Genomic DNA, 72089 nt, shown 5'->3' with positions numbered 1-72089 from the left:
CTGGGAGTTGGTCGGTTGGAGTATACGCTGCAGCTCATCCAGCACCTGAAAAATAGTAAAATTCATATAAAGAAAGAAAAATTACTGAAAAAAAGTTATTGTCTTACATTCTGATGACTAAAATCTAATAGACTAAAAATCTATAATGTGCAAGATATATAAACATTATGCTAATTATGTCATGCTAAACTGAGTCCTTAGAAGAGCTGAAAATGTGAACGAAGTGGGACCAACATTACTTACGTGATCCAGTTCTCTGAAACAAGGGTAGGCCTCTAGAATCTTTGTTGCTCTGTCTTGCTCCTTTAAAACATCAGAGGTGATGAAGCGTCTTCGAGACTCAAATTCCAGGTTCAGCAAATGAGTTACAGCAGCTTTGTTTGGCTTTTTTGACTTGTACATTTCTTGGAGGGTCTTGTAGTGTCTTGCTTGGATTTTCTGGCTGTCCATGACGTCAACTGAACAAGCTGAAGACATTACAGGGACGTTATGGTGGAAAGGGGACATGAGATTTCCAAACTAACAAATTATATTTACGTAACACAATACATACTTTCTTCATCACTGCTGTCCCGGTTCTGTGCTGGGGTGCTGGTTCTAGGTGACCGCTGTACTGGGATGCCCATGGGACTAACAGGTGACCGTTCCAGAATAACGGTGGATGCACTGGAATCTCCATCATAGTCAGTAGTTGAAATGTCTAAACTGACTTCTTGTCGTGGTTTCTTTGAAGGAGGACCTTTGGCCTTCCTTGGACTTCTGACATTTGAGAGTCTCTTCCTGAGCTTTTTGGCAACATGCTCCTGCAAGGCATACATAGCAAACATTCAAAAAAGATGAAGCTTTCTTATACTGTAATTACAGCTTTTGGTAATGTTTAGCTCCATTTGAACTTTCTGTCTGATTTAGCACTGTATAGAAATTATCTAAGTCTCAGTATTAACATAATATCAGCAACAAGCAAAAGTGACAAAAATCTACTCACCCACTCACTGTTTGATGACCTGTCTTTTATCATTGGATAGTACTCCACCAATCGCTTTGCCATGGCATTCACCTCATGTCTGGTGGGGTATCTGGAGTCCTCTGCGGCTCTTGCGATGGAGATCATATTAGTCATAGTGTTTCTTATCAGTCGGCAGAAGAGCTCCTTGGACAAGGTTACATTGTCCTCAGTCCCCAGCCGTTTCTGCTCAAAGTAGGAGCATCGCACCTGTTCAAGCTCACTGTCTGTGAAGACTATGTATTCTGGGTTGGACATAGTCAGAAATTTAGAAGTATTGGCCTCCTCGTTTGAAAGGTCACTGGCGCCAGTGGGGGGTGACTGCTGAATTTCAGCAGCAGTATCCACCTAAAACACATTTACACAAACATTTATTGAGTAACTCATAGAATGTTCCTACTTGTTAGTTTAATAAACATGCATTATCATTTTGGGAACTAAAAAAAACTTGAAAAAAAATCACTTTTTTATTTTATATCCACTGTTGAAAGGGACTCAAAGCAGAAATGTCTAAAACAATGACTGTGATATTGGAAAAGTGTGGTACTGTTAAACAGCAGCTTATACTGTGAAATACTGACCTTTTCATCTTTATTTACAACAAGCCATATAGCCCTGCGCCTCAAGAAATTTTCAGGACCAGGAAAGAGGTCTTTGATGTCGTCTCGGGAAAGCGAGAGGAACAAGTCTTCTCCAATATTAGCAGCTGGAATATAGAAAAGTGACAGTCAGGGCCAAGAAACATGTAGTTTAGCGGCTAAACTTTAGCCCATTAGCCGGGAATCCACAAGGGTGGGGGGAGGGGAGGCCTACGGCTCCGGTTCGGCCTGGGCATGTGCAGTTACATTTTCAGCATTTACAGCCCTTGATATTAAAAAAAAATACTGGTCTCAAAGCTTAATTAGGCTAAACCTATTTCTAGATGGAAATCATGCAAGGCCAGCCTGTTTTTTTAAATGTAGTTTAGGCTAGTTAAACTTTAGCCCATTAGCCGCAAATCCACAACTGTTAAGCTAGGTTAACTAACTACATTAAATATAACACCAGCACAACATAAAAGTAACCCTTGTAGCATACCTTTGAGTGTGGCAATTGCAACCTCGTCCAGTTTGTCCATATTTTTTTGATTTTAATATCCTCAATCAACAATGAATTTAGAGCTGCGGCAGGTGACCTCCGAGTAGCTGTGCGTTTCAAATTAACGGACTCCTCCAAGTGGGAGAGAGAGAAAAAAAAAAAAAGCGCGACAGGGTGGATTGTACCATCTTCCAAGAGGGTGCGGGGGTGGACGCTCAGGCTAAATACATTTATTTTGCATTTATACCAACTATATTTATCTAAATAAGTTCATATGACTTTATAATTATTAAAATCGAGTCACATTTACGGGATAATTTATAAATGGAAAGTCGTTTCTGCCGTTATGAGACACGGAATAATGGTACGTACCTTTATCACGTGATGTATCACCAGGTCATCTTCGGTTCAGCGGCAAAGGTGGTCGGACTTGGCAGCTAGTTAAAGCAGGCTAAAAACGGGAAAATGATTTGGCGCTGTGTTATTTGTTTTGTGTTTGTGGCTCTCACTCTCAAGTCTTTATTGAGTCATATCAACACTGCTCACAGTCGCAGTCCAGATTTTCGCGTTGTTTGTGGAATTGATGGATGCACCAAAGAGTATCGCGTCTACAACTCACTGTGGTATCACATTCGAAGAAACCACCATGAACACCTGGAAAGTGGCAGCAGCAACTCGCCGAGAGAGGGGACAACAGCGACCTCAAGCCGTGAAGCTTCACCAGCAGTGGACCGAAACGTGTGGGCATACAGGCCAGGTGATGCGACGGTGGAAAACAGAGAGCATCCAACGGAGGAAGCAGTGGTGGAAAACAGGGTGCAAGATGCAGTGACTGTTGTGTCATGTCCTGCTGTGGACTCTTCTGCATGTCAGTCAGAGGTAAGTTTGTTGTTTCCTTCAGTACACAACTACAACCAGCTAAATCCTATCATCATTTTTCTCACAATTCCAAAATAAATCTCAACTGAATTGTCATAAAATGTTATTTTTTTATGACAGCATATCCGTGTGTGACAACAGTGTGTTTTATTATACGTTTAATTTTCTTTTTCTTTTCTTTTCTTTTTTTAAAGGATGATCTGAGGTGTAACACTCTGAGCAGACAAGCTACTGCTATTATGTTGACTGCAAGAGAAAAAAACCATCTTTCACAGGTTTGTCTACATACAACTACAATTAGGCCATCTGTGGCTCTGTTGATTATCTGTATAAGTCCAAGCTTGGAAATTAGTAGATCTGAAGTGGTAATGTTGAGTGCTCTTGTTTTGAACTGTACTATGCATAGGTCAACCTCTCACTCACTGAATTTTGCACATCTGGGCTGGTGCCTGTAGTTTAAAATATTGTGTGATGAAAAAAAAATCAAGTCAGTTCACAGTTACCTTATTAGTCTCCCTTAGCTGCAACTTAACTTGAATCTATCCATGAGACTTGATATTTAATAATGCCTTGCTCTCTGCTATCTAGTTATGATAACTTCATATTTTGAATTTACTTTTAATGTCCTGTAAATTAATTGAAAAGCATCATTGTGTTGATGTTACTCTTATTTATATTCATATTCCTTATAAAAGAGATTGTATGCTAATAATTTTAAAACTAGACTGTTTGGATTTAATTTTCTCTTCTTTTCTTGCCTGTTTTTCAGAGAGGTGTGAATGATGTCTTGGCAGCAATGCAGCAATATCAAGCTCTGTTGGTGACTAATCTGAGGAGTCAGCTACAAACTGTATTCCAGCAACATCAAGGAAGTGAACTTGAAAAGGAAGCGATGGCAGTATTTGACCGGATTGAGGATCCATTTTCCTCTGTTGCAACAACATACAGGCAGGACAATGTGATAAAGGAAAATTTCAATTTTGTGGAGTCAGAGGAGGTTTCTGTTGGGTATACGGCCTGCTTGAAGAAAAAAGGGACAAAAAGGGTCCTCTCCACAGTAACCAAATGTTTTCATTATGTACCTCTGATTAACAGTTTAGAACAGTTATTGTCCCATCCAAAAGTTTTAGAAATGATAGATCAGCCGCAAAAATACAGAAGTGGCTATCTGTATGACATCATAGATGGAGAGCTCATGAAATCCCACCCTTTATTTTCAGCCCGGCCTTCTGCTTTACAGATAATCATTTACTCTGATGACATTGAAATCTGCAACCCACTTGGTTCTCATGCTTCCAAGAATAAGTTGCTAATGGTTTACTATACCTTAGGAAACATTAATCCAAAATATAGATCAAAACTCGCTGCAATCCGTCTACTTGCTATTGCCAAGAAGAGGGAGTTGTCTGAATGTGGAGTGGATGGAATTTTGGGCAGGTTGTATGAGGACCTAGAAATGCTATATGATGGTGTTAATATTCAAACTGCGAATGGTGAACGTAAAATATTTGGAGCATTAGTTTCGATATGTGGAGACACCTTAGCACAACATGAGCTTTGTGGATTTAAAGAGGGTGTTGGTTTCGCCTATAGTAAGTGCCGGCAGTGTGAATGTTCGTTTGAGGACATGCAAATGTATTTTGACGAAGGCAACTTTGAGCTAAGGACACTAGAAAGACATGTTCGACAGTGTGATGACATTGAGAGGGCAAATACTGAGTATCTTAGAAACAGTTTAAAGACTACGTTTGGCATTAACAGAAGGAGCAAGCTGGTACAATTTCCAGCCTTTAACCTGATCGAACAAACACCTCAGGATATGATGCATATAATTCTTGAAGGCATTGCTCCATTAGAAATAAAGTCTGTGTTAAAACAGTTAGTTCTTTTAGGTCAACTAGACTTGGATGTCGTCAATAGCGCATTAACTGGATTTCCCTACTCTCCACTTGATGTCAGAGACAAACCAAGCCCTATAGCTTACAGCACATTAGCTTCAAGTGATAGTAAATTGAAGCAATCCTCAGGCCAAATGATTGTTCTACTAAAAATATTGCCATTTCTTATTGATACAGCTAAAGATACTGAATACTACAAAATAATTCTTGAACTCATAGAAATTGTTAAAATTTTGTTTGCTCCTGTCATTGGTCTACAGACAATTAACAAGTTGAAAAGACTAATTGAACAGCATTTAAAACATATGAAAAGTGTTTTCCCTGATAACAACATTACCCCAAAACAACATTATTTGATTCATGCTCCATCGCAGATAAAACTCCTGGGACCAATGGTCCGTCACATGTGCATGAGATTTGAATCAAAACATTGTTTTTTCAAACAGTGGGCCTCAAAACTAAATTTTCGAAATGTTTGCAAGTCTTTAATAAGGCATAATCAAATGTATGAATGTTGTCAAAATGTAAGTCATTCTGAACACCCAATTTTTTCTAACGAGTGTGCATTGGGACCAACTTCAGAAATACGCAACATGTCGTATTTGAAAGAAAAAGCAAAGGCTTTCCTTGGGAATGATGACATAAACAATGCAGTGTCTGTTAAATGGATTAATCTAAATGGTAATAAATATATACGGGAGAAAACATTACTTGTAACTGCTGTTAATTCCAATGATTTGCCTGAGTTCGGACTTGTGAGCAATATCTATGTAATTAACTCATCGTTATATTGTTTTGAGTTGCAGCAGCATACTACTGTTCGCTATGATAGAAATTACATGGCATATACAATAGAGATTCCAAACATGGCACAAGCAACTGAACTCATAACATCTGATAATCTGGTAGATTTCACTCCATATTACAGTTATACTCACAAGGATGTGACATATGTCCCTACAAAATATTATCTGGGAGATGTGCTTGGGCTACACAGAGCCTCGTCTGATAGACTGTAAAAGGCACACTTAATGTGTTTGCCTCTCATAGACAAACTGTGCTTCTTGACCATTGTTTTTGTTTTTGTTGTTTCATGATTCTTTTTTCTTCAAATGAACAATCAATTAGCAGTGAAATGCTGATGCTGCATAAGCATGGTCTTTTCTACTTTGTGATGCAGGATGCAATTGAGTCAAGGGTCATTTCATTTTGGCCATTTTTGGTCATTTTGTTTTGTTTGTGGGCCATGCAGTTTTCATCCAACATGATTATTTGTATTATGTTGTAGATTGTGTTGTATAGACCAGTCTGCTGTCATCTTAATATGTTAGATATGAAGCAGCAGGTTCCTGTAATGAAAATAATAATAATAAAAACCTTTAATTGTCCTTGTTTCATGGCATTCTTAAATTGAGACGTTGTTTAAATGGTCTTATTCTTAAAATAAGGCAAATAATCTTGTTGCCCCACTGGGTTTTATCGTAAAACATTTTTATACTCTGTTTCTGGTTCATTCTAGCTCAAAATTAGCTAGAATATCTTATCAAGAAAAAGTAAGGCATACTTTCTTAAAATGAGACATTTTTTCTAACGTAAAACATGCTTGACAAGATTAATATTCTTTTTGGACAAAAAATAAGACTTATTTTCTTGTTACAAGGCTTTTTTTACTTTCTTGAAATTCCTTTTTTGCAGTGTGGAAGCTATTGAAAAAATCGGCCGACGTTTTCATGAAAAAGGCCATTTTTTTCTTTAAAATATTCGCCAAAAATACAAATTTCACCCGAATCCAATACGGACTGCTGTGTCTCGTTCAGCCAGTATAGGACCACGTCTGGGAGAAATTTCGAGTCAATCGGTCCAAAGACCTGGAAGCTATTGAAAAAATCGGCCGACGTTTTCATGAAAAAGGCCATTTTTTCTTTAAAATATTCGCCAAAAATACAAATTTCACCCGAATCCAATGCGGACTGCTGTGTCTCGTTCAGCCAGTATAGGACCACGTCTGGGAGAAATTTCGAGTCAATCGGTCCAAAGACCTGGAAGCTATTGAAAAAATCGGCCGACGTTTTCATGAAAAAGGCCATTTTTTTCTTTAAAATATTCACCAAAAATACAAATTCCACCAGAATCCAACCAAAACCGGCGAGCCTCATTCCACCAGTGAGGAGGACATGCGTGTGCAATTTCGAGTCAATCGGTCAAAAGACGACCGTAACCCTAACCCTAGCCCCATAACCCTAACCCTAACCCTAACCCTAGCCTCAGCCTTAAGCCAGCCTCATGAAACATTGTCCCTCTCACTAAAATATTCGCCAAAAATACAAATTTCACCCGAATCCAATGCGGACTGCTGTGTCTCGTTCAGCCAGTATAGGACCACGTCTGGGAGAAATTTCGAGTCAATCGGTCCAAAGACCTGGAAGCTATTGAAAAAATCGGCCGACGTTTTCATGAAAAAGGCCATTTTTTCTTTAAAATATTCGCCAAAAATACAAATTACACCCGAATCCAATGCGGACTGCTGTGTCTCGTTCAGCCAGTATAGGACCACGTCTGGGAGAAATTTTGAGTCAATCGGTCCAAAGACCTGGAAGCTATTGAAAAAATCGGCCGACGTTTTCATGAAAAAGGCCATTTTTTTCTTTAAAATATTCACCAAAAATACAAATTCCACCAGAATCCAACCAAAACCGGCGAGCCTCATTCCACCAGTGAGGAGGACATGCGTGTGCAATTTCGAGTCAATCGGTCAAAAGACGACCGTAACCCTAACCCTAGCCCCATAACCCTAACCCTAACCCTAACCCTAGCCTCAGCCTTAAGCCAGCCTCATGAAACATTGTCCCTCTCACTAAAATATTCGCCAAAAATACAAATTTCACCCGAATCCAATGCGGACTGCTGTGTCTCGTTCAGCCAGTATAGGACCACGTCTGGGAGAAATTTTGAGTCAATCGGTCCAAAGACCTGGAAGCTATTGAAAAAATCGGCCGACGTTTTCATGAAAAAGGCCATTTTTTCTTTAAAATATTCGCCAAAAATACAAATTTCACCCGAATCCAATGCGGACTGCTGTGTCTCGTTCAGCCAGTATAGGACCACGTCTGGGAGAAATTTCGAGTCAATCGGTCCAAAGACCTGGAAGCTATTGAAAAAATCGGCCGACGTTTTCATGAAAAAGGCCATTTTTTTCTTTAAAATATTCGCCAAAAATACAAATTTCACCCGAATCCAATACGGACTGCTGTGTCTCGTTCAGCCAGTATAGGACCACGTCTGGGAGAAATTTCGAGTCAATCGGTCCAAAGACCTGGAAGCTATTGAAAAAATCGGCCGACGTTTTCATGAAAAAGGCCATTTTTTCTTTAAAATATTCGCCAAAAATACAAATTTCACCCGAATCCAATGCGGACTGCTGTGTCTCGTTCAGCCAGTATAGGACCACGTCTGGGAGAAATTTCGAGTCAATCGGTCCAAAGACCTGGAAGCTATTGAAAAAATCGGCCGACGTTTTCATGAAAAAGGCCATTTTTTCTTCAAAATATTCGCCAAAAATACAAATTCCACCAGAATCCAACCAAAACCGGCGAGCCTCATTCCACCAGTGAGGAGGACATGCGTGTGCAATTTCGAGTCAATCGGTCAAAAGACGACCGTAACCCTAACCCTAGCCCCATAACCCTAACCCTAGCCCCATAGCCCTAACCCTAACCCTAACCCTAGCCTCAGCCTTAAGCCAGCCTCATGAAACATTGTCCCTCTCACTAAAATATTCGCCAAAAATACAAATTTCACCCGAATCCAATGCGGACTGCTGTGTCTCGTTCAGCCAGTATAGGACCACGTCTGGGAGAAATTTCGAGTCAATCGGTCCAAAGACCTGGAAGCTATTGAAAAAATCGGCCGACGTTTTCATGAAAAAGGCCATTTTTTTCTTTAAAATATTCGCCAAAAATACAAATTTCACCCGAATCCAATACGGACTGCTGTGTCTCGTTCAGCCAGTATAGGACCACGTCTGGGAGAAATTTCGAGTCAATCGGTCCAAAGACCTGGAAGCTATTGAAAAAATCGGCCGACGTTTTCATGAAAAAGGCAATTTTTTCTTTAAAATATTCGCCAAAAATACAAATTTCACCCGAATCCAATGCGGACTGCTGTGTCTCGTTCAGCCAGTATAGGACCACGTCTGGGAGAAATTTCGAGTCAATCGGTCCAAAGACCTGGAAGCTATTGAAAAAATCAGCCGACGTTTTCATGAAAAAGGCCATTTTTTCTTTAAAATATTCGCCAAAAATACAAATTCCACCAGAATCCAACCAAAACCGGCGAGCCTCATTCCACCAGTGAGGAGGACATGCGTGTGCAATTTCGAGTCAATCGGTCAAAAGACGACCGTAACCCTAACCCTAGCCCCATAACCCTAACCCTAACCCTAACCCTAGCCTCAGCCTTAAGCCAGCCTCATGAAACATTGTCCCTCTCACTAAAATATTCGCCAAAAATACAAATTTCACCCGAATCCAATGCGGACTGCTGTGTCTCGTTCAGCCAGTATAGGACCACGTCTGGGAGAAATTTCGAGTCAATCGGTCCAAAGACCTGGAAGCTATTGAAAAAATCGGCCGACGTTTTCATGAAAAAGGCCATTTTTTCTTTAAAATATTCGCCAAAAATACAAATTTCACCCGAATCCAATGCGGACTGCTGTGTCTCGTTCAGCCAGTATAGGACCACGTCTGGGAGAAATTTCGAGTCAATCGGTCCAAAGACCTGGAAGCTATTGAAAAAATCGGCCGACGTTTTCATGAAAAAGGCCATTTTTTCTTTAAAATATTCGCCAAAAATACAAATTCCACCCGAATCCAATGCGGACTGCTGTGTCTCGTTCAGCCAGTATAGGACCACGTCTGGGATAAATTTTGAGTCAATCGGTCCAAAGACCTGGAAGCTATTGAAAAAATCGGCCGACGTTTTCATGAAAAAGGCCATTTTTTTCTTTAAAATATTCACCAAAAATACAAATTCCACCAGAATCCAACCAAAACCGGCGAGCCTCATTCCACCAGTGAGGAGGACATGCGTGTGCAATTTCGAGTCAATCGGTCAAAAGACGACCGTAACCCTAACCCTAGCCCCATAACCCTAACCCTAGCCTCAGCCTTAAGCCAGCCTCATGAAACATTGTCCCTCTCACTAAAATATTCGCCAAAAATACAAATTTCACCCGAATCCAATGCGGACTGCTGTGTCTCGTTCAGCCAGTATAGGACCACGTCTGGGAGAAATTTCGAGTCAATCGGTCCAAAGACCTGGAAGCTATTGAAAAAATCGGCCGACGTTTTCATGAAAAAGGCCATTTTTTTCTTTAAAATATTCGCAAAAAATACAAATTTCACCCGAATCCAATGCGGACTGCTGTGTCTCGTTCAGCCAGTATAGGACCACGTCTGGGAGAAATTTCGAGTCAATCGGTCCAAAGACCTGGAAGCTATTGAAAAAATCGGCCGACGTTTTCATGAAAAAGGCCATTTTTTTCTTTAAAATATTCGCCAAAAATACAAATTTCACCCGAATCTAATGCGGACTGCTGTGTCTCGTTCAGCCAGTATAGGACCACGTCTGGGATAAATTTCGAGTCAATCGGTCCAAAGACCTGGAAGCTATTGAAAAAATCGGCCGACGTTTTCATGAAAAAGGCCATTTTTTTCTTTAAAATATTCACCAAAAATACAAATTCCACCAGAATCCAACCAAAACCGGCGAGCCTCATTCCATCAGTGAGGAGGACATGATTGTGCAATTTCGAGTCAATCGGTCAAAAGACGACCGTAACCCTAACCCTAGCCCCATAACCCTAACCCTAGCCCCATAGCCCTAACCCTAACCCTAACCCTAGCCTCAGCCTTAAGCCAGCCTCATGAAACATTGTCCCTCTCACTAAAATATTCGCCAAAAATACAAATTTCACCCGAATCCAATGCGGACTGCTGTGTCTCGTTCAGCCAGTATAGGACCACGTCTGGGAGAAATTTCGAGTCAATCGGTCCAAAGACCTGGAAGCTATTGAAAAAATCGGCCGACGTTTTCATGAAAAAGGCCATTTTTTTCTTTAAAATATTCGCCAAAAATACAAATTTCACCCGAATCCAATACGGACTGCTGTGTCTCGTTCAGCCAGTATAGGACCACGTCTGGGAGAAATTTCGAGTCAATCGGTCCAAAGACCTGGAAGCTATTGAAAAAATCGGCCGACGTTTTCATGAAAAAGGCCATTTTTTCTTTAAAATATTCGCCAAAAATACAAATTTCACCCGAATCCAATGCGGACTGCTGTGTCTCGTTCAGCCAGTATAGGACCACGTCTGGGAGAAATTTCGAGTCAATCGGTCCAAAGACCTGGAAGCTATTGAAAAAATCGGCCGACGTTTTCATGAAAAAGGCCATTTTTTTCTTTAAAATATTCGCAAAAAATACAAATTTCACCCGAATCCAATGCGGACTGCTGTGTCTCGTTCAGCCAGTATAGGACCACGTCTGGGAGAAATTTTGAGTCAATCGGTCCAAAGACCTGGAAGCTATTGAAAAAATCGGCCGACGTTTTCATGAAAAAGGCCATTTTTTTCTTTAAAATATTCGCCAAAAATACAAATTTCACCCGAATCCAATGCGGACTGCTGTGTCTCGTTCAGCCAGTATAGGACCACGTCTGGGATAAATTTTGAGTCAATCGGTCCAAAGACCTGGAAGCTATTGAAAAAATCGGCCGACGTTTTCATGAAAAAGGCCATTTTTTTCTTTAAAATATTCACCAAAAATACAAATTCCACCAGAATCCAACCAAAACCGGCGAGCCTCATTCCACCAGTGAGGAGGACATGCGTGTGCAATTTCGAGTCAATCGGTCAAAAGACGACCGTAACCCTAACCCTAGCCCCATAACCCTAACCCTAACCCTAACCCTAGCCTCAGCCTTAAGCCAGCCTCATGAAACATTGTCCCTCTCACTAAAATATTCGCCAAAAATACAAATTTCACCCGAATCCAATGCGGACTGCTGTGTCTCGTTCAGCCAGTATAGGACCACGTCTGGGAGAAATTTCGAGTCAATCGGTCCAAAGACCTGGAAGCTATTGAAAAAATCGGCCGACGTTTTCATGAAAAAGGCCATTTTTTCTTTAAAATATTCGCCAAAAATACAAATTTCACCCGAATCCAATGCGGACTGCTGTGTCTCGTTCAGCCAGTATAGGACCACGTCTGGGAGAAATTTTGAGTCAATCGGTCCAAAGACCTGGAAGCTATTGAAAAAATCGGCCGACGTTTTCATGAAAAAGGCCATTTTTTCTTTAAAATATTCGCCAAAAATACAAATTTCACCCGAATCCAATGCGGACTGCTGTGTCTCGTTCAGCCAGTATAGGACCACGTCTGGGAGAAATTTCGAGTCAATCGGTCCAAAGACCTGGAAGCTATTGAAAAAATCGGCCGACGTTTTCATGAAAAAGGCCATTTTTTCTTTAAAATATTCGCCAAAAATACAAATTTCACCCGAATCCAATGCGGACTGCTGTGTCTCGTTCAGCCAGTATAGGACCACGTCTGGGAGAAATTTCGAGTCAATCGGTCCAAAGACCTGGAAGCTATTGAAAAAATCGGCCGACGTTTTCATGAAAAAGGCCATTTTTTCTTTAAAATATTCGCCAAAAATACAAATTCCACCAGAATCCAACCAAAACCGGCGAGCCTCATTCCACCAGTGAGGAGGACATGCGTGTGCAATTTCGAGTCAATCGGTCAAAAGACGACCGTAACCCTAACCCTAGCCCCGTAACCCTAACCCTAGCCCCATAACCCTAACCCTAACCCTAACCCTAACCCTAGCCTCAGCCTTAAGCCAGCCTCATGAAACATTGTCCCTCTCACTAAAATATTCGCCAAAAATACAAATTTCACCCGAATCCAATGCGGACTGCTGTGTCTCGTTCAGCCAGTATAGGACCACGTCTGGGAGAAATTTCGAGTCAATCGGTCCAAAGACCTGGAAGCTATTGAAAAAATCGGCCGACGTTTTCATGAAAAAGGCCATTTTTTCTTTAAAATATTCGCCAAAAATACAAATTTCACCCGAATCCAATGCGGACTGCTGTGTCTCGTTCAGCCAGTATAGGACCACGTCTGGGAGAAATTTTGAGTCAATCGGTCCAAAGACCTGGAAGCTATTGAAAAAATCGGCCGACGTTTTCATGAAAAAGGCCATTTTTTCTTTAAAATATTCGCCAAAAATACAAATTCCACCAGAATCCAACCAAAACCGGCGAGCCTCATTCCACCAGTGAGGAGGACATGCGTGTGCAATTTCGAGTCAATCGGTCAAAAGACGACCGTAACCCTAACCCTAGCCCCGTAACCCTAACCCTAGCCCCATAACCCTAACCCTAGCCCCATAACCCTAACCCTAGCCTCAGCCTTAAGCCAGCCTCATGAAACATTGTCCCTCTCACTAAAATATTCGCCAAAAATACAAATTTCACCCGAATCCAATGCGGACTGCTGTGTCTCGTTCAGCCAGTATAGGACCACGTCTGGGAGAAATTTCGAGTCAATCGGTCCAAAGACCTGGAAGCTATTGAAAAAATCGGCCGACGTTTTCATGAAAAAGGCCATTTTTTTCTTTAAAATATTCGCAAAAAATACAAATTTCACCCGAATCCAATGCGGACTGCTGTGTCTCGTTCAGCCAGTATAGGACCACGTCTGGGAGAAATTTCGAGTCAATCGGTCCAAAGACCTGGAAGCTATTGAAAAAATCGGCCGACGTTTTCATGAAAAAGGCCATTTTTTTCTTTAAAATATTCGCCAAAAATACAAATTTCACCCGAATCCAATGCGGACTGCTGTGTCTCGTTCAGCCAGTATAGGACCACGTCTGGGATAAATTTTGAGTCAATCGGTCCAAAGACCTGGAAGCAATTGAAAAAATCGGCCGACGTTTTCATGAAAAAGGCCATTTTTTTCTTTAAAATATTCACCAAAAATACAAATTCCACCAGAATCCAACCAAAACCGGCGAGCCTCATTCCATCAGTGAGGAGGACATGATTGTGCAATTTCGAGTCAATCGGTCAAAAGACGACCGTAACCCTAACCCTAGCCCCATAACCCTAACCCTAGCCCCATAGCCCTAACCCTAACCCTAACCCTAGCCTCAGCCTTAAGCCAGCCTCATGAAACATTGTCCCTCTCACTAAAATATTCGCCAAAAATACAAATTTCACCCGAATCCAATGCGGACTGCTGTGTCTCGTTCAGCCAGTATAGGACCACGTCTGGGAGAAATTTCGAGTCAATCGGTCCAAAGACCTGGAAGCTATTGAAAAAATCGGCCGACGTTTTCATGAAAAAGGCCATTTTTTCTTTAAAATATTCGCCAAAAATACAAATTTCACCCGAATCCAATGCGGACTGCTGTGTCTCGTTCAGCCAGTATAGGACCACGTCTGGGAGAAATTTTGAGTCAATCGGTCCAAAGACCTGGAAGCTATTGAAAAAATCGGCCGACGTTTTCATGAAAAAGGCCATTTTTTCTTTAAAATATTCGCCAAAAATACAAATTCCACCAGAATCCAACCAAAACCGGCGAGCCTCATTCCACCAGTGAGGAGGACATGCGTGTGCAATTTCGAGTCAATCGGTCAAAAGACGACCGTAACCCTAACCCTAGCCCCGTAACCCTAACCCTAGCCCCATAACCCTAACCCTAGCCCCATAACCCTAACCCTAGCCTCAGCCTTAAGCCAGCCTCATGAAACATTGTCCCTCTCACTAAAATATTCGCCAAAAATACAAATTTCACCCGAATCCAATGCGGACTGCTGTGTCTCGTTCAGCCAGTATAGGACCACGTCTGGGAGAAATTTCGAGTCAATCGGTCCAAAGACCTGGAAGCTATTGAAAAAATCGGCCGACGTTTTCATGAAAAAGGCCATTTTTTTCTTTAAAATATTCGCAAAAAATACAAATTTCACCCGAATCCAATGCGGACTGCTGTGTCTCGTTCAGCCAGTATAGGACCACGTCTGGGAGAAATTTCGAGTCAATCGGTCCAAAGACCTGGAAGCTATTGAAAAAATCGGCCGACGTTTTCATGAAAAAGGCCATTTTTTTCTTTAAAATATTCGCCAAAAATACAAATTTCACCCGAATCCAATGCGGACTGCTGTGTCTCGTTCAGCCAGTATAGGACCACGTCTGGGATAAATTTTGAGTCAATCGGTCCAAAGACCTGGAAGCAATTGAAAAAATCGGCCGACGTTTTCATGAAAAAGGCCATTTTTTTCTTTAAAATATTCACCAAAAATACAAATTCCACCAGAATCCAACCAAAACCGGCGAGCCTCATTCCATCAGTGAGGAGGACATGATTGTGCAATTTCGAGTCAATCGGTCAAAAGACGACCGTAACCCTAACCCTAGCCCCATAACCCTAACCCTAGCCCCATAGCCCTAACCCTAACCCTAACCCTAGCCTCAGCCTTAAGCCAGCCTCATGAAACATTGTCCCTCTCACTAAAATATTCGCCAAAAATACAAATTTCACCCGAATCCAATGCGGACTGCTGTGTCTCGTTCAGCCAGTATAGGACCACGTCTGGGAGAAATTTCGAGTCAATCGGTCCAAAGACCTGGAAGCTATTGAAAAAATCGGCCGACGTTTTCATGAAAAAGGCCATTTTTTTCTTTAAAATATTCGCCAAAAATACAAATTTCACCCGAATCCAATGCGGACTGCTGTGTCTCGTTCAGCCAGTATAGGACCACGTCTGGGATAAATTTTGAGTCAATCGGTCCAAAGACCTGGAAGCAATTGAAAAAATCGGCCGACGTTTTCATGAAAAAGGCCATTTTTTTCTTTAAAATATTCACCAAAAATACAAATTCCACCAGAATCCAACCAAAACCGGCGAGCCTCATTCCATCAGTGAGGAGGACATGATTGTGCAATTTCGAGTCAATCGGTCAAAAGACGACCGTAACCCTAACCCTAGCCCCATAACCCTAACCCTAGCCCCATAGCCCTAACCCTAACCCTAACCCTAGCCTCAGCCTTAAGCCAGCCTCATGAAACATTGTCCCTCTCACTAAAATATTCGCCAAAAATACAAATTTCACCCGAATCCAATGCGGACTGCTGTGTCTCGTTCAGCCAGTATAGGACCACGTCTGGGAGAAATTTCGAGTCAATCGGTCCAAAGACCTGGAAGCTATTGAAAAAATCGGCCGACGTTTTCATGAAAAAGGCCATTTTTTCTTTAAAATATTCGCCAAAAATACAAATTTCACCCGAATCCAATGCGGACTGCTGTGTCTCGTTCAGCCAGTATAGGACCACGTCTGGGAGAAATTTTGAGTCAATCGGTCCAAAGACCTGGAAGCTATTGAAAAAATCGGCCGACGTTTTCATGAAAAAGGCCATTTTTTCTTTAAAATATTCGCCAAAAATACAAATTTCACCCGAATCCAATGCGGACTGCTGTGTCTCGTTCAGCCAGTATAGGACCACGTCTGGGAGAAATTTCGAGTCAATCGGTCCAAAGACCTGGAAGCTATTGAAAAAATCGGCCGACGTTTTCATGAAAAAGGCCATTTTTTCTTTAAAATATTCGCCAAAAATACAAATTTCACCCGAATCCAATGCGGACTGCTGTGTCTCGTTCAGCCAGTATAGGACCACGTCTGGGAGAAATTTCGAGTCAATCGGTCCAAAGACCTGGAAGCTATTGAAAAAATCGGCCGACGTTTTCATGAAAATGGCCATTTTTTCTTTAAAATATTCGCCAAAAATACAAATTCCACCAGAATCCAACCAAAACCGGCGAGCCTCATTCCACCAGTGAGGAGGACATGCGTGTGCAATTTCGAGTCAATCGGTCAAAAGACGACCGTAACCCTAACCCTAGCCCCGTAACCCTAACCCTAGCCCCATAACCCTAACCCTAACCCTAACCCTAACCCTAGCCTCAGCCTTAAGCCAGCCTCATGAAACATTGTCCCTCTCACTAAAATATTCGCCAAAAATACAAATTTCACCCGAATCCAATGCGGACTGCTGTGTCTCGTTCAGCCAGTATAGGACCACGTCTGGGAGAAATTTCGAGTCAATCGGTCCAAAGACCTGGAAGCTATTGAAAAAATCGGCCGACGTTTTCATGAAAAAGGCCATTTTTTCTTTAAAATATTCGCCAAAAATACAAATTTCACCCGAATCCAATGCGGACTGCTGTGTCTCGTTCAGCCAGTATAGGACCACGTCTGGGAGAAATTTTGAGTCAATCGGTCCAAAGACCTGGAAGCTATTGAAAAAATCGGCCGACGTTTTCATGAAAAAGGCCATTTTTTCTTTAAAATATTCGCCAAAAATACAAATTCCACCAGAATCCAACCAAAACCGGCGAGCCTCATTCCACCAGTGAGGAGGACATGCGTGTGCAATTTCGAGTCAATCGGTCAAAAGACGACCGTAACCCTAACCCTAGCCCCATAACCCTAACCCTAGCCCCATAACCCTAACCCTAGCCCCATAACCCTAACCCTAGCCTCAGCCTTAAGCCAGCCTCATGAAACATTGTCCCTCTCACTAAAATATTCGCCAAAAATACAAATTTCACCCGAATCCAATGCGGACTGCTGTGTCTCGTTCAGCCAGTATAGGACCACGTCTGGGAGAAATTTCGAGTCAATCGGTCCAAAGACCTGGAAGCTATTGAAAAAATCGGCCGACGTTTTCATGAAAAAGGCCATTTTTTTCTTTAAAATATTCGCAAAAAATACAAATTTCACCCGAATCCAATGCGGACTGCTGTGTCTCGTTCAGCCAGTATAGGACCACGTCTGGGAGAAATTTCGAGTCAATCGGTCCAAAGACCTGGAAGCTATTGAAAAAATCGGCCGACGTTTTCATGAAAAAGGCCATTTTTTTCTTTAAAATATTCGCCAAAAATACAAATTTCACCCGAATCCAATGCGGACTGCTGTGTCTCGTTCAGCCAGTATAGGACCACGTCTGGGATAAATTTTGAGTCAATCGGTCCAAAGACCTGGAAGCTATTGAAAAAATCGGCCGACGTTTTCATGAAAAAGGCCATTTTTTTCTTTAAAATATTCACCAAAAATACAAATTCCACCAGAATCCAACCAAAACCGGCGAGCCTCATTCCATCAGTGAGGAGGACATGATTGTGCAATTTCGAGTCAATCGGTCAAAAGACGACCGTAACCCTAACCCTAGCCCCATAACCCTAACCCTAGCCCCATAGCCCTAACCCTAACCCTAACCCTAGCCTCAGCCTTAAGCCAGCCTCATGAAACATTGTCCCTCTCACTAAAATATTCGCCAAAAATACAAATTTCACCCGAATCCAATGCGGACTGCTGTGTCTCGTTCAGCCAGTATAGGACCACGTCTGGGAGAAATTTCGAGTCAATCGGTCCAAAGACCTGGAAGCTATTGAAAAAATCGGCCGACGTTTTCATGAAAAAGGCCATTTTTTTCTTTAAAATATTCGCCAAAAATACAAATTTCACCCGAATCCAATACGGACTGCTGTGTCTCGTTCAGCCAGTATAGGACCACGTCTGGGAGAAATTTCGAGTCAATCGGTCCAAAGACCTGGAAGCTATTGAAAAAATCGGCCGACGTTTTCATGAAAAAGGCCATTTTTTCTTTAAAATATTCGCCAAAAATACAAATTTCACCCGAATCCAATGCGGACTGCTGTGTCTCGTTCAGCCAGTATAGGACCACGTCTGGGAGAAATTTCGAGTCAATCGGTCCAAAGACCTGGAAGCTATTGAAAAAATCGGCCGACGTTTTCATGAAAAAGGCCATTTTTTTCTTTAAAATATTCGCAAAAAATACAAATTTCACCCGAATCCAATGCGGACTGCTGTGTCTCGTTCAGCCAGTATAGGACCACGTCTGGGAGAAATTTCGAGTCAATCGGTCCAAAGACCTGGAAGCTATTGAAAAAATCGGCCGACGTTTTCATGAAAAAGGCCATTTTTTTCTTTAAAATATTCGCCAAAAATACAAATTTCACCCGAATCCAATGCGGACTGCTGTGTCTCGTTCAGCCAGTATAGGACCACGTCTGGGATAAATTTTGAGTCAATCGGTCCAAAGACCTGGAAGCTATTGAAAAAATCGGCCGACGTTTTCATGAAAAAGGCCATTTTTTTCTTTAAAATATTCACCAAAAATACAAATTCCACCAGAATCCAACCAAAACCGGCGAGCCTCATTCCACCAGTGAGGAGGACATGCGTGTGCAATTTCGAGTCAATCGGTCAAAAGACGACCGTAACCCTAACCCTAGCCCCATAACCCTAACCCTAACCCTAACCCTAGCCTCAGCCTTAAGCCAGCCTCATGAAACATTGTCCCTCTCACTAAAATATTCGCCAAAAATACAAATTTCACCCGAATCCAATGCGGACTGCTGTGTCTCGTTCAGCCAGTATAGGACCACGTCTGGGAGAAATTTCGAGTCAATCGGTCCAAAGACCTGGAAGCTATTGAAAAAATCGGCCGACGTTTTCATGAAAAAGGCCATTTTTTCTTTAAAATATTCGCCAAAAATACAAATTTCACCCGAATCCAATGCGGACTGCTGTGTCTCGTTCAGCCAGTATAGGACCACGTCTGGGAGAAATTTTGAGTCAATCGGTCCAAAGACCTGGAAGCTATTGAAAAAATCGGCCGACGTTTTCATGAAAAAGGCCATTTTTTTCTTTAAAATATTCACCAAAAATACAAATTCCACCAGAATCCAACCAAAACCGGCGAGCCTCATTCCACCAGTGAGGAGGACATGCGTGTGCAATTTCGAGTCAATCGGTCAAAAGACGACCGTAACCCTAACCCTAGCCCCATAACCCTAACCCTAACCCTAACCCTAGCCTCAGCCTTAAGCCAGCCTCATGAAACATTGTCCCTCTCACTAAAATATTCGCCAAAAATACAAATTTCACCCGAATCCAATGCGGACTGCTGTGTCTCGTTCAGCCAGTATAGGACCACGTCTGGGAGAAATTTTGAGTCAATCGGTCCAAAGACCTGGAAGCTATTGAAAAAATCGGCCGACGTTTTCATGAAAAAGGCCATTTTTTCTTTAAAATATTCGCCAAAAATACAAATTTCACCCGAATCCAATGCGGACTGCTGTGTCTCGTTCAGCCAGTATAGGACCACGTCTGGGAGAAATTTCGAGTCAATCGGTCCAAAGACCTGGAAGCTATTGAAAAAATCGGCCGACGTTTTCATGAAAAAGGCCATTTTTTCTTTAAAATATTCGCCAAAAATACAAATTTCACCCGAATCCAATGCGGACTGCTGTGTCTCGTTCAGCCAGTATAGGACCACGTCTGGGAGAAATTTCGAGTCAATCGGTCCAAAGACCTGGAAGCTATTGAAAAAATCGGCCGACGTTTTCATGAAAAAGGCCATTTTTTCTTTAAAATATTCGCCAAAAATACAAATTCCACCAGAATCCAACCAAAACCGGCGAGCCTCATTCCACCAGTGAGGAGGACATGCGTGTGCAATTTCGAGTCAATCGGTCAAAAGACGACCGTAACCCTAACCCTAGCCCCGTAACCCTAACCCTAGCCCCATAACCCTAACCCTAACCCTAACCCTAACCCTAGCCTCAGCCTTAAGCCAGCCTCATGAAACATTGTCCCTCTCACTAAAATATTCGCCAAAAATACAAATTTCACCCGAATCCAATGCGGACTGCTGTGTCTCGTTCAGCCAGTATAGGACCACGTCTGGGAGAAATTTCGAGTCAATCGGTCCAAAGACCTGGAAGCTATTGAAAAAATCGGCCGACGTTTTCATGAAAAAGGCCATTTTTTCTTTAAAATATTCGCCAAAAATACAAATTTCACCCGAATCCAATGCGGACTGCTGTGTCTCGTTCAGCCAGTATAGGACCACGTCTGGGAGAAATTTTGAGTCAATCGGTCCAAAGACCTGGAAGCTATTGAAAAAATCGGCCGACGTTTTCATGAAAAAGGCCATTTTTTCTTTAAAATATTCGCCAAAAATACAAATTCCACCAGAATCCAACCAAAACCGGCGAGCCTCATTCCACCAGTGAGGAGGACATGCGTGTGCAATTTCGAGTCAATCGGTCAAAAGACGACCGTAACCCTAACCCTAGCCCCGTAACCCTAACCCTAGCCCCATAACCCTAACCCTAACCCTAACCCTAGCCTCAGCCTTAAGCCAGCCTCATGAAACATTGTCCCTCTCACTAAAATATTCGCCAAAGATACAAATTTCACCCGAATCCAATGCGGACTGCTGTGTCTCGTTCAGCCAGTATAGGACCACGTCTGGGAGAAATTTCGAGTCAATCGGTCCAAAGACCTGGAAGCTATTGAAAAAATCGGCCGACGTTTTCATGAAAAAGGCCATTTTTTCTTTAAAATATTCGCCAAAAATACAAATTTCACCCAAATCCAATGCGGACTGCTGTGTCTCGTTCAGCCAGTATAGGACCACATCTGGGATAAATTTTGAGTCAATCGGTCCAAAGACCTGGAAGCTATTGAAAAAATCGGCCGACGTTTTCATGAAAAAGGCCATTTTTTTCTTTAAAATATTCACCAAAAATACAAATTCCACCAGAATCCAACCAAAACCGGCGAGCCTCATTCCATCAGTGAGGAGGACATGATTGTGCAATTTCGAGTCAATCGGTCAAAAGACGACCGTAACCCTAACCCTAGCCCCATAACCCTAACCCTAGCCCCATAGCCCTAACCCTAACCCTAACCCTAGCCTCAGCCTTAAGCCAGCCTCATGAAACATTGTCCCTCTCACTAAAATATTCGCCAAAAATACAAATTTCACCCGAATCCAATGCGGACTGCTGTGTCTCGTTCAGCCAGTATAGGACCACGTCTGGGAGAAATTTCGAGTCAATCGGTCCAAAGACCTGGAAGCTATTGAAAAAATCGGCCGACGTTTTCATGAAAAAGGCCATTTTTTTCTTTAAAATATTCGCCAAAAATACAAATTTCACCCGAATCCAATACGGACTGCTGTGTCTCGTTCAGCCAGTATAGGACCACGTCTGGGAGAAATTTCGAGTCAATCGGTCCAAAGACCTGGAAGCTATTGAAAAAATCGGCCGACGTTTTCATGAAAAAGGCCATTTTTTCTTTAAAATATTCGCCAAAAATACAAATTTCACCCGAATCCAATGCGGACTGCTGTGTCTCGTTCAGCCAGTATAGGACCACGTCTGGGAGAAATTTCGAGTCAATCGGTCCAAAGACCTGGAAGCTATTGAAAAAATCGGCCGACGTTTTCATGAAAAAGGCCATTTTTTTCTTTAAAATATTCGCAAAAAATACAAATTTCACCCGAATCCAATGCGGACTGCTGTGTCTCGTTCAGCCAGTATAGGACCACGTCTGGGATAAATTTTGAGTCAATCGGTCCAAAGACCTGGAAGCTATTGAAAAAATCGGCCGACGTTTTCATGAAAAAGGCCATTTTTTTCTTTAAAATATTCACCAAAAATACAAATTCCACCAGAATCCAACCAAAACCGGCGAGCCTCATTCCACCAGTGAGGAGGACATGCGTGTGCAATTTCGAGTCAATCGGTCAAAAGACGACCGTAACCCTAACCCTAGCCCCATAACCCTAACCCTAACCCTAACCCTAGCCTCAGCCTTAAGCCAGCCTCATGAAACATTGTCCCTCTCACTAAAATATTCGCCAAAAATACAAATTTCACCCGAATCCAATGCGGACTGCTGTGTCTCGTTCAGCCAGTATAGGACCACGTCTGGGAGAAATTTCGAGTCAATCGGTCCAAAGACCTGGAAGCTATTGAAAAAATCGGCCGACGTTTTCATGAAAAAGGCCATTTTTTCTTTAAAATATTCGCCAAAAATACAAATTTCACCCGAATCCAATGCGGACTGCTGTGTCTCGTTCAGCCAGTATAGGACCACGTCTGGGAGAAATTTTGAGTCAATCGGTCCAAAGACCTGGAAGCTATTGAAAAAATCGGCCGACGTTTTCATGAAAAAGGCCATTTTTTTCTTTAAAATATTCACCAAAAATACAAATTCCACCAGAATCCAACCAAAACCGGCGAGCCTCATTCCACCAGTGAGGAGGACATGCGTGTGCAATTTCGAGTCAATCGGTCAAAAGACGACCGTAACCCTAACCCTAGCCCCATAACCCTAACCCTAACCCTAACCCTAGCCTCAGCCTTAAGCCAGCCTCATGAAACATTGTCCCTCTCACTAAAATATTCGCCAAAAATACAAATTTCACCCGAATCCAATGCGGACTGCTGTGTCTCGTTCAGCCAGTATAGGACCACGTCTGGGAGAAATTTTGAGTCAATCGGTCCAAAGACCTGGAAGCTATTGAAAAAATCGGCCGACGTTTTCATGAAAAAGGCCATTTTTTCTTTAAAATATTCGCCAAAAATACAAATTTCACCCGAATCCAATGCGGACTGCTGTGTCTCGTTCAGCCAGTATAGGACCACGTCTGGGAGAAATTTCGAGTCAATCGGTCCAAAGACCTGGAAGCTATTGAAAAAATCGGCCGACGTTTTCATGAAAAAGGCCATTTTTTCTTTAAAATATTCGCCAAAAATACAAATTTCACCCGAATCCAATGCGGACTGCTGTGTCTCGTTCAGCCAGTATAGGACCACGTCTGGGAGAAATTTCGAGTCAATCGGTCCAAAGACCTGGAAGCTATTGAAAAAATCGGCCGACGTTTTCATGAAAAAGGCCATTTTTTCTTTAAAATATTCGCCAAAAATACAAATTCCACCAGAATCCAACCAAAACCGGCGAGCCTCATTCCACCAGTGAGGAGGACATGCGTGTGCAATTTCGAGTCAATCGGTCAAAAGACGACCGTAACCCTAACCCTAGCCCCGTAACCCTAACCCTAGCCCCATAACCCTAACCCTAACCCTAACCCTAACCCTAGCCTCAGCCTTAAGCCAGCCTCATGAAACATTGTCCCTCTCACTAAAATATTCGCCAAAAATACAAATTTCACCCGAATCCAATGCGGACTGCTGTGTCTCGTTCAGCCAGTATAGGACCACGTCTGGGAGAAATTTCGAGTCAATCGGTCCAAAGACCTGGAAGCTATTGAAAAAATCGGCCGACGTTTTCATGAAAAAGGCCATTTTTTCTTTAAAATATTCGCCAAAAATACAAATTTCACCCGAATCCAATGCGGACTGCTGTGTCTCGTTCAGCCAGTATAGGACCACGTCTGGGAGAAATTTTGAGTCAATCGGTCCAAAGACCTGGAAGCTATTGAAAAAATCGGCCGACGTTTTCATGAAAAAGGCCATTTTTTCTTTAAAATATTCGCCAAAAATACAAATTTCACCCGAATCCAATGCGGACTGCTGTGTCTCGTTCAGCCAGTATAGGACCACGTCTGGGAGAAATTTCGAGTCAATCGGTCCAAAGACCTGGAAGCTATTGAAAAAATCGGCCGACGTTTTCATGAAAAAGGCCATTTTTTCTTTAAAATATTCGCCAAAAATACAAATTTCACCCGAATCCAATGCGGACTGCTGTGTCTCGTTCAGCCAGTATAGGACCACGTCTGGGAGAAATTTTGAGTCAATCGGTCCAAAGACCTGGAAGCTATTGAAAAAATCGGCCGACGTTTTCATGAAAAAGGCCATTTTTTTCTTTAAAATATTCACCAAAAATACAAATTCCACCAGAATCCAACCAAAACCGGCGAGCCTCATTCCACCAGTGAGGAGGACATGCGTGTGCAATTTCGAGTCAATCGGTCAAAAGACGACCGTAACCCTAACCCTAGCCCCATAACCCTAACCCTAACCCTAACCCTAGCCTCAGCCTTAAGCCAGCCTCATGAAACATTGTCCCTCTCACTAAAATATTCGCCAAAAATACAAATTTCACCCGAATCCAATGCGGACTGCTGTGTCTCGTTCAGCCAGTATAGGACCACGTCTGGGAGAAATTTCGAGTCAATCGGTCCAAAGACCTGGAAGCTATTGAAAAAATCGGCCGACGTTTTCATGAAAAAGGCCATTTTTTTCTTTAAAATATTCACCAAAAATACAAATTCCACCAGAATCCAACCAAAACCGGCGAGCCTCATTCCACCAGTGAGGAGGACATGCGTGTGCAATTTCGAGTCAATCGGTCAAAAGACGACCGTAACCCTAACCCTAGCCCCATAACCCTAACCCTAGCCCCATAACCCTAACCCTAACCCTAACCCTAGCCTCAGCCTTAAGCCAGCCTCATGAAACATTGTCCCTCTCACTAAAATATTCGCCAAAAATACAAATTTCACCCGAATCCAATGCGGACTGCTGTGTCTCGTTCAGCCAGTATAGGACCACGTCTGGGAGAAATTTCGAGTCAATCGGTCCAAAGACCTGGAAGCTATTGAAAAAATCGGCCGACGTTTTCATGAAAAAGGCCATTTTTTTCTTTAAAATATTCACCAAAAATACAAATTCCACCAGAATCCAACCAAAACCGGCGAGCCTCATTCCACCAGTGAGGAGGACATGCGTGTGCAATTTCGAGTCAATCGGTCAAAAGACGACCGTAACCCTAACCCTAGCCCCATAACCCTAACCCTAGCCCCATAACCCTAACCCTAACCCTAACCCTAGCCTCAGCCTTAAGCCAGCCTCATGAAACATTGTCCCTCTCACTAAAATATTCGCCAAAAATACAAATTTCACCCGAATCCAATGCGGACTGCTGTGTCTCGTTCAGCCAGTATAGGACCACGTCTGGGAGAAATTTCGAGTCAATCGGTCCAAAGACCTGGAAGCTATTGAAAAAATCGGCCGACGTTTTCATGAAAAAGGCCATATTTTCTTTAAAATATTCGCCAAAAATACAAATTTCACCCGAATCCAATGCGGACTGCTGTGTCTCGTTCAGCCAGTATAGGACCACGTCTGGGAGAAATTTCGAGTCAATCGGTCCAAAGACCTGGAAGCTATTGAAAAAATCGGCCGACGTTTTCATGAAAAAGGCCATTTTTTCTTTAAAATATTCGCCAAAAATACAAATTTCACCCGAATCCAACCAAAACCGGCGAGCCTCATTCCACCAGTGAGGAGGACATGCGTGTGCAATTTCGAGTCAATCGGTCAAAAGACGACCGTAACCCTAACCCTAGCCCCATAACCCTAACCCTAACCCTAACCCTAGCCTCAGCCTTAAGCCAGCCTCATGAAACATTGTCCCTCTCACTAAAATATTCGCCAAAAATACAAATTTCACCCGAATCCAATGCGGACTGCTGTGTCTCGTTCAGCCAGTATAGGACCACGTCTGGGAGAAATTTCGAGTCAATCGGTCCAAAGACCTGGAAGCTATTGAAAAAATCGGCCGACGTTTTCATGAAAAAGGCCATTTTTTCTTTAAAATATTCGCCAAAAATACAAATTTCACCCGAATCCAATGCGGACTGCTGTGTCTCGTTCAGCCAGTATAGGACCACGTCTGGGAGAAATTTCGAGTCAATCGGTCCAAAGACCTGGAAGCTATTGAAAAAATCGGCCGACGTTTTCATGAAAAAGGCCATTTTTTCTTTAAAATATTCGCCAAAAATACAAATTCCACCAGAATCCAACCAAAACCGGCGAGCCTCATTCCACCAGTGAGGAGGACATGCGTGTGCAATTTCGAGTCAATCGGTCAAAAGACGACCGTAACCCTAACCCTAGCCCCATAACCCTAACCCTAACCCTAACCCTAGCCTCAGCCTTAAGCCAGCCTCATGAAACATTGTCCCTCTCACTAAAATATTCGCCAAAAATACGAATTTCACCCGAATCCAATGCGGACTGCTGTGTCTCGTTCAGCCAGTATAGGACCACGTCTGGGAGAAATTTCGAGTCAATCGGTCCAAAGACCTGGAAGCTATTGAAAAAATCGGCCGACGTTTTCATGAAAAAGGCCATTTTTTTCTTTAAAATATTCGCCAAAAATACAAATTCCACCAGAATCCAACCAAAACCGGCGAGCCTCATTCCACCAGTGAGGAGGACATGCGTGTGCAATTTCGAGTCAATCGGTCAAAAGACGACCGTAACCCTAACCCTAGCCCCATAACCCTAACCCTAACCCTAACCCTAGCCTCAGCCTTAAGCCAGCCTCATGAAACATTGTCCCTCTCACTAAAATATTCGCCAAAAATACAAATTTCACCCGAATCCAATGCGGACTGCTGTGTCTCGTTCAGCCAGTATAGGACCACGTCTGGGAGAAATTTCGAGTCAATCGGTCCAAAGACCTGGAAGCTATTGAAAAAATCGGCCGACGTTTTCATGAAAAAGGCCATTTTTTCTTTAAAATATTCGCCAAAAATACAAATTCCACCAGAATCCAACCAAAACCGGCGAGCCTCATTCCACCAGTGAGGAGGACATGCGTGTGCAATTTCGAGTCAATCGGTCAAAAGACGACCGTAACCCTAACCCTAGCCCCATAACCCTAACCCTAACCCTAACCCTAGCCTCAGCCTTAAGCCAGCCTCATGAAACATTGTCCCTCTCACTAAAATATTCGCCAAAAATACAAATTTCACCCGAATCCAATGCGGACTGCTGTGTCTCGTTCAGCCAGTATAGGACCACGTCTGGGATAAATTTTGAGTCAATCGGTCCAAAGACCTGGAAGCTATTGAAAAAATCGGCCGACGTTTTCATGAAAAAGGCCATTTTTTTCTTTAAAATATTCACCAAAAATACAAATTCCACCAGAATCCAACCAAAACCGGCGAGCCTCATTCCACCAGTGAGGAGGACATGATTGTGCAATTTCGAGTCAATCGGTCAAAAGACGACCGTAACCCTAACCCTAGCCCCATAGCCCTAACCCTAGCCCCATAGCCCTAACCCTAACCCTAACCCTAGCCTCAGCCTTAAGCCAGCCTCATGAAACATTGTCCCTCTCACTAAAATATTCGCCAAAAATACAAATTTCACCCGAATCCAATGCGGACTGCTGTGTCTCGTTCAGCCAGTATAGGACCACGTCTGGGAGAAATTTCGAGTCAATCGGTCCAAAGACCTGGAAGCTATTGAAAAAATCGGCCGACGTTTTCATGAAAAAGGCCATTTTTTTCTTTAAAATATTCGCCAAAAATACAAATTTCACCCGAATCCAATACGGACTGCTGTGTCTCGTTCAGCCAGTATAGGACCACGTCTGGGAGAAATTTCGAGTCAATCGGTCCAAAGACCTGGAAGCTATTGAAAAAATCGGCCGACGTTTTCATGAAAAAGGCCATTTTTTCTTTAAAATATTCGCCAAAAATACAAATTTCACCCGAATCCAATGCGGACTGCTGTGTCTCGTTCAGCCAGTATAGGACCACGTCTGGGAGAAATTTCGAGTCAATCGGTCCAAAGACCTGGAAGCTATTGAAAAAATCGGCCGACGTTTTCATGAAAAAGGCCATTTTTTCTTTAAAATATTCGCCAAAAATACAAATTCCACCAGAATCCAACCAAAACCGGCGAGCCTCATTCCACCAGTGAGGAGGACATGCGTGTGCAATTTCGAGTCAATCGGTCAAAAGACGACCGTAACCCTAACCCTAGCCCCATAACCCTAACCCTAACCCTAACCCTAGCCTCAGCCTTAAGCCAGCCTCATGAAACATTGTCCCTCTCACTAAAATATTCGCCAAAAATACAAATTTCACCCGAATCCAATACGGACTGCTGTGTCTCGTTCAGCCAGTATAGGACCACGTCTGGGAGAAATTTCGAGTCAATCGGTCCAAAGACCTGGAAGCTATTGAAAAAATCGGCCGACGTTTTCATGAAAAAGGCCATTTTTTCTTTAAAATATTCGCCAAAAATACAAATTTCACCCGAATCCAATGCGGACTGCTGTGTCTCGTTCAGCCAGTATAGGACCACGTCTGGGAGAAATTTCGAGTCAATCGGTCCAAAGACCTGGAAGCTATTGAAAAAATCGGCCGACGTTTTCATGAAAAAGGCCATTTTTTCTTTAAAATATTCGCCAAAAATACAAATTCCACCAGAATCCAACCAAAACCGGCGAGCCTCATTCCACCAGTGAGGAGGACATGCGTGTGCAATTTCGAGTCAATCGGTCAAAAGACGACCGTAACCCTAACCCTAGCCCCATAACCCTAACCCTAACCCTAACCCTAGCCTCAGCCTTAAGCCAGCCTCATGAAACATTGTCCCTCTCACTAAAATATTCGCCAAAAATACAAATTTCACCCGAATCCAATGCGGACTGCTGTGTCTCGTTCAGCCAGTATAGGACCACGTCTGGGAGAAATTTCGAGTCAATCGGTCCAAAGACCTGGAAGCTATTGAAAAAATCGGCCGACGTTTTCATGAAAAAGGCCATTTTTTTCTTTAAAATATTCGCCAAAAATACAAATTCCACCAGAATCCAACCAAAACCGGCGAGCCTCATTCCACCAGTGAGGAGGACATGCGTGTGCAATTTCGAGTCAATCGGTCAAAAGACGACCGTAACCCTAACCCTAGCCCCATAACCCTAACCCTAACCCTAACCCTAGCCTCAGCCTTAAGCCAGCCTCATGAAACATTGTCCCTCTCACTAAAATATTCGCCAAAAATACAAATTTCACCCGAATCCAATGCGGACTGCTGTGTCTCGTTCAGCCAGTATAGGACCACGTCTGGGAGAAATTTCGAGTCAATCGGTCCAAAGACCTGGAAGCTATTGAAAAAATCGGCCGACGTTTTCATGAAAAAGGCCATTTTTTCTTTAAAATATTCGCCAAAAATACAAATTCCACCAGAATCCAACCAAAACCGGCGAGCCTCATTCCACCAGTGAGGAGGACATGCGTGTGCAATTTCGAGTCAATCGGTCAAAAGACGACCGTAACCCTAACCCTAGCCCCATAACCCTAACCCTAACCCTAACCCTAGCCTCAGCCTTAAGCCAGCCTCATGAAACATTGTCCCTCTCACTAAAATATTCGCCAAAAATACAAATTTCACCCGAATCCAATGCGGACTGCTGTGTCTCGTTCAGCCAGTATAGGACCACGTCTGGGATAAATTTTGAGTCAATCGGTCCAAAGACCTGGAAGCTATTGAAAAAATCGGCCGACGTTTTCATGAAAAAGGCCATTTTTTTCTTTAAAATATTCGCCAAAAATACAAATTCCACCAGAATCCAACCAAAACCGGCGAGCCTCATTCCACCAGTGAGGAGGACATGATTGTGCAATTTCGAGTCAATCGGTCAAAAGACGACCGTAACCCTAACCCTAGCCCCATAGCCCTAACCCTAGCCCCATAGCCCTAACCCTAACCCTAACCCTAGCCTCAGCCTTAAGCCAGCCTCATGAAACATTGTCCCTCTCACTAAAATATTCGCCAAAAATACAAATTTCACCCGAATCCAATGCGGACTGCTGTGTCTCGTTCAGCCAGTATAGGACCACGTCTGGGAGAAATTTCGAGTCAATCGGTCCAAAGACCTGGAAGCTATTGAAAAAATCGGCCGACGTTTTCATGAAAAAGGCCATTTTTTTCTTTAAAATATTCGCCAAAAATACAAATTTCACCCGAATCCAATACGGACTGCTGTGTCTCGTTCAGCCAGTATAGGACCACGTCTGGGAGAAATTTCGAGTCAATCGGTCCAAAGACCTGGAAGCTATTGAAAAAATCGGCCGACGTTTTCATGAAAAAGGCCATTTTTTCTTTAAAATATTCGCCAAAAATACAAATTTCACCCGAATCCAATGCGGACTGCTGTGTCTCGTTCAGCCAGTATAGGACCACGTCTGGGAGAAATTTCGAGTCAATCGGTCCAAAGACCTGGAAGCTATTGAAAAAATCGGCCGACGTTTTCATGAAAAAGGCCATTTTTTCTTTAAAATATTCGCCAAAAATACAAATTCCACCAGAATCCAACCAAAACCGGCGAGCCTCATTCCACCAGTGAGGAGGACATGCGTGTGCAATTTCGAGTCAATCGGTCAAAAGACGACCGTAACCCTAACCCTAGCCCCATAACCCTAACCCTAACCCTAACCCTAGCCTCAGCCTTAAGCCAGCCTCATGAAACATTGTCCCTCTCACTAAAATATTCGCCAAAAATACAAATTTCACCCGAATCCAATACGGACTGCTGTGTCTCGTTCAGCCAGTATAGGACCACGTCTGGGAGAAATTTCGAGTCAATCGGTCCAAAGACCTGGAAGCTATTGAAAAAATCGGCCGACGTTTTCATGAAAAAGGCCATTTTTTCTTTAAAATATTCGCCAAAAATACAAATTTCACCCGAATCCAATGCGGACTGCTGTGTCTCGTTCAGCCAGTATAGGACCACGTCTGGGAGAAATTTCGAGTCAATCGGTCCAAAGACCTGGAAGCTATTGAAAAAATCGGCCGACGTTTTCATGAAAAAGGCCATTTTTTCTTTAAAATATTCGCCAAAAATACAAATTCCACCAGAATCCAACCAAAACCGGCGAGCCTCATTCCACCAGTGAGGAGGACATGCGTGTGCAATTTCGAGTCAATCGGTCAAAAGACGACCGTAACCCTAACCCTAGCCCCATAACCCTAACCCTAACCCTAACCCTAGCCTCAGCCTTAAGCCAGCCTCATGAAACATTGTCCCTCTCACTAAAATATTCGCCAAAAATACAAATTTCACCCGAATCCAATGCGGACTGCTGTGTCTCGTTCAGCCAGTATAGGACCACGTCTGGGAGAAATTTCGAGTCAATCGGTCCAAAGACCTGGAAGCTATTGAAAAAATCGGCCGACGTTTTCATGAAAAAGGCCATTTTTTCTTTAAAATATTCGCCAAAAATACAAATTTCACCCGAATCCAATGCGGACTGCTGTGTCTCGTTCAGCCAGTATAGGACCACGTCTGGGAGAAATTTCGAGTCAATCGGTCCAAAGACCTGGAAGCTATTGAAAAAATCGGCCGACGTTTTCATGAAAAAGGCCATTTTTTCTTTAAAATATTCGCCAAAAATACAAATTCCACCAGAATCCAACCAAAACCGGCGAGCCTCATTCCACCAGTGAGGAGGACATGCGTGTGCAATTTCGAGTCAATCGGTCAAAAGACGACCGTAACCCTAACCCTAGCCCCATAACCCTAACCCTAACCCTAACCCTAGCCTCAGCCTAAAGCCAGCCTCATGAAACATTGTCCCTCTCACTAAAATATTCGCCAAAAATACAAATTTCACCCAAATCCAATGCGGACTGCTGTGTCTCGTTCAGCCAGTATAGGACCACGTCTGGGAGAAATTTCGAGTCAATCGGTCCAAAGACCTGGAAGCTATTGAAAAAATCGGCCGACGTTTTCATGAAAAAGGCCATTTTTTCTTTAAAATATTCGCCAAAAATACAAATTTCACCCGAATCCAATGCGGACTGCTGTGTCTCGTTCAGCCAGTATAGGACCACGTCTGGGAGAAATTTCGAGTCAATCGGTCCAAAGACCTGGAAGCTATTGAAAAAATCGGCCGACGTTTTCATGAAAAAGGCCATTTTTTCTTTAAAATATTCGCCAAAAATACAAATTCCACCAGAATCCAACCAAAACCGGCGAGCCTCATTCCACCAGTGAGGAGGACATGCGTGTGCAATTTCGAGTCAATCGGTCAAAAGACGACCGTAACCCTAACCCTAGCCCCATAACCCTAACCCTAACCCTAACCCTAGCCTCAGCCTTAAGCCAGCCTCATGAAACATTGTCCCTCTCACTAAAATATTCGCCAAAAATACAAATTTCACCCGAATCCAATGCGGACTGCTGTGTCTCGTTCAGCCAGTATAGGACCACGTCTGGGAGAAATTTCGAGTCAATCGGTCCAAAGACCTGGAAGCTATTGAAAAAATCGGCCGACGTTTTCATGAAAAAGGCCATTTTTTCTTTAAAATATTCGCCAAAAATACAAATTCCACCAGAATCCAACCAAAACCGGCGAGCCTCATTCCACCAGTGAGGAGGACATGCGTGTGCAATTTCGAGTCAATCGGTCAAAAGACGACCGTAACCCTAACCCTAGCCCCATAACCCTAACCCTAACCCTAACCCTAGCCTCAGCCTAAAGCCAGCCTCATGAAACATTGTCCCTCTCACTAAAATATTCGCCAAAAATACAAATTTCACCCGAATCCAATGCGGACTGCTGTGTCTCGTTCAGCCAGTATAGGACCACGTCTGGGAGAAATTTCGAGTCAATCGGTCCAAAGACCTGGAAGCTATTGAAAAAATCGGCCGACGTTTTCATGAAAAAGGCCATTTTTTTCTTTAAAATATTCGCCAAAAATACAAATTTCACCCGAATCCAATACGGACTGCTGTGTCTCGTTCAGCCAGTATAGGACCACGTCTGGGAGAAATTTCGAGTCAATCGGTCCAAAGACCTGGAAGCTATTGAAAAAATCGGCCGACGTTTTCATGAAAAAGGCCATTTTTTCTTTAAAATATTCGCCAAAAATACAAATTTCACCCGAATCCAATGCGGACTGCTGTGTCTCGTTCAGCCAGTATAGGACCACGTCTGGGAGAAATTTCGAGTCAATCGGTCCAAAGACCTGGAAGCTATTGAAAAAATCGGCCGACGTTTTCATGAAAAAGGCCATTTTTTCTTTAAAATATTCGCCAAAAATACAAATTCCACCAGAATCCAACCAAAACCGGCGAGCCTCATTCCACCAGTGAGGAGGACATGCGTGTGCAATTTCGAGTCAATCGGTCAAAAGACGACCGTAACCCTAACCCTAGCCCCATAACCCTAACCCTAACCCTAGCCTCAGCCTTAAGCCAGCCTCATGAAACATTGTCCCTCTCACTAAAATATTCGCCAAAAATACAAATTTCACCCGAATCCAATGCGGACTGCTGTGTCTCGTTCAGCCAGTATAGGACCACGTCTGGGAGAAATTTCGAGTCAATCGGTCCAAAGACCTGGAAGCTATTGAAAAAATCGGCCGACGTTTTCATGAAAAAGGCCATTTTTTTCTTTAAAATATTCGCCAAAAATACAAATTTCACCCGAATCCAATACGGACTGCTGTGTCTCGTTCAGCCAGTATAGGACCACGTCTGGGAGAAATTTCGAGTCAATCGGTCCAAAGACCTGGAAGCTATTGAAAAAATCGGCCGACGTTTTCATGAAAAAGGCCATTTTTTCTTTAAAATATTCGCCAAAAATACAAATTCCACCAGAATCCAACCAAAACCGGCGAGCCTCATTCCACCAGTGAGGAGGACATGCGTGTGCAATTTCGAGTCAATCGGTCAAAAGACGACCGTAACCCTAACCCTAGCCCCATAACCCTAACCCTAACCCTAACCCTAGCCTCAGCCTTAAGCCAGCCTCATGAAACATTGTCCCTCTCACTAAAATATTCGCCAAAAATACAAATTTCACCCGAATCCAATACGGACTGCTGTGTCTCGTTCAGCCAGTATAGGACCACGTCTGGGAGAAATTTCGAGTCAATCGGTCCAAAGACCTGGAAGCTATTGAAAAAATCGGCCGACGTTTTCATGAAAAAGGCCATTTTTTCTTTAAAATATTCGCCAAAAATACAAATTTCACCCGAATCCAATGCGGACTGCTGTGTCTCGTTCAGCCAGTATAGGACCACGTCTGGGAGAAATTTCGAGTCAATCGGTCCAAAGACCTGGAAGCTATTGAAAAAATCGGCCGACGTTTTCATGAAAAAGGCCATTTTTTCTTTAAAATATTCGCCAAAAATACAAATTCCACCAGAATCCAACCAAAACCGGCGAGCCTCATTCCACCAGTGAGGAGGACATGCGTGTGCAATTTCGAGTCAATCGGTCAAAAGACGACCGTAACCCTAACCCTAGCCCCATAACCCTAACCCTAACCCTAACCCTAGCCTCAGCCTAAAGCCAGCCTCATGAAACATTGTCCCTCTCACTAAAATATTCGCCAAAAATACAAATTTCACCCGAATCCAATGCGGACTGCTGTGTCTCGTTCAGCCAGTATAGGACCACGTCTGGGAGAAATTTCGAGTCAATCGGTCCAAAGACCTGGAAGCTATTGAAAAAATCGGCCGACGTTTTCATGAAAAAGGCCATTTTTTCTTTAAAATATTCGCCAAAAATACAAATTCCACCAGAATCCAACCAAAACCGGCGAGCCTCATTCCACCAGTGAGGAGGACATGCGTGTGCAATTTCGAGTCAATCGGTCAAAAGACGACCGTAACCCTAACCCTAGCCCCATAACCCTAACCCTAACCCTAACCCTAGCCTCAGCCTAAAGCCAGCCTCATGAAACATTGTCCCTCTCACTAAAATATTCGCCAAAAATACAAATTTCACCCGAATCCAATGCGGACTGCTGTGTCTCGTTCAGCCAGTATAGGACCACGTCTGGGAGAAATTTCGAGTCAATCGGTCCAAAGACCTGGAAGCTATTGAAAAAATCGGCCGACGTTTTCATGAAAAAGGCCATTTTTTCTTTAAAATATTCGCCAAAAATACAAATTTCACCCGAATCCAATACGGACTGCTGTGTCTCGTTCAGCCAGTATAGGACCACGTCTGGGAGAAATTTCGAGTCAATCGGTCCAAAGACCTGGAAGCTATTGAAAAAATCGGCCGACGTTTTCATGAAAAAGGCCATTTTTTCTTTAAAATATTCGCCAAAAATACAAATTCCACCAGAATCCAACCAAAACCGGCGAGCCTCATTCCACCAGTGAGGAGGACATGCGTGTGCAATTTCGAGTCAATCGGTCAAAAGACGACCGTAACCCTAACCCTAGCCCCATAACCCTAACCCTAACCCTAGCCTCAGCCTTAAGCCAGCCTCATGAAACATTGTCCCTCTCACTAAAATATTCGCCAAAAATACAAATTTCACCCGAATCCAATGCGGACTGCTGTGTCTCGTTCAGCCAGTATAGGACCACGTCTGGGAGAAATTTCGAGTCAATCGGTCCAAAGACCTGGAAGCTATTGAAAAAATCGGCCGACGTTTTCATGAAAAAGGCCATTTTTTTCTTTAAAATATTCGCCAAAAATACAAATTTCACCCGAATCCAATACGGACTGCTGTGTCTCGTTCAGCCAGTATAGGACCACGTCTGGGAGAAATTTCGAGTCAATCGGTCCAAAGACCTGGAAGCTATTGAAAAAATCGGCCGACGTTTTCATGAAAAAGGCCATTTTTTCTTTAAAATATTCGCCAAAAATACAAATTCCACCAGAATCCAACCAAAACCGGCGAGCCTCATTCCACCAGTGAGGAGGACATGCGTGTGCAATTTCGAGTCAATCGGTCAAAAGACGACCGTAACCCTAACCCTAGCCCCATAACCCTAACCCTAACCCTAACCCTAGCCTCAGCCTTAAGCCAGCCTCATGAAACATTGTCCCTCTCACTAAAATATTCGCCAAAAATACAAATTTCACCCGAATCCAATACGGACTGCTGTGTCTCGTTCAGCCAGTATAGGACCACGTCTGGGAGAAATTTCGAGTCAATCGGTCCAAAGACCTGGAAGCTATTGAAAAAATCGGCCGACGTTTTCATGAAAAAGGCCATTTTTTCTTTAAAATATTCGCCAAAAATACAAATTTCACCCGAATCCAATGCGGACTGCTGTGTCTCGTTCAGCCAGTATAGGACCACGTCTGGGAGAAATTTCGAGTCAATCGGTCCAAAGACCTGGAAGCTATTGAAAAAATCGGCCGACGTTTTCATGAAAAAGGCCATTTTTTCTTTAAAATATTCGCCAAAAATACAAATTCCACCAGAATCCAACCAAAACCGGCGAGCCTCATTCCACCAGTGAGGAGGACATGCGTGTGCAATTTCGAGTCAATCGGTCAAAAGACGACCGTAACCCTAACCCTAGCCCCATAACCCTAACCCTAACCCTAACCCTAGCCTCAGCCTAAAGCCAGCCTCATGAAACATTGTCCCTCTCACTAAAATATTCGCCAAAAATACAAATTTCACCCGAATCCAATGCGGACTGCTGTGTCTCGTTCAGCCAGTATAGGACCACGTCTGGGAGAAATTTCGAGTCAATCGGTCCAAAGACCTGGAAGCTATTGAAAAAATCGGCCGACGTTTTCATGAAAAAGGCCATTTTTTTCTTTAAAATATTCACCAAAAATACAAATTCCACCAGAATCCAACCAAAACCGGCGAGCCTCATTCCATCAGTGAGGAGGACATGATTGTGCAATTTCGAGTCAATCGGTCAAAAGACGACCGTAACCCTAACCCTAGCCCCATAACCCTAACCCTAGCCCCATAGCCCTAACCCTAACCCTAACCCTAGCCTCAGCCTTAAGCCAGCCTCATGAAACATTGTCCCTCTCACTAAAATATTCGCCAAAAATACAAATTTCACCCGAATCCAATGCGGACTGCTGTGTCTCGTTCAGCCAGTATAGGACCACGTCTGGGAGAAATTTCGAGTCAATCGGTCCAAAGACCTGGAAGCTATTGAAAAAATCGGCCGACGTTTTCATGAAAAAGGCCATTTTTTTCTTTAAAATATTCGCCAAAAATACAAATTTCACCCGAATCCAATACGGACTGCTGTGTCTCGTTCAGCCAGTATAGGACCACATCTGGGAGAAATTTCGAGTCAATCGGTCCAAAGACCTGGAAGCTATTGAAAAAATCGGCCGACGTTTTCATGAAAAAGGCCATTTTTTCTTTAAAATATTCGCCAAAAATACAAATTTCACCCGAATCCAATGCGGACTGCTGTGTCTCGTTCAGCCAGTATAGGACCACGTCTGGGAGAAATTTCGAGTCAATCGGTCCAAAGACCTGGAAGCTATTGAAAAAATCGGCCGACGTTTTCATGAAAAAGGCCATTTTTTCTTTAAAATATTCGCCAAAAATACAAATTCCACCAGAATCCAACCAAAACCGGCGAGCCTCATTCCACCAGTGAGGGGGACATGCGTGTGCAATTTCGAGTCAATCGGTCAAAAGACGACCGTAACCCTAACCCTAGCCCCATAACCCTAACCCTAACCCTAACCCTAGCCTCAGCCTTAAGCCAGCCTCATGAAACATTGTCCCTCTCACTAAAATATTCGCCAAAAATACAAATTTCACCCGAATCCAATGCGGACTGCTGTGTCTCGTTCAGCCAGTATAGGACCACGTCTGGGAGAAATTTCGAGTCAATCGGTCCAAAGACCTGGAAGCTATTGAAAAAATCGGCCGACGTTTTCATGAAAAAGGCCATTTTTTCTTTAAAATATTCGCCAAAAATACAAATTTCACCCGAATCCAATGCGGACTGCTGTGTCTCGTTCAGCCAGTATAGGACCACGTCTGGGAGAAATTTCGAGTCAATCGGTCCAAAGACCTGGAAGCTATTGAAAAAATCGGCCGACGTTTTCATGAAAAAGGCCATTTTTTCTTTAAAATATTCGCCAAAAATACAAATTTCACCCGAATCCAACCAAAACCGGCGAGCCTCATTCCACCAGTGAGGAGGACATGCGTGTGCAATTTCGAGTCAATCGGTCAAAAGACGACCGTAACCCTAACCCTAGCCCCATAACCCTAACCCTAACCCTAACCCTAGCCTCAGCCTTAAGCCAGCCTCATGAAACATTGTCCCTCTCACTAAAATATTCGCCAAAAATACAAATTTCACCCGAATCCAATGCGGACTGCTGTGTCTCGTTCAGCCAGTATAGGACCACGTCTGGGAGAAATTTCGAGTCAATCGGTCCAAAGACCTGGAAGCTATTGAAAAAATCGGCCGACGTTTTCATGAAAAAGGCCATTTTTTTCTTTAAAATATTCGCCAAAAATACAAATTCCACCAGAATCCAACCAAAACCGGCGAGCCTCATTCCACCAGTGAGGAGGACATGCGTGTGCAATTTCGAGTCAATCGGTCAAAAGACGACCGTAACCCTAACCCTAGCCCCATAACCCTAACCCTAACCCTAACCCTAGCCTCAGCCTTAAGCCAGCCTCATGAAACATTGTCCCTCTCACTAAAATATTCGCCAAAAATACAAATTTCACCCGAATCCAATGCGGACTGCTGTGTCTCGTTCAGCCAGTATAGGACCACGTCTGGGATAAATTTTGAGTCAATCGGTCCAAAGACCTGGAAGCTATTGAAAAAATCGGCCGACGTTTTCGTGAAAAAGGCCATTTTTTTCTTTAAAATATTCACCAAAAATACAAATTCCACCAGAATCCAACCAAAACCGGCGAGCCTCATTCCACCAGTGAGGAGGACATGATTGTGCAATTTCGAGTCAATCGGTCAAAAGACGACCGTAACCCTAACCCTAGCCCCATAGCCCTAACCCTAGCCCCATAGCCCTAACCCTAACCCTAACCCTAGCCTCAGCCTTAAGCCAGCCTCATGAAACATTGTCCCTCTCACTAAAATATTCGCCAAAAATACAAATTTCACCCGAATCCAATGCGGACTGCTGTGTCTCGTTCAGCCAGTATAGGACCACGTCTGGGAGAAATTTCGAGTCAATCGGTCCAAAGACCTGGAAGCTATTGAAAAAATCGGCCGACGTTTTCATGAAAAAGGCCATTTTTTCTTTAAAATATTCGCCAAAAATACAAATTTCACCCGAATCCAATGCGGACTGCTGTGTCTCGTTCAGCCAGTATAGGACCACGTCTGGGAGAAATTTCGAGTCAATCGGTCCAAAGACCTGGAAGCTATTGAAAAAATCGGCCGACGTTTTCATGAAAAAGGCCATTTTTTCTTTAAAATATTCGCCAAAAATACAAATTCCACCAGAATCCAACCAAAACCGGCGAGCCTCATTCCACCAGTGAGGAGGACATGCGTGTGCAATTTCGAGTCAATCGGTCAAAAGACGACCGTAACCCTAACCCTAGCCCCATAACCCTAACCCTAACCCTAACCCTAGCCTCAGCCTTAAGCCAGCCTCATGAAACATTGTCCCTCTCACTAAAATATTCGCCAAAAATACGAATTTCACCCGAATCCAATGCGGACTGCTGTGTCTCGTTCAGCCAGTATAGGACCACGTCTGGGAGAAATTTCGAGTCAATCGGTCCAAAGACCTGGAAGCTATTGAAAAAATCGGCCGACGTTTTCATGAAAAAGGCCATTTTTTTCTTTAAAATATTCGCCAAAAATACAAATTCCACCAGAATCCAACCAAAACCGGCGAGCCTCATTCCACCAGTGAGGAGGACATGCGTGTGCAATTTCGAGTCAATCGGTCAAAAGACGACCGTAACCCTAACCCTAGCCCCATAACCCTAACCCTAACCCTAACCCTAGCCTCAGCCTTAAGCCAGCCTCATGAAACATTGTCCCTCTCACTAAAATATTCGCCAAAAATACAAATTTCACCCGAATCCAATGCGGACTGCTGTGTCTCGTTCAGCCAGTATAGGACCACGTCTGGGAGAAATTTCGAGTCAATCGGTCCAAAGACCTGGAAGCTATTGAAAAAATCGGCCGACGTTTTCATGAAAAAGGCCATTTTTTCTTTAAAATATTCGCCAAAAATACAAATTCCACCAGAATCCAACCAAAACCGGCGAGCCTCATTCCACCAGTGAGGAGGACATGCGTGTGCAATTTCGAGTCAATCGGTCAAAAGACGACCGTAACCCTAACCCTAGCCCCATAACCCTAACCCTAACCCTAACCCTAGCCTCAGCCTTAAGCCAGCCTCATGAAACATTGTCCCTCTCACTAAAATATTCGCCAAAAATACAAATTTCACCCGAATCCAATGCGGACTGCTGTGTCTCGTTCAGCCAGTATAGGACCACGTCTGGGAGAAATTTCGAGTCAATCGGTCCAAAGACCTGGAAGCTATTGAAAAAATCGGCCGACGTTTTCATGAAAAAGGCCATTTTTTTCTTTAAAATATTCGCCAAAAATACAAATTCCACCAGAATCCAACCAAAACCGGCGAGCCTCATTCCACCAGTGAGGAGGACATGCGTGTGCAATTTCGAGTCAATCGGTCAAAAGACGACCGTAACCCTAACCCTAGCCCCATAACCCTAACCCTAACCCTAACCCTAGCCTCAGCCTTAAGCCAGCCTCATGAAACATTGTCCCTCTCACTAAAATATTCGCCAAAAATACAAATTTCACCCGAATCCAATGCGGACTGCTGTGTCTCGTTCAGCCAGTATAGGACCACGTCTGGGAGAAATTTCGAGTCAATCGGTCCAAAGACCTGGAAGCTATTGAAAAAATCGGCCGACGTTTTCATGAAAAAGGCCATTTTTTCTTTAAAATATTCGCCAAAAATACAAATTCCACCAGAATCCAACCAAAACCGGCGAGCCTCATTCCACCAGTGAGGAGGACATGCGTGTGCAATTTCGAGTCAATCGGTCAAAAGACGACCGTAACCCTAACCCTAGCCCCATAACCCTAACCCTAACCCTAACCCTAGCCTCAGCCTTAAGCCAGCCTCATGAAACATTGTCCCTCTCACTAAAATATTCGCCAAAAATACAAATTTCACCCGAATCCAATGCGGACTGCTGTGTCTCGTTCAGCCAGTATAGGACCACGTCTGGGATAAATTTTGAGTCAATCGGTCCAAAGACCTGGAAGCTATTGAAAAAATCGGCCGACGTTTTCATGAAAAAGGCCATTTTTTTCTTTAAAATATTCACCAAAAATACAAATTCCACCAGAATCCAACCAAAACCGGCGAGCCTCATTCCACCAGTGAGGAGGACATGATTGTGCAATTTCGAGTCAATCGGTCAAAAGACGACCGTAACCCTAACCCTAGCCCCATAGCCCTAACCCTAGCCCCATAGCCCTAACCCTAACCCTAACCCTAGCCTCAGCCTTAAGCCAGCCTCATGAAACATTGTCCCTCTCACTAAAATATTCGCCAAAAATACAAATTTCACCCGAATCCAATGCGGACTGCTGTGTCTCGTTCAGCCAGTATAGGACCACGTCTGGGAGAAATTTCGAGTCAATCGGTCCAAAGACCTGGAAGCTATTGAAAAAATCGGCCGACGTTTTCATGAAAAAGGCCATTTTTTTCTTTAAAATATTCGCCAAAAATACAAATTTCACCCGAATCCAATACGGACTGCTGTGTCTCGTTCAGCCAGTATAGGACCACGTCTGGGAGAAATTTCGAGTCAATCGGTCCAAAGACCTGGAAGCTATTGAAAAAATCGGCCGACGTTTTCATGAAAAAGGCCATTTTTTCTTTAAAATATTCGCCAAAAATACAAATTTCACCCGAATCCAATGCGGACTGCTGTGTCTCGTTCAGCCAGTATAGGACCACGTCTGGGAGAAATTTCGAGTCAATCGGTCCAAAGACCTGGAAGCTATTGAAAAAATCGGCCGACGTTTTCATGAAAAAGGCCATTTTTTCTTTAAAATATTCGCCAAAAATACAAATTCCACCAGAATCCAACCAAAACCGGCGAGCCTCATTCCACCAGTGAGGAGGACATGCGTGTGCAATTTCGAGTCAATCGGTCAAAAGACGACCGTAACCCTAACCCTAGCCCCATAACCCTAACCCTAACCCTAACCCTAGCCTCAGCCTTAAGCCAGCCTCATGAAACATTGTCCCTCTCACTAAAATATTCGCCAAAAATACAAATTTCACCCGAATCCAATACGGACTGCTGTGTCTCGTTCAGCCAGTATGGGACCACGTCTGGGAGAAATTTCGAGTCAATCGGTCCAAAGACCTGGAAGCTATTGAAAAAATCGGCCGACGTTTTCATGAAAAAGGCCATTTTTTCTTTAAAATATTCGCCAAAAATACAAATTTCACCCGAATCCAATGCGGACTGCTGTGTCTCGTTCAGCCAGTATAGGACCACGTCTGGGAGAAATTTCGAGTCAATCGGTCCAAAGACCTGGAAGCTATTGAAAAAATCGGCCGACGTTTTCATGAAAAAGGCCATTTTTTCTTTAAAATATTCGCCAAAAATACAAATTCCACCAGAATCCAACCAAAACCGGCGAGCCTCATTCCACCAGTGAGGAGGACATGCGTGTGCAATTTCGAGTCAATCGGTCAAAAGACGACCGTAACCCTAACCCTAGCCCCATAACCCTAACCCTAACCCTAACCCTAGCCTCAGCCTTAAGCCAGCCTCATGAAACATTGTCCCTCTCACTAAAATATTCGCCAAAAATACAAATTTCACCCGAATCCAATGCGGACTGCTGTGTCTCGTTCAGCCAGTATAGGACCACGTCTGGGAGAAATTTCGAGTCAATCGGTCCAAAGACCTGGAAGCTATTGAAAAAATCGGCCGACGTTTTCATGAAAAAGGCCATTTTTTCTTTAAAATATTCGCCAAAAATACAAATTTCACCCGAATCCAATGCGGACTGCTGTGTCTCGTTCAGCCAGTATAGGACCACGTCTGGGAGAAATTTCGAGTCAATCGGTCCAAAGACCTGGAAGCTATTGAAAAAATCGGCCGACGTTTTCATGAAAAAGGCCATTTTTTCTTTAAAATATTCGCCAAAAATACAAATTCCACCAGAATCCAACCAAAACCGGCGAGCCTCATTCCACCAGTGAGGAGGACATGCGTGTGCAATTTCGAGTCAATCGGTCAAAAGACGACCGTAACCCTAACCCTAGCCCCATAACCCTAACCCTAACCCTAACCCTAGCCTCAGCCTTAAGCCAGCCTCATGAAACATTGTCCCTCTCACTAAAATATTCGCCAAAAATACAAATTTCACCCGAATCCAATGCGGACTGCTGTGTCTCGTTCAGCCAGTATAGGACCACGTCTGGGAGAAATTTCGAGTCAATCGGTCCAAAGACCTGGAAGCTATTGAAAAAATCGGCCGACGTTTTCATGAAAAAGGCCATTTTTTTCTTTAAAATATTCGCCAAAAATACAAATTCCACCAGAATCCAACCAAAACCGGCGAGCCTCATTCCACCAGTGAGGAGGACATGCGTGTGCAATTTCGAGTCAATCGGTCAAAAGACGACCGTAACCCTAACCCTAGCCCCATAACCCTAACCCTAACCCTAACCCTAGCCTCAGCCTTAAGCCAGCCTCATGAAACATTGTCCCTCTCACTAAAATATTCGCCAAAAATACAAATTTCACCCGAATCCAATGCGGACTGCTGTGTCTCGTTCAGCCAGTATAGGACCACGTCTGGGATAAATTTTGAGTCAATCGGTCCAAAGACCTGGAAGCTATTGAAAAAATCGGCCGACGTTTTCATGAAAAAGGCCAATTTTTTCTTTAAAATATTCGCCAAAAATACAAATTCCACCAGAATCCAACCAAAACCGGCGAGCCTCATTCCACCAGTGAGGAGGACATGATTGTGCAATTTCGAGTCAATCGGTCAAAAGACGACCGTAACCCTAACCCTAGCCCCATAGCCCTAACCCTAGCCCCATAGCCCTAACCCTAACCCTAACCCTAGCCTCAGCCTTAAGCCAGCCTCATGAAACATTGTCCCTCTCACTAAAATATTCGCCAAAAATACAAATTTCACCCGAATCCAATGCGGACTGCTGTGTCTCGTTCAGCCAGTATAGGACCACGTCTGGGAGAAATTTCGAGTCAATCGGTCCAAAGACCTGGAAGCTATTGAAAAAATCGGCCGACGTTTTCATGAAAAAGGCCATTTTTTTCTTTAAAATATTCGCCAAAAATACAAATTTCACCCGAATCCAATACGGACTGCTGTGTCTCGTTCAGCCAGTATAGGACCACGTCTGGGAGAAATTTCGAGTCAATCGGTCCAAAGACCTGGAAGCTATTGAAAAAATCGGCCGACGTTTTCATGAAAAAGGCCATTTTTTCTTTAAAATATTCGCCAAAAATACAAATTTCACCCGAATCCAATGCGGACTGCTGTGTCTCGTTCAGCCAGTATAGGACCACGTCTGGGAGAAATTTCGAGTCAATCGGTCCAAAGACCTGGAAGCTATTGAAAAAATCGGCCGACGTTTTCATGAAAAAGGCCATTTTTTCTTTAAAATATTCGCCAAAAATACAAATTCCACCAGAATCCAACCAAAACCGGCGAGCCTCATTCCACCAGTGAGGAGGACATGCGTGTGCAATTTCGAGTCAATCGGTCAAAAGACGACCGTAACCCTAACCCTAGCCCCATAACCCTAACCCTAACCCTAACCCTAGCCTCAGCCTTAAGCCAGCCTCATGAAACATTGTCCCTCTCACTAAAATATTCGCCAAAAATACAAATTTCACCCGAATCCAATACGGACTGCTGTGTCTCGTTCAGCCAGTATAGGACCACGTCTGGGAGAAATTTCGAGTCAATCGGTCCAAAGACCTGGAAGCTATTGAAAAAATCGGCCGACGTTTTCATGAAAAAGGCCATTTTTTCTTTAAAATATTCGCCAAAAATACAAATTTCACCCGAATCCAATGCGGACTGCTGTGTCTCGTTCAGCCAGTATAGGACCACGTCTGGGAGAAATTTCGAGTCAATCGGTCCAAAGACCTGGAAGCTATTGAAAAAATCGGCCGACGTTTTCATGAAAAAGGCCATTTTTTCTTTAAAATATTCGCCAAAAATACAAATTCCACCAGAATCCAACCAAAACCGGCGAGCCTCATTCCACCAGTGAGGAGGACATGCGTGTGCAATTTCGAGTCAATCGGTCAAAAGACGACCGTAACCCTAACCCTAGCCCCATAACCCTAACCCTAACCCTAACCCTAGCCTCAGCCTTAAGCCAGCCTCATGAAACATTGTCCCTCTCACTAAAATATTCGCCAAAAATACAAATTTCACCCGAATCCAATGCGGACTGCTGTGTCTCGTTCAGCCAGTATAGGACCACGTCTGGGAGAAATTTCGAGTCAATCGGTCCAAAGACCTGGAAGCTATTGAAAAAATCGGCCGACGTTTTCATGAAAAAGGCCATTTTTTCTTTAAAATATTCGCCAAAAATACAAATTTCACCCGAATCCAATGCGGACTGCTGTGTCTCGTTCAGCCAGTATAGGACCACGTCTGGGAGAAATTTCGAGTCAATCGGTCCAAAGACCTGGAAGCTATTGAAAAAATCGGCCGACGTTTTCATGAAAAAGGCCATTTTTTCTTTAAAATATTCGCCAAAAATACAAATTCCACCAGAATCCAACCAAAACCGGCGAGCCTCATTCCACCAGTGAGGAGGACATGCGTGTGCAATTTCGAGTCAATCGGTCAAAAGACGACCGTAACCCTAACCCTAGCCCCATAACCCTAACCCTAACCCTAACCCTAGCCTCAGCCTAAAGCCAGCCTCATGAAACATTGTCCCTCTCACTAAAATATTCGCCAAAAATACAAATTTCACCCAAATCCAATGCGGACTGCTGTGTCTCGTTCAGCCAGTATAGGACCACGTCTGGGAGAAATTTCGAGTCAATCGGTCCAAAGACCTGGAAGCTATTGAAAAAATCGGCCGACGTTTTCATGAAAAAGGCCATTTTTTCTTTAAAATATTCGCCAAAAATACAAATTTCACCCGAATCCAATGCGGACTGCTGTGTCTCGTTCAGCCAGTATAGGACCACGTCTGGGAGAAATTTCGAGTCAATCGGTCCAAAGACCTGGAAGCTATTGAAAAAATCGGCCGACGTTTTCATGAAAAAGGCCATTTTTTCTTTAAAATATTCGCCAAAAATACAAATTCCACCAGAATCCAACCAAAACCGGCGAGCCTCATTCCACCAGTGAGGAGGACATGCGTGTGCAATTTCGAGTCAATCGGTCAAAAGACGACCGTAACCCTAACCCTAGCCCCATAACCCTAACCCTAACCCTAACCCTAGCCTCAGCCTTAAGCCAGCCTCATGAAACATTGTCCCTCTCACTAAAATATTCGCCAAAAATACAAATTTCACCCGAATCCAATGCGGACTGCTGTGTCTCGTTCAGCCAGTATAGGACCACGTCTGGGAGAAATTTCGAGTCAATCGGTCCAAAGACCTGGAAGCTATTGAAAAAATCGGCCGACGTTTTCATGAAAAAGGCCATTTTTTCTTTAAAATATTCGCCAAAAATACAAATTCCACCAGAATCCAACCAAAACCGGCGAGCCTCATTCCACCAGTGAGGAGGACATGCGTGTGCAATTTCGAGTCAATCGGTCAAAAGACGACCGTAACCCTAACCCTAGCCCCATAACCCTAACCCTAACCCTAACCCTAGCCTCAGCCTAAAGCCAGCCTCATGAAACATTGTCCCTCTCACTAAAATATTCGCCAAAAATACAAATTTCACCCGAATCCAATGCGGACTGCTGTGTCTCGTTCAGCCAGTATAGGACCACGTCTGGGAGAAATTTCGAGTCAATCGGTCCAAAGACCTGGAAGCTATTGAAAAAATCGGCCGACGTTTTCATGAAAAAGGCCATTTTTTTCTTTAAAATATTCGCCAAAAATACAAATTTCACCCGAATCCAATACGGACTGCTGTGTCTCGTTCAGCCAGTATAGGACCACGTCTGGGAGAAATTTCGAGTCAATCGGTCCAAAGACCTGGAAGCTATTGAAAAAATCGGCCGACGTTTTCATGAAAAAGGCCATTTTTTCTTTAAAATATTCGCCAAAAATACAAATTTCACCCGAATCCAATGCGGACTGCTGTGTCTCGTTCAGCCAGTATAGGACCACGTCTGGGAGAAATTTCGAGTCAATCGGTCCAAAGACCTGGAAGCTATTGAAAAAATCGGCCGACGTTTTCATGAAAAAGGCCATTTTTTCTTTAAAATATTCGCCAAAAATACAAATTCCACCAGAATCCAACCAAAACCGGCGAGCCTCATTCCACCAGTGAGGAGGACATGCGTGTGCAATTTCGAGTCAATCGGTCAAAAGACGACCGTAACCCTAACCCTAGCCCCATAACCCTAACCCTAACCCTAGCCTCAGCCTTAAGCCAGCCTCATGAAACATTGTCCCTCTCACTAAAATATTCGCCAAAAATACAAATTTCACCCGAATCCAATGCGGACTGCTGTGTCTCGTTCAGCCAGTATAGGACCACGTCTGGGAGAAATTTCGAGTCAATCGGTCCAAAGACCTGGAAGCTATTGAAAAAATCGGCCGACGTTTTCATGAAAAAGGCCATTTTTTTCTTTAAAATATTCGCCAAAAATACAAATTTCACCCGAATCCAATACGGACTGCTGTGTCTCGTTCAGCCAGTATAGGACCACGTCTGGGAGAAATTTCGAGTCAATCGGTCCAAAGACCTGGAAGCTATTGAAAAAATCGGCCGACGTTTTCATGAAAAAGGCCATTTTTTCTTTAAAATATTCGCCAAAAATACAAATTCCACCAGAATCCAACCAAAACCGGCGAGCCTCATTCCACCAGTGAGGAGGACATGCGTGTGCAATTTCGAGTCAATCGGTCAAAAGACGACCGTAACCCTAACCCTAGCCCCATAACCCTAACCCTAACCCTAACCCTAGCCTCAGCCTTAAGCCAGCCTCATGAAACATTGTCCCTCTCACTAAAATATTCGCCAAAAATACAAATTTCACCCGAATCCAATACGGACTGCTGTGTCTCGTTCAGCCAGTATAGGACCACGTCTGGGAGAAATTTCGAGTCAATCGGTCCAAAGACCTGGAAGCTATTGAAAAAATCGGCCGACGTTTTCATGAAAAAGGCCATTTTTTCTTTAAAATATTCGCCAAAAATACAAATTTCACCCGAATCCAATGCGGACTGCTGTGTCTCGTTCAGCCAGTATAGGACCACGTCTGGGAGAAATTTCGAGTCAATCGGTCCAAAGACCTGGAAGCTATTGAAAAAATCGGCCGACGTTTTCATGAAAAAGGCCATTTTTTCTTTAAAATATTCGCCAAAAATACAAATTCCACCAGAATCCAACCAAAACCGGCGAGCCTCATTCCACCAGTGAGGAGGACATGCGTGTGCAATTTCGAGTCAATCGGTCAAAAGACGACCGTAACCCTAACCCTAGCCCCATAACCCTAACCCTAACCCTAACCCTAGCCTCAGCCTAAAGCCAGCCTCATGAAACATTGTCCCTCTCACTAAAATATTCGCCAAAAATACAAATTTCACCCGAATCCAATGCGGACTGCTGTGTCTCGTTCAGCCAGTATAGGACCACGTCTGGGAGAAATTTCGAGTCAATCGGTCCAAAGACCTGGAAGCTATTGAAAAAATCGGCCGACGTTTTCATGAAAAAGGCCATTTTTTCTTTAAAATATTCGCCAAAAATACAAATTCCACCAGAATCCAACCAAAACCGGCGAGCCTCATTCCACCAGTGAGGAGGACATGCGTGTGCAATTTCGAGTCAATCGGTCAAAAGACGACCGTAACCCTAACCCTAGCCCCATAACCCTAACCCTAACCCTAACCCTAGCCTCAGCCTAAAGCCAGCCTCATGAAACATTGTCCCTCTCACTAAAATATTCGCCAAAAATACAAATTTCACCCGAATCCAATGCGGACTGCTGTGTCTCGTTCAGCCAGTATAGGACCACGTCTGGGAGAAATTTCGAGTCAATCGGTCCAAAGACCTGGAAGCTATTGAAAAAATCGGCCGACGTTTTCATGAAAAAGGCCATTTTTTTCTTTAAAATATTCGCCAAAAATACAAATTTCACCCGAATCCAATACGGACTGCTGTGTCTCGTTCAGCCAGTATAGGACCACGTCTGGGAGAAATTTCGAGTCAATCGGTCCAAAGACCTGGAAGCTATTGAAAAAATCGGCCGACGTTTTCATGAAAAAGGCCATTTTTTCTTTAAAATATTCGCCAAAAATACAAATTCCACCAGAATCCAACCAAAACCGGCGAGCCTCATTCCACCAGTGAGGAGGACATGCGTGTGCAATTTCGAGTCAATCGGTCAAAAGACGACCGTAACCCTAACCCTAGCCCCATAACCCTAACCCTAACCCTAGCCTCAGCCTTAAGCCAGCCTCATGAAACATTGTCCCTCTCACTAAAATATTCGCCAAAAATACAAATTTCACCCGAATCCAATGCGGACTGCTGTGTCTCGTTCAGCCAGTATAGGACCACGTCTGGGAGAAATTTCGAGTCAATCGGTCCAAAGACCTGGAAGCTATTGAAAAAATCGGCCGACGTTTTCATGAAAAAGGCCATTTTTTTCTTTAAAATATTCGCCAAAAATACAAATTTCACCCGAATCCAATACGGACTGCTGTGTCTCGTTCAGCCAGTATAGGACCACGTCTGGGAGAAATTTCGAGTCAATCGGTCCAAAGACCTGGAAGCTATTGAAAAAATCGGCCGACGTTTTCATGAAAAAGGCCATTTTTTCTTTAAAATATTCGCCAAAAATACAAATTCCACCAGAATCCAACCAAAACCGGCGAGCCTCATTCCACCAGTGAGGAGGACATGCGTGTGCAATTTCGAGTCAATCGGTCAAAAGACGACCGTAACCCTAACCCTAGCCCCATAACCCTAACCCTAACCCTAGCCTCAGCCTTAAGCCAGCCTCATGAAACATTGTCCCTCTCACTAAAATATTCGCCAAAAATACAAATTTCACCCGAATCCAATACGGACTGCTGTGTCTCGTTCAGCCAGTATAGGACCACGTCTGGGAGAAATTTCGAGTCAATCGGTCCAAAGACCTGGAAGCTATTGAAAAAATCGGCCGACGTTTTCATGAAAAAGGCCATTTTTTCTTTAAAATATTCGCCAAAAATACAAATTTCACCCGAATCCAATGCGGACTGCTGTGTCTCGTTCAGCCAGTATAGGACCACGTCTGGGAGAAATTTCGAGTCAATCGGTCCAAAGACCTGGAAGCTATTGAAAAAATCGGCCGACGTTTTCATGAAAAAGGCCATTTTTTCTTTAAAATATTCGCCAAAAATACAAATTCCACCAGAATCCAACCAAAACCGGCGAGCCTCATTCCACCAGTGAGGAGGACATGCGTGTGCAATTTCGAGTCAATCGGTCAAAAGACGACCGTAACCCTAACCCTAGCCCCATAACCCTAACCCTAACCCTAACCCTAGCCTCAGCCTAAAGCCAGCCTCATGAAACATTGTCCCTCTCACTAAAATATTCGCCAAAAATACAAATTTCACCCGAATCCAATGCGGACTGCTGTGTCTCGTTCAGCCAGTATAGGACCACGTCTGGGAGAAATTTCGAGTCAATCGGTCCAAAGACCTGGAAGCTATTGAAAAAATCGGCCGACGTTTTCATGAAAAAGGCCATTTTTTTCTTTAAAATATTCACCAAAAATACAAATTCCACCAGAATCCAACCAAAACCGGCGAGCCTCATTCCATCAGTGAGGAGGACATGATTGTGCAATTTCGAGTCAATCGGTCAAAAGACGACCGTAACCCTAACCCTAGCCCCATAACCCTAACCCTAGCCCCATAGCCCTAACCCTAACCCTAACCCTAGCCTCAGCCTTAAGCCAGCCTCATGAAACATTGTCCCTCTCACTAAAATATTCGCCAAAAATACAAATTTCACCCGAATCCAATGCGGACTGCTGTGTCTCGTTCAGCCAGTATAGGACCACGTCTGGGAGAAATTTCGAGTCAATCGGTCCAAAGACCTGGAAGCTATTGAAAAAATCGGCCGACGTTTTCATGAAAAAGGCCATTTTTTTCTTTAAAATATTCGCCAAAAATACAAATTTCACCCGAATCCAATACGGACTGCTGTGTCTCGTTCAGCCAGTATAGGACCACATCTGGGAGAAATTTCGAGTCAATCGGTCCAAAGACCTGGAAGCTATTGAAAAAATCGGCCGACGTTTTCATGAAAAAGGCCATTTTTTCTTTAAAATATTCGCCAAAAATACAAATTTCACCCGAATCCAATGCGGACTGCTGTGTCTCGTTCAGCCAGTATAGGACCACGTCTGGGAGAAATTTCGAGTCAATCGGTCCAAAGACCTGGAAGCTATTGAAAAAATCGGCCGACGTTTTCATGAAAAAGGCCATTTTTGCTTTAAAATATTCGCCAAAAATACAAATTCCACCAGAATCCAACCAAAACCGGCGAGCCTCATTCCACCAGTGAGGGGGACATGCGTGTGCAATTTCGAGTCAATCGGTCAAAAGACGACCGTAACCCTAACCCTAGCCCCATAACCCTAACCCTAACCCTAACCCTAGCCTCAGCCTTAAGCCAGCCTCATGAAACATTGTCCCTCTCACTAAAATATTCGCCAAAAATACAAATTTCACCCGAATCCAATGCGGACTGCTGTGTCTCGTTCAGCCAGTATAGGACCACGTCTGGGAGAAATTTCGAGTCAATCGGTCCAAAGACCTGGAAGCTATTGAAAAAATCGGCCGACGTTTTCATGAAAAAGGCCATTTTTTCTTTAAAATATTCGCCAAAAATACAAATTTCACCCGAATCCAATGCGGACTGCTGTGTCTCGTTCAGCCAGTATAGGACCACGTCTGGGAGAAATTTCGAGTCAATCGGTCCAAAGACCTGGAAGCTATTGAAAAAATCGGCCGACGTTTTCATGAAAAAGGCCATTTTTTCTTTAAAATATTCGCCAAAAATACAAATTCCACCAGAATCCAACCAAAACCGGCGAGCCTCATTCCACCAGTGAGGGGGACATGCGTGTGCAATTTCGAGTCAATCGGTCAAAAGACGACCGTAACCCTAACCCTAGCCCCATAACCCTAACCCTAACCCTAACCCTAGCCTCAGCCTTAAGCCAGCCTCATGAAACATTGTCCCTCTCACTAAAATATTCGCCAAAAATACAAATTTCACCCGAATCCAATGCGGACTGCTGTGTCTCGTTCAGCCAGTATAGGACCACGTCTGGGAGAAATTTCGAGTCAATCGGTCCAAAGACCTGGAAGCTATTGAAAAAATCGGCCGACGTTTTCATGAAAAAGGCCATTTTTTCTTTAAAATATTCGCCAAAAATACAAATTTCACCCGAATCCAATGCGGACTGCTGTGTCTCGTTCAGCCAGTATAGGACCACGTCTGGGAGAAATTTCGAGTCAATCGGTCCAAAGACCTGGAAGCTATTGAAAAAATCGGCCGACGTTTTCATGAAAAAGGCCATTTTTTCTTTAAAATATTCGCCAAAAATACAAATTTCACCCGAATCCAACCAAAACCGGCGAGCCTCATTCCACCAGTGAGGAGGACATGCGTGTGCAATTTCGAGTCAATCGGTCAAAAGACGACCGTAACCCTAACCCTAGCCCCATAACCCTAACCCTAACCCTAACCCTAGCCTCAGCCTTAAGCCAGCCTCATGAAACATTGTCCCTCTCACTAAAATATTCGCCAAAAATACAAATTTCACCCGAATCCAATGCGGACTGCTGTGTCTCGTTCAGCCAGTATAGGACCACGTCTGGGAGAAATTTCGAGTCAATCGGTCCAAAGACCTGGAAGCTATTGAAAAAATCGGCCGACGTTTTCATGAAAAAGGCCATTTTTTTCTTTAAAATATTCGCCAAAAATACAAATTCCACCAGAATCCAACCAAAACCGGCGAGCCTCATTCCACCAGTGAGGAGGACATGCGTGTGCAATTTCGAGTCAATCGGTCAAAAGACGACCGTAACCCTAACCCTAGCCCCATAACCCTAACCCTAACCCTAACCCTAGCCTCAGCCTTAAGCCAGCCTCATGAAACATTGTCCCTCTCACTAAAATATTCGCCAAAAATACAAATTTCACCCGAATCCAATGCGGACTGCTGTGTCTCGTTCAGCCAGTATAGGACCACGTCTGGGAGAAATTTCGAGTCAATCGGTCCAAAGACCTGGAAGCTATTGAAAAAATCGGCCGACGTTTTCATGAAAAAGGCCATTTTTTCTTTAAAATATTCGCCAAAAATACAAATTTCACCCGAATCCAATGCGGACTGCTGTGTCTCGTTCAGCCAGTATAGGACCACGTCTGGGAGAAATTTCGAGTCAATCGGTCCAAAGACCTGGAAGCTATTGAAAAAATCGGCCGACGTTTTCATGAAAAAGGCCATTTTTTCTTTAAAATATTCGCCAAAAATACAAATTTCACCCGAATCCAACCAAAACCGGCGAGCCTCATTCCACCAGTGAGGAGGACATGCGTGTGCAATTTCGAGTCAATCGGTCAAAAGACGACCGTAACCCTAACCCTAGCCCCATAACCCTAACCCTAACCCTAACCCTAGCCTCAGCCTTAAGCCAGCCTCATGAAACATTGTCCCTCTCACTAAAATATTCGCCAAAAATACAAATTTCACCCGAATCCAATGCGGACTGCTGTGTCTCGTTCAGCCAGTATAGGACCACGTCTGGGAGAAATTTCGAGTCAATCGGTCCAAAGACCTGGAAGCTATTGAAAAAATCGGCCGACGTTTTCATGAAAAAGGCCATTTTTTTCTTTAAAATATTCGCCAAAAATACAAATTCCACCAGAATCCAACCAAAACCGGCGAGCCTCATTCCACCAGTGAGGAGGACATGCGTGTGCAATTTCGAGTCAATCGGTCAAAAGACGACCGTAACCCTAACCCTAGCCCCATAACCCTAACCCTAACCCTAACCCTAGCCTCAGCCTTAAGCCAGCCTCATGAAACATTGTCCCTCTCACTAAAATATTCGCCAAAAATACAAATTTCACCCGAATCCAATGCGGACTGCTGTGTCTCGTTCAGCCAGTATAGGACCACGTCTGGGATAAATTTTGAGTCAATCGGTCCAAAGACCTGGAAGCTATTGAAAAAATCGGCCGACGTTTTCGTGAAAAAGGCCATTTTTTTCTTTAAAATATTCACCAAAAATACAAATTCCACCAGAATCCAACCAAAACCGGCGAGCCTCATTCCACCAGTGAGGAGGACATGATTGTGCAATTTCGAGTCAATCGGTCAAAAGACGACCGTAACCCTAACCCTAGCCCCATAGCCCTAACCCTAGCCCCATAGCCCTAACCCTAACCCTAACCCTAGCCTCAGCCTTAAGCCAGCCTCATGAAACATTGTCCCTCTCACTAAAATATTCGCCAAAAATACAAATTTCACCCGAATCCAATGCGGACTGCTGTGTCTCGTTCAGCCAGTATAGGACCACGTCTGGGAGAAATTTCGAGTCAATCGGTCCAAAGACCTGGAAGCTATTGAAAAAATCGGCCGACGTTTTCATGAAAAAGGCCATTTTTTCTTTAAAATATTCGCCAAAAATACAAATTTCACCCGAATCCAATGCGGACTGCTGTGTCTCGTTCAGCCAGTATAGGACCACGTCTGGGAGAAATTTCGAGTCAATCGGTCCAAAGACCTGGAAGCTATTGAAAAAATCGGCCGACGTTTTCATGAAAAAGGCCATTTTTTCTTTAAAATATTCGCCAAAAATACAAATTCCACCAGAATCCAACCAAAACCGGCGAGCCTCATTCCACCAGTGAGGAGGACATGCGTGTGCAATTTCGAGTCAATCGGTCAAAAGACGACCGTAACCCTAACCCTAGCCCCATAACCCTAACCCTTGACCTAACCCTAGCCTCAGCCTTAAGCCAGCCTCATGAAACATTGTCCCTCTCACTAAAATATTCGCCAAAAATACAAATTTCACCCGAATCCAATACGGACTGCTGTGTCTCGTTCAGCCAGTATAGGACCACGTCTGGGAGAAATTTCGAGTCAATCGGTCCAAAGACCTGGAAGCTATTGAAAAAATCGGCCGACGTTTTCATGAAAAAGGCCATTTTTTCTTTAAAATATTCGCCAAAAATACAAATTTCACCCGAATCCAATGCGGACTGCTGTGTCTCGTTCAGCCAGTATAGGACCACGTCTGGGAGAAATTTCGAGTCAATCGGTCCAAAGACCTGGAAGCTATTGAAAAAATCGGCCGACGTTTTCATGAAAAAGGCCATTTTTTCTTTAAAATATTCGCCAAAAATACAAATTCCACCAGAATCCAACCAAAACCGGCGAGCCTCATTCCACCAGTGAGGAGGACATGCGTGTGCAATTTCGAGTCAATCGGTCAAAAGACGACCGTAACCCTAACCCTAGCCCCATAACCCTAACCCTAACCCTAACCCTAGCCTCAGCCTTAAGCCAGCCTCATGAAACATTGTCCCTCTCACTAAAATATTCGCCAAAAATACAAATTTCACCCGAATCCAATGCGGACTGCTGTGTCTCGTTCAGCCAGTATAGGACCACGTCTGGGAGAAATTTCGAGTCAATCGGTCCAAAGACCTGGAAGCTATTGAAAAAATCGGCCGACGTTTTCATGAAAAAGGCCATTTTTTTCTTTAAAATATTCGCCAAAAATACAAATTTCACCCGAATCCAATGCGGACTGCTGTGTCTCGTTCAGCCAGTATAGGACCACGTCTGGGAGAAATTTCGAGTCAATCGGTCCAAAGACCTGGAAGCTATTGAAAAAATCGGCCGACGTTTTCATGAAAAAGGCCATTTTTTCTTTAAAATATTCGCCAAAAATACAAATTCCACCAGAATCCAACCAAAACCGGCGAGCCTCATTCCACCAGTGAGGAGGACATGCGTGTGCAATTTCGAGTCAATCGGTCAAAAGACGACCGTAACCCTAACCCTAGCCCCATAACCCTAACCCTAACCCTAACCCTAGCCTCAGCCTTAAGCCAGCCTCATGAAACATTGTCCCTCTCACTAAAATATTCGCCAAAAATACAAATTTCACCCGAATCCAATGCGGACTGCTGTGTCTCGTTCAGCCAGTATAGGACCACGTCTGGGAGAAATTTCGAGTCAATCGGTCCAAAGACCTGGAAGCTATTGAAAAAATCGGCCGACGTTTTCATGAAAAAGGCCATTTTTTCTTTAAAATATTCGCCAAAAATACAAATTTCACCCGAATCCAATGCGGACTGCTGTGTCTCGTTCAGCCAGTATAGGACCACGTCTGGGAGAAATTTCGAGTCAATCGGTCCAAAGACCTGGAAGCTATTGAAAAAATCGGCCGACGTTTTCATGAAAAAGGCCATTTTTTCTTTAAAATATTCGCCAAAAATACAAATTCCACCAGAATCCAACCAAAACCGGCGAGCCTCATTCCACCAGTGAGGAGGACATGCGTGTGCAATTTCGAGTCAATCGGTCAAAAGACGACCGTAACCCTAACCCTAGCCCCATAACCCTAACCCTAACCCTAACCCTAGCCTCAGCCTTAAGCCAGCCTCATGAAACATTGTCCCTCTCACTAAAATATTCGCCAAAAATACAAATTTCACCCGAATCCAATGCGGACTGCTGTGTCTCGTTCAGCCAGTATAGGACCACGTCTGGGAGAAATTTCGAGTCAATCGGTCCAAAGACCTGGAAGCTATTGAAAAAATCGGCCGACGTTTTCATGAAAAAGGCCATTTTTTCTTTAAAATATTCGCCAAAAATACAAATTTCACCCGAATCCAATGCGGACTGCTGTGTCTCGTTCAGCCAGTATAGGACCACGTCTGGGAGAAATTTCGAGTCAATCGGTCCAAAGACCTGGAAGCTATTGAAAAAATCGGCCGACGTTTTCATGAAAAAGGCCATTTTTTCTTTAAAATATTCGCCAAAAATACAAATTCCACCAGAATCCAACCAAAACCGGCGAGCCTCATTCCACCAGTGAGGAGGACATGCGTGTGCAATTTCGAGTCAATCGGTCAAAAGACGACCGTAACCCTAACCCTAGCCCCATAACCCTAACCCTAACCCTAACCCTAGCCTCAGCCTTAAGCCAGCCTCATGAAACATTGTCCCTCTCACTAAAATATTCGCCAAAAATACAAATTTCACCCGAATCCAATGCGGACTGCTGTGTCTCGTTCAGCCAGTATAGGACCACGTCTGGGAGAAATTTCGAGTCAATCGGTCCAAAGACCTGGAAGCTATTGAAAAAATCGGCCGACGTTTTCATGAAAAAGGCCATTTTTTTCTTTAAAATATTCGCCAAAAATACAAATTTCACCCGAATCCAATACGGACTGCTGTGTCTCGTTCAGCCAGTATAGGACCACGTCTGGGAGAAATTTCGAGTCAATCGGTCCAAAGACCTGGAAGCTATTGAAAAAATCGGCCGACGTTTTCATGAAAAAGGCCATTTTTTCTTTAAAATATTCGCCAAAAATACAAATTCCACCAGAATCCAACCAAAACCGGCGAGCCTCATTCCACCAGTGAGGAGGACATGCGTGTGCAATTTCGAGTCAATCGGTCAAAAGACGACCGTAACCCTAACCCTAGCCCCATAACCCTAACCCTAACCCTAACCCTAGCCTCAGCCTAAAGCCAGCCTCATGAAACATTGTCCCTCTCACTAAAATATTCGCCAAAAATACAAATTTCACCCGAATCCAATGCGGACTGCTGTGTCTCGTTCAGCCAGTATAGGACCACGTCTGGGAGAAATTTCGAGTCAATCGGTCCAAAGACCTGGAAGCTATTGAAAAAATCGGCCGACGTTTTCATGAAAAAGGCCATTTTTTCCTTTAAAATATTCGCCAAAAATACAAATTTCACCCGAATCCAATACGGACTGCTGTGTCTCGTTCAGCCAGTATAGGACCACGTCTGGGAGAAATTTCGAGTCAATCGGTCCAAAGACCTGGAAGCTATTGAAAAAATCGGCCGACGTTTTCATGAAAAAGGCCATTTTTTCTTTAAAATATTCGCCAAAAATACAAATTCCACCAGAATCCAACCAAAACCGGCGAGCCTCATTCCACCAGTGAGGAGGACATGCGTGTGCAATTTCGAGTCAATCGGTCAAAAGACGACCGTAACCCTAACCCTAGCCCCATAACCCTAACCCTAACCCTAACCCTAGCCTCAGCCTTAAGCCAGCCTCATGAAACATTGTCCCTCTCACTAAAATATTCGCCAAAAATACAAATTTCACCCGAATCCAATGCGGACTGCTGTGTCTCGTTCAGCCAGTATAGGACCACGTCTGGGATAAATTTTGAGTCAATCGGTCCAAAGACCTGGAAGCTATTGAAAAAATCGGCCGACGTTTTCATGAAAAAGGCCATTTTTTTCTTTAAAATATTCACCAAAAATACAAATTCCACCAGAATCCAACCAAAACCGGCGAGCCTCATTCCATCAGTGAGGAGGACATGATTGTGCAATTTCGAGTCAATCGGTCAAAAGACGACCGTAACCCTAACCCTAGCCCCATAACCCTAACCCTAGCCCCATAGCCCTAACCCTAACCCTAACCCTAGCCTCAGCCTTAAGCCAGCCTCATGAAACATTGTCCCTCTCACTAAAATATTCGCCAAAAATACAAATTTCACCCGAATCCAATGCGGACTGCTGTGTCTCGTTCAGCCAGTATAGGACCACGTCTGGGAGAAATTTCGAGTCAATCGGTCCAAAGACCTGGAAGCTATTGAAAAAATCGGCCGACGTTTTCATGAAAAAGGCCATTTTTTTCTTTAAAATATTCACCAAAAATACAAATTCCACCAGAATCCAACCAAAACCGGCGAGCCTCATTCCATCAGTGAGGAGGACATGATTGTGCAATTTCGAGTCAATCGGTCAAAAGACGACCGTAACCCTAACCCTAGCCCCATAACCCTAACCCTAGCCCCATAGCCCTAACCCTAACCCTAACCCTAGCCTCAGCCTTAAGCCAGCCTCATGAAACATTGTCCCTCTCACTAAAATATTCGCCAAAAATACAAATTTCACCCGAATCCAATGCGGACTGCTGTGTCTCGTTCAGCCAGTATAGGACCACGTCTGGGAGAAATTTCGAGTCAATCGGTCCAAAGACCTGGAAGCTATTGAAAAAATCGGCCGACGTTTTCATGAAAAAGGCCATTTTTTTCTTTAAAATATTCACCAAAAATACAAATTCCACCAGAATCCAACCAAAACCGGCGAGCCTCATTCCATCAGTGAGGAGGACATGATTGTGCAATTTCGAGTCAATCGGTCAAAAGACGACCGTAACCCTAACCCTAGCCCCATAACCCTAACCCTAGCCCCATAGCCCTAACCCTAACCCTAACCCTAGCCTCAGCCTTAAGCCAGCCTCATGAAACATTGTCCCTCTCACTAAAATATTCGCCAAAAATACAAATTTCACCCGAATCCAATGCGGACTGCTGTGTCTCGTTCAGCCAGTATAGGACCACGTCTGGGAGAAATTTCGAGTCAATCGGTCCAAAGACCTGGAAGCTATTGAAAAAATCGGCCGACGTTTTCATGAAAAAGGCCATTTTTTTCTTTAAAATATTCGCCAAAAATACAAATTTCACCCGAATCCAATACGGACTGCTGTGTCTCGTTCAGCCAGTATAGGACCACGTCTGGGAGAAATTTCGAGTCAATCGGTCCAAAGACCTGGAAGCTATTGAAAAAATCGGCCGACGTTTTCATGAAAAAGGCCATTTTTTCTTTAAAATATTCGCCAAAAATACAAATTTCACCCGAATCCAATGCGGACTGCTGTGTCTCGTTCAGCCAGTATAGGACCACGTCTGGGAGAAATTTCGAGTCAATCGGTCCAAAGACCTGGAAGCTATTGAAAAAATCGGCCGACGTTTTCATGAAAAAGGCCATTTTTTTCTTTAAAATATTCGCCAAAAATACAAATTTCACCCGAATCCAATGCGGACTGCTGTGTCTCGTTCAGCCAGTATAGGACCACGTCTGGGATAAATTTCGAGTCAATCGGTCCAAAGACCTGGAAGCTATTGAAAAAATCGGCCGACGTTTTCATGAAAAAGGTCATTTTTTTCTTTAAAATATTCACCAAAAATACAAATTCCACCAGAATCCAACCAAAACCGGCGAGCCTCATTCCATCAGTGAGGAGGACATGATTGTGCAATTTCGAGTCAATCGGTCAAAAGACGACCGTAACCCTAACCCTAGCCCCATAACCCTAACCCTAGCCCCATAGCCCTAACCCTAACCCTAACCCTAGCCTCAGCCTTAAGCCAGCCTCATGAAACATTGTCCCTCTCACTAAAATATTCGCCAAAAATACAAATTTCACCCGAATCCAATGCGGACTGCTGTGTCTCGTTCAGCCAGTATAGGACCACGTCTGGGAGAAATTTCGAGTCAATCGGTCCAAAGACCTGGAAGCTATTGAAAAAATCGGCCGACGTTTTCATGAAAAAGGCCATTTTTTTCTTTAAAATATTCGCCAAAAATACAAATTTCACCCGAATCCAATACGGACTGCTGTGTCTCGTTCAGCCAGTATAGGACCACGTCTGGGAGAAATTTCGAGTCAATCGGTCCAAAGACCTGGAAGCTATTGAAAAAATCGGCCGACGTTTTCATGAAAAAGGCCATTTTTTCTTTAAAATATTCGCCAAAAATACAAATTCCACCAGAATCCAACCAAAACCGGCGAGCCTCATTCCACCAGTGAGGGGGACATGCGTGTGCAATTTCGAGTCAATCGGTCAAAAGACGACCGTAACCCTAACCCTAGCCCCATAACCCTAACCCTAACCCTAACCCTAGCCTCAGCCTTAAGCCAGCCTCATGAAACATTGTCCCTCTCACTAAAATATTCGCCAAAAATACAAATTTCACCCGAATCCAATGCGGACTGCTGTGTCTCGTTCAGCCAGTATAGGACCACGTCTGGGAGAAATTTTGAGTCAATCGGTCCAAAGACCTGGAAGCTATTGAAAAAATCGGCCGACGTTTTCATGAAAAAGGCCATTTTTTTCTTTAAAATATTCACCAAAAATACAAATTCCACCAGAATCCAACCAAAACCGGCGAGCCTCATTCCATCAGTGAGGAGGACATGATTGTGCAATTTCGAGTCAATCGGTCAAAAGACGACCGTAACCCTAACCCTAGCCCCATAACCCTAACCCTAGCCCCATAGCCCTAACCCTAACCCTAACCCTAGCCTCAGCCTTAAGCCAGCCTCATGAAACATTGTCCCTCTCACTAAAATATTCGCCAAAAATACAAATTTCACCCGAATCCAATGCGGACTGCTGTGTCTCGTTCAGCCAGTATAGGACCACGTCTGGGAGAAATTTCGAGTCAATCGGTCCAAAGACCTGGAAGCTATTGAAAAAATCGGCCGACGTTTTCATGAAAAAGGCCATTTTTTTCTTTAAAATATTCGCCAAAAATACAAATTTCACCCGAATCCAATACGGACTGCTGTGTCTCGTTCAGCCAGTATAGGACCACGTCTGGGAGAAATTTCGAGTCAATCGGTCCAAAGACCTGGAAGCTATTGAAAAAATCGGCCGACGTTTTCATGAAAAAGGCCATTTTTTCTTTAAAATATTCGCCAAAAATACAAATTTCACCCGAATCCAATGCGGACTGCTGTGTCTCGTTCAGCCAGTATAGGACCACGTCTGGGAGAAATTTCGAGTCAATCGGTCCAAAGACCTGGAAGCTATTGAAAAAATCGGCCGACGTTTTCATGAAAAAGGCCATTTTTTCTTTAAAATATTCGCCAAAAATACAAATTCCACCAGAATCCAACCAAAACCGGCGAGCCTCATTCCACCAGTGAGGAGGACATGCGTGTGCAATTTCGAGTCAATCGGTCAAAAGACGACCGTAACCCTAACCCTAGCCCCATAACCCTAACCCTAACCCTAACCCTAGCCTCAGCCTTAAGCCAGCCTCATGAAACATTGTCCCTCTCACTAAAATATTCGCCAAAAATACAAATTTCACCCGAATCCAATGCGGACTGCTGTGTCTCGTTCAGCCAGTATAGGACCACGTCTGGGATAAATTTCGAGTCAATCGGTCCAAAGACCTGGAAGCTATTGAAAAAATCGGCCGACGTTTTCATGAAAAAGGTCATTTTTTTCTTTAAAATATTCACCAAAAATACAAATTCCACCAGAATCCAACCAAAACCGGCGAGCCTCATTCCATCAGTGAGGAGGACATGATTGTGCAATTTCGAGTCAATCGGTCAAAAGACGACCGTAACCCTAACCCTAGCCCCATAACCCTAACCCTAGCCCCATAGCCCTAACCCTAACCCTAACCCTAGCCTCAGCCTTAAGCCAGCCTCATGAAACATTGTCCCTCTCACTAAAATATTCGCCAAAAATACAAATTTCACCCGAATCCAATGCGGACTGCTGTGTCTCGTTCAGCTAGTATAGGACCACGTCTGGGAGAAATTTCGAGTCAATCGGTCCAAAGACCTGGAAGCTATTGAAAAAATCGGCCGACGTTTTCATGAAAAAGGCCATTTTTTTCTTTAAAATATTCGCCAAAAATACAAATTTCACCCGAATCCAATACGGACTGCTGTGTCTCGTTCAGCCAGTATAGGACCACGTCTGGGAGAAATTTCGAGTCAATCGGTCCAAAGACCTGGAAGCTATTGAAAAAATCGGCCGACGTTTTCATGAAAAAGGCCATTTTTTCTTTAAAATATTCGCCAAAAATACAAATTCCACCAGAATCCAACCAAAACCGGCGAGCCTCATTCCACCAGTGAGGGGGACATGCGTGTGCAATTTCGAGTCAATCGGTCAAAAGACGACCGTAACCCTAACCCTAGCCCCATAACCCTAACCCTAACCCTAACCCTAGCCTCAGCCTTAAGCCAGCCTCATGAAACATTGTCCCTCTCACTAAAATATTCGCCAAAAATACAAATTTCACCCGAATCCAATGCGGACTGCTGTGTCTCGTTCAGCCAGTATAGGACCACGTCTGGGAGAAATTTCGAGTCAATCGGTCCAAAGACCTGGAAGCTATTGAAAAAATCGGCCGACGTTTTCATGAAAAAGGCCATTTTTTTCTTTAAAATATTCGCCAAAAATACAAATTTCACCCGAATCCAATACGGACTGCTGTGTCTCGTTCAGCCAGTATAGGACCACTTCTGGGAGAAATTTCGAGTCAATCGGTCCAAAGACCTGGAAGCTATTGAAAAAATTGGCCGACGTTTTCATGAAAAAGGCCATTTTTTCTTTAAAATATTCGCCAAAAATACAAATTTCACCCGAATCCAATGCAGACTGCTGTGTCTCGTTCAGCCAGTATAGGACCACGTCTGGGAGAAATTTCGAGTCAATCGGTCCAAAGACCTGGAAGCTATTGAAAAAATCGGCCGACGTTTTCATGAAAAAGGCCATTTTTTTCTTTAAAATATTCACCAAAAATACAAATTCCACCAGAATCCAACCAAAACCGGCGAGCCTCATTCCATCAGTGAGGAGGACATGATTGTGCAATTTCGAGTCAATCGGTCAAAAGACGACCGTAACCCTAACCCTAGCCCCATAACCCTAACCCTAGCCCCATAGCCCTAACCCTAACCCTAACCCTAGCCTCAGCCTTAAGCCAGCCTCATGAAACATTGTCCCTCTCACTAAAATATTCGCCAAAAATACAAATTTCACCCGAATCCAATGCGGACTGCTGTGTCTCGTTCAGCCAGTATAGGACCACGTCTGGGAGAAATTTCGAGTCAATCGGTCCAAAGACCTGGAAGCTATTGAAAAAATCGGCCGACGTTTTCATGAAAAAGGCCATTTTTTTCTTTAAAATATTCACCAAAAATACAAATTCCACCAGAATCCAACCAAAACCGGCGAGCCTCATTCCATCAGTGAGGAGGACATGATTGTGCAATTTCGAGTCAATCGGTCAAAAGACGACCGTAACCCTAACCCTAGCCCCATAACCCTAACCCTAGCCCCATAGCCCTAACCCGAACCCTAACCCTAGCCTCAGCCTTAAGCCAGCCTCATGAAACATTGTCCCTCTCACTAAAATATTCGCCAAAAATACAAATTTCACCCGAATCCAATGCGGACTGCTGTGTCTCGTTCAGCCAGTATAGGACCACGTCTGGGAGAAATTTCGAGTCAATCGGTCCAAAGACCTGGAAGCTATTGAAAAAATCGGCCGACGTTTTCATGAAAAAGGCCATTTTTTTCTTTAAAATATTCGCCAAAAATACAAATTTCACCCGAATCCAATACGGACTGCTGTGTCTCGTTCAGCCAGTATAGGACCACGTCTGGGAGAAATTTCGAGTCAATCGGTCCAAAGACCTGGAAGCTATTGAAAAAATCGGCCGACGTTTTCATGAAAAAGGCCATTTTTTCTTTAAAATATTCGCCAAAAATACAAATTTCACCCGAATCCAATGCGGACTGCTGTGTCTCGTTCAGCCAGTATAGGACCACGTCTGGGAGAAATTTCGAGTCAATCGGTCCAAAGACCTGGAAGCTATTGAAAAAATCGGCCGACGTTTTCATGAAAAAGGCCATTTTTTCTTTAAAATATTCGCCAAAAATACAAATTCCACCAGAATCCAACCAAAACCGGCGAGCCTCATTCCACCAGTGAGGAGGACATGCGTGTGCAATTTCGAGTCAATCGGTCAAAAGACGACCGTAACCCTAACCCTAGCCCCATAACCCTAACCCTAACCCTAACCCTAGCCTCAGCCTTAAGCCAGCCTCATGAAACATTGTCCCTCTCACTAAAATATTCGCCAAAAATACAAATTTCACCCGAATCCAATGCGGACTGCTGTGTCTCGTTCAGCCAGTATAGGACCACGTCTGGGATAAATTTCGAGTCAATCGGTCCAAAGACCTGGAAGCTATTGAAAAAATCGGCCGACGTTTTCATGAAAAAGGTCATTTTTTTCTTTAAAATATTCACCAAAAATACAAATTCCACCAGAATCCAACCAAAACCGGCGAGCCTCATTCCATCAGTGAGGAGGACATGATTGTGCAATTTCGAGTCAATCGGTCAAAAGACGACCGTAACCCTAACCCTAGCCCCATAACCCTAACCCTAGCCCCATAGCCCTAACCCTAACCCTAACCCTAGCCTCAGCCTTAAGCCAGCCTCATGAAACATTGTCCCTCTCACTAAAATATTCGCCAAAAATACAAATTTCACCCGAATCCAATGCGGACTGCTGTGTCTCGTTCAGCCAGTATAGGACCACGTCTGGGAGAAATTTCGAGTCAATCGGTCCAAAGACCTGGAAGCTATTGAAAAAATCGGCCGACGTTTTCATGAAAAAGGCCATTTTTTTCTTTAAAATATTCGCCAAAAATACAAATTTCACCCGAATCCAATACGGACTGCTGTGTCTCGTTCAGCCAGTATAGGACCACGTCTGGGAGAAATTTCGAGTCAATCGGTCCAAAGACCTGGAAGCTATTGAAAAAATCGGCCGACGTTTTCATGAAAAAGGCCATTTTTTCTTTAAAATATTCGCCAAAAATACAAATTCCACCAGAATCCAACCAAAACCGGCGAGCCTCATTCCACCAGTGAGGAGGACATGCGTGTGCAATTTCGAGTCAATCGGTCAAAAGACGACCGTAACCCTAACCCTAGCCCCATAACCCTAACCCTAACCCTAACCCTAGCCTCAGCCTTAAGCCAGCCTCATGAAACATTGTCCCTCTCACTAAAATATTCGCCAAAAATACAAATTTCACCCGAATCCAATGCGGACTGCTGTGTCTCGTTCAGCCAGTATAGGACCACGTCTGGGAGAAATTTCGAGTCAATCGGTCCAAAGACCTGGAAGCTATTGAAAAAATCGGCCGACGTTTTCATGAAAAAGGCCATTTTTTTCTTTAAAATATTCGCCAAAAATACAAATTTCACCCGAATCCAATACGGACTGCTGTGTCTCGTTCAGCCAGTATAGGACCACGTCTGGGAGAAATTTCGAGTCAATCGGTCCAAAGACCTGGAAGCTATTGAAAAAATCGGCCGACGTTTTCATGAAAAAGGCCATTTTTTCTTTAAAATATTCGCCAAAAATACAAATTCCACCAGAATCCAACCAAAACCGGCGAGCCTCATTCCACCAGTGAGGGGGACATGCGTGTGCAATTTCGAGTCAATCGGTCAAAAGACGACCGTAACCCTAACCCTAGCCCCATAACCCTAACCCTAACCCTAACCCTAGCCTCAGCCTTAAGCCAGCCTCATGAAACATTGTCCCTCTCACTAAAATATTCGCCAAAAATACAAATTTCACCCGAATCCAATGCGGACTGCTGTGTCTCGTTCAGCCAGTATAGGACCACGTCTGGGAGAAATTTCGAGTCAATCGGTCCAAAGACCTGGAAGCTATTGAAAAAATCGGCCGACGTTTTCATGAAAAAGGCCATTTTTTTCTTTAAAATATTCGCCAAAAATACAAATTTCACCCGAATCCAATACGGACTGCTGTGTCTCGTTCAGCCAGTATAGGACCACATCTGGGAGAAATTTCGAGTCAATCGGTCCAAAGACCTGGAAGCTATTGAAAAAATTGGCCGACGTTTTCATGAAAAAGGCCATTTTTTCTTTAAAATATTCGCCAAAAATACAAATTTCACCCGAATCCAATGCAGACTGCTGTGTCTCGTTCAGCCAGTATAGGACCACGTCTGGGAGAAATTTCGAGTCAATCGGTCCAAAGACCTGGAAGCTATTGAAAAAATCGGCCGACGTTTTCATGAAAAAGGCCATTTTTTCTTTAAAATATTCGCCAAAAATACAAATTCCACCAGAATCCAACCAAAACCGGCGAGCCTCATTCCACCAGTGAGGGGGACATGCGTGTGCAATTTCGAGTCAATCGGTCAAAAGACGACCGTAACCCTAACCCTAGCCCCATAACCCTAACCCTAACCCTAACCCTAGCCTCAGCCTTAAGCCAGCCTCATGAAACATTGTCCCTCTCACTAAAATATTCGCCAAAAATACAAATTTCACCCGAATCCAATGCGGACTGCTGTGTCTCGTTCAGCCAGTATAGGACCACGTCTGGGAGAAATTTCGAGTCAATCGGTCCAAAGACCTGGAAGCTATTGAAAAAATCGGCCGACGTTTTCATGAAAAAGGCCATTTTTTTCTTTAAAATATTCGCCAAAAATACAAATTTCACCCGAATCCAATACGGACTGCTGTGTCTCGTTCAGCCAGTATAGGACCACGTCTGGGAGAAATTTCGAGTCAATCGGTCCAAAGACCTGGAAGCTATTGAAAAAATCGGCCGACGTTTTCATGAAAAAGGCCATTTTTTTCTTTAAAATATTCGCCAAAAATACAAATTTCACCGGAATCCAATACGGACTGCTGTGTCTCGTTCAGCCAGTATAGGACCACATCTGGGAGAAATTTCGAGTCAATCGGTCCAAAGACCTGGAAGCTATTGAAAAAATCGGCCGACGTTTTCATGAAAAAGGCCATTTTTTTCTTTAAAATATTCGCCAAAAATACAAATTTCACCCGAATCCAATACGGACTGCTGTGTCTCGTTCAGCCAGTATAGGACCACATCTGGGAGAAATTTCGAGTCAATCGGTCCAAAGACCTGGAAGCTATTGAAAAAATCGGCCGACGTTTTCATGAAAAAGGCCATTTTTTCTTTAAAATATTCGCCAAAAATACAAATTTCACCCGAATCCAATGCAGACTGCTGTGTCTCGTTCAGCCAGTATAGGACCACGTCTGGGAGAAATTTCGAGTCAATCGGTCCAAAGACCTGGAAGCTATTGAAAAAATCGGCCGACGTTTTCATGAAAAAGGCCATTTTTTCTTTAAAATATTCGCCAAAAATACAAATTCCACCAGAATCCAACCAAAACCGGCGAGCCTCATTCCACCAGTGAGGGGGACATGCGTGTGCAATTTCGAGTCAATCGGTCAAAAGACGACCGTAACCCTAACCCTAGCCCCATAACCCTAACCCTAACCCTAACCCTAGCCTCAGCCTTAAGCCAGCCTCATGAAACATTGTCCCTCTCACTAAAATATTCGCCAAAAATACAAATTTCACCCGAATCCAATGCGGACTGCTGTGTCTCGTTCAGCCAGTATAGGACCACGTCTGGGAGAAATTTCGAGTCAATCGGTCCAAAGACCTGGAAGCTATTGAAAAAATCGGCCGACGTTTTCATGAAAAAGGCCATTTTTTTCTTTAAAATATTCGCCAAAAATACAAATTTCACCCGAATCCAATACGGACTGCTGTGTCTCGTTCAGCCAGTATAGGACCACGTCTGGGAGAAATTTCGAGTCAATCGGTCCAAAGACCTGGAAGCTATTGAAAAAATCGGCCGACGTTTTCATGAAAAAGGCCATTTTTTCTTTAAAATATTCGCCAAAAATACAAATTTCACCCGAATCCAATGCGGACTGCTGTGTCTCGTTCAGCCAGTATAGGACCACGTCTGGGAGAAATTTCGAGTCAATCGGTCCAAAGACCTGGAAGCTATTGAAAAAATCGGCCGACGTTTTCATGAAAAAGGCCATTTTTTCTTTAAAATATTCGCCAAAAATACAAATTCCACCAGAATCCAACCAAAACCGGCGAGCCTCATTCCACCAGTGAGGAGGACATGCGTGTGCAATTTCGAGTCAATCGGTCAAAAGACGACCGTAACCCTAACCCTAGCCCCATAACCCTAACCCTAACCCTAACCCTAGCCTCAGCCTTAAGCCAGCCTCATGAAACATTGTCCCTCTCACTAAAATATTCGCCAAAAATACAAATTTCACCCGAATCCAATGCGGACTGCTGTGTCTCGTTCAGCCAGTATAGGACCACGTCTGGGAGAAATTTCGAGTCAATCGGTCCAAAGACCTGGAAGCTATTGAAAAAATCGGCCGACGTTTTCATGAAAAAGGCCATTTTTTTCTTTAAAATATTCGCCAAAAATACAAATTTCACCCGAATCCAATACGGACTGCTGTGTCTCGTTCAGCCAGTATAGGACCACGTCTGGGAGAAATTTCGAGTCAATCGGTCCAAAGACCTGGAAGCTATTGAAAAAATCGGCCGACGTTTTCATGAAAAAGGCCATTTTTTCTTTAAAATATTCGCCAAAAATACAAATTCCACCAGAATCCAACCAAAACCGGCGAGCCTCATTCCACCAGTGAGGAGGACATGCGTGTGCAATTTCGAGTCAATCGGTCAAAAGACGACCGTAACCCTAACCCTAGCCCCATAACCCTAACCCTAACCCTAACCCTAGCCTCAGCCTTAAGCCAGCCTCATGAAACATTGTCCCTCTCACTAAAATATTCGCCAAAAATACAAATTTCACCCGAATCCAATGCGGACTGCTGTGTCTCGTTCAGCCAGTATAGGACCACGTCTGGGAGAAATTTCGAGTCAATCGGTCCAAAGACCTGGAAGCTATTGAAAAAATCGGCCGACGTTTTCATGAAAAAGGCCATTTTTTTCTTTAAAATATTCGCCAAAAATACAAATTTCACCCGAATCCAATACGGACTGCTGTGTCTCGTTCAGCCAGTATAGGACCACGTCTGGGAGAAATTTCGAGTCAATCGGTCCAAAGACCTGGAAGCTATTGAAAAAATCGGCCGACGTTTTCATGAAAAAGGCCATTTTTTCTTTAAAATATTCGCCAAAAATACAAATTCCACCAGAATCCAACCAAAACCGGCGAGCCTCATTCCACCAGTGAGGGGGACATGCGTGTGCAATTTCGAGTCAATCGGTCAAAAGACGACCGTAACCCTAACCCTAGCCCCATAACCCTAACCCTAACCCTAACCCTAGCCTCAGCCTTAAGCCAGCCTCATGAAACATTGTCCCTCTCACTAAAATATTCGCCAAAAATACAAATTTCACCCGAGTCCAATGCGGACTGCTGTGTCTCGTTCAGCCAGTATAGGACCACGTCTGGGAGAAATTTCGAGTCAATCGGTCCAAAGACCTGGAAGCTATTGAAAAAATCGGCCGACGTTTTCATGAAAAAGGCCATTTTTTTCTTTAAAATATTCGCCAAAAATACAAATTTCACCCGAATCCAATACGGACTGCTGTGTCTCGTTCAGCCAGTATAGGACCACATCTGGGAGAAATTTCGAGTCAATCGGTCCAAAGACCTGGAAGCTATTGAAAAAATTGGCCGACGTTTTCATGAAAAAGGCCATTTTTTCTTTAAAATATTCGCCAAAAATACAAATTTCACCCGAATCCAATGCAGACTGCTGTGTCTCGTTCAGCCAGTATAGGACCACGTCTGGGAGAAATTTCGAGTCAATCGGTCCAAAGACCTGGAAGCTATTGAAAAAATCGGCCGACGTTTTCATGAAAAAGGCCATTTTTTCTTTAAAATATTCGCCAAAAATACAAATTCCACCAGAATCCAACCAAAACCGGCGAGCCTCATTCCACCAGTGAGGGGGACATGCGTGTGCAATTTCGAGTCAATCGGTCAAAAGACGACCGTAACCCTAACCCTAGCCCCATAACCCTAACCCTAACCCTAACCCTAGCCTCAGCCTTAAGCCAGCCTCATGAAACATTGTCCCTCTCACTAAAATATTCGCCAAAAATACAAATTTCACCCGAATCCAATGCGGACTGCTGTGTCTCGTTCAGCCAGTATAGGACCACGTCTGGGAGAAATTTCGAGTCAATCGGTCCAAAGACCTGGAAGCTATTGAAAAAATCGGCCGACGTTTTCATGAAAAAGGCCATTTTTTTCTTTAAAATATTCGCCAAAAATACAAATTTCACCCGAATCCAATACGGACTGCTGTGTCTCGTTCAGCCAGTATAGGACCACGTCTGGGAGAAATTTCGAGTCAATCGGTCCAAAGACCTGGAAGCTATTGAAAAAATCGGCCGACGTTTTCATGAAAAAGGCCATTTTTTTCTTTAAAATATTCGCCAAAAATACAAATTTCACCCGAATCCAATACGGACTGCTGTGTCTCGTTCAGCCAGTATAGGACCACATCTGGGAGAAATTTCGAGTCAATCGGTCCAAAGACCTGGAAGCTATTGAAAAAATCGGCCGACGTTTTCATGAAAAAGGCCATTTTTTTCTTTAAAATATTCGCCAAAAATACAAATTTCACCCGAATCCAATACGGACTGCTGTGTCTCGTTCAGCCAGTATAGGACCACATCTGGGAGAAATTTCGAGTCAATCGGTCCAAAGACCTGGAAGCTATTGAAAAAATCGGCCGACGTTTTCATGAAAAAGGCCATTTTTTCTTTAAAATATTCGCCAAAAATACAAATTTCACCCGAATCCAATGCAGACTGCTGTGTCTCGTTCAGCCAGTATAGGACCACGTCTGGGAGAAATTTCGAGTCAATCGGTCCAAAGACCTGGAAGCTATTGAAAAAATCGGCCGACGTTTTCATG

The 72089-nt window shown here is 43.7% G+C and overlaps 1 protein-coding gene across 2 annotated transcripts in view; it reads right to left on the bottom strand.

The window, feature by feature from the left end:
* Nucleotides 1-2200, bottom strand: part of LOC311267605 (uncharacterized protein) — a 4458-nt gene extending 2258 nt beyond the window's left edge. For both annotated transcript variants that reach the window (XM_084370760.1, XM_084370761.1), the window contains exons 1-6: nucleotides 2081-2200; nucleotides 1585-1709; nucleotides 986-1351; nucleotides 554-803; nucleotides 244-467; nucleotides 1-45 (exon numbers count right to left, since the gene is read on the bottom strand). The exon at nucleotides 1-45 is cut by the window's left edge and continues 103 nt beyond it. In XM_084370760.1, the coding sequence (XP_084226886.1) occupies nucleotides 1-45; nucleotides 244-467; nucleotides 554-803; nucleotides 986-1351; nucleotides 1585-1709; nucleotides 2081-2120 (1050 nt within the window). In that variant the 5' untranslated portion in view covers nucleotides 2121-2200. The remainder of the gene's footprint in view (nucleotides 46-243; nucleotides 468-553; nucleotides 804-985; nucleotides 1352-1584; nucleotides 1710-2080) is intronic.
* Between the last annotated feature and the right edge of the window lie 69889 nt (nucleotides 2201-72089).

The sequence above is a fragment of the Pagrus pagrus genome, assembly GCF_965226575.1.
Source record: "Pagrus pagrus genome assembly, chromosome: 13".
Classification (NCBI taxonomy): Eukaryota; Metazoa; Chordata; class Actinopteri; order Spariformes; family Sparidae; genus Pagrus; species Pagrus pagrus.
The sequence above is the reverse complement of the archived record's forward strand: the minus strand, read 5'-3'. Positions and strand labels throughout refer to the sequence as shown.